The 71,680-nt window shown below is 44.0% G+C and overlaps 1 protein-coding gene across 4 annotated transcripts; it reads right to left on the bottom strand.

Annotated features, from left to right (window-relative positions):
• Nucleotides 1-34,575: 34,575 nt before the first annotated feature.
• On the bottom strand, nt 34,576-58,445 carry SLC14A1 (solute carrier family 14 member 1 (Kidd blood group)). Of its 4 annotated transcripts, none has more exons than XM_055417282.2 (11): nt 58,396-58,445; nt 57,681-57,744; nt 55,652-55,984; nt 52,395-52,548; nt 51,624-51,813; nt 50,313-50,441; nt 48,445-48,637; nt 43,387-43,534; nt 43,048-43,182; nt 38,354-38,403; nt 34,576-36,670 (listed from the first exon to the last, which is right to left on the bottom strand). In XM_055417282.2, exons 3-11 carry the CDS (start codon nt 55,817-55,819, stop codon nt 36,497-36,499), a joined length of 1,341 nt encoding a protein of 446 aa, XP_055273257.2. In that variant the 5' UTR covers nt 55,820-55,984; nt 57,681-57,744; nt 58,396-58,445; the 3' UTR covers nt 34,576-36,496. The 4 variants fall into 4 exon arrangements, with proteins under 4 accessions (XP_055273257.2, XP_055273260.2, XP_055273259.2 ...); XM_055417285.2 differs by having other exon boundaries at nt 55,652-55,803; nt 58,396-58,426; XM_055417284.2 differs by having other exon boundaries at nt 55,652-55,807; nt 58,396-58,425.
• Between the last annotated feature and the right edge of the window lie 13,235 nt (nt 58,446-71,680).

The raw sequence follows: 71,680 nt of genomic DNA, 5'->3' as shown, positions 1-71,680 counted from the left end.
GAGGGTTCCTTTCTCTCCACATCCTCTCCAGCATTTATTGCATGTAGACTTTTGGATAGCAGCCATTCTGACAGGTGTGAAATGGTATCTCATTGTGGTTTTGATTTGCATCTCTCTGATTATGAGGGATGTTGAGCATTTTTTCATGTGTTTGTTAGCCATCTTTATGTCTTCTTTGGAGAAATGTCTGTTTAGTTCTTTGGCCCATTTTTTGATTGGGTCATTTATTTTTCTGGAATTGAGCTGCAGGAGCTGCTTGTATAATTTGGAGATTAATCCTTTATCAGTTGCTTCATTTGCTATTATTTTCTCCCATTCTGAAGGCTGTCTTTTCACCTTACTTATAGTTTCCTTTGCTGTGCAGAAGCTTTTGATTTTAATTAGGTCCCATTTGTTTATTTTTGCTTTTATTTCCAATATTCTGGGAGGTGGGTCATGGAGGATCCTGCTGTGATTTATGTCGGAGAGTGTTTTGCCTACGTTCTCCTCTAGGAGTTTTATAGAATCTGGTTTTACATTTAGCTCTCTAATCCATTTTGAGTTTATTTTGGTGTATGGTGTTAGGAAGTGTTCTAGTTTCATTCTTTTACAAGTGGCTGACCAGTTTTCCCAGCACCACTTGTTAAAGAGACTGTCTTTTCTCCATTTTATATTCTTGCCTCCTTTGTCAAAGATGAGGTGTCCATAGATGCGTGGATTTATCTCTGGGCTTTCTATTTTGTTCCATTGATCTATATTTCTGTCTTTATGCCAGTACCATACTGTCTTGATGACTGTGGCTTTGTAGTAGAGCCTGAAGTCCGGCAGGTTAATTACCCCAGTTCCATTTTTCTTCCTCAAGATTGCTTTGGCTATTCGAGGTTTTTTGTATTTCCATACAAATTGTGAGATTATTTGTTCTAGTTCTGTGAAAAATATCTTTGGTAGCTTGATAGGAATTGCATTGAATGTATAAATTACTTTGGGTAGTATACTCATTTTTACAATATTTATTCTTCCAATCCATGAACATGGTATATTTCTCCATCTATTAGTGTCCTCTTTGATCGCTTTCAGTAGTGTTTTATAGTTTTCTATGTACAAGTCTTTTGTTTCTTTAGGTAGATATATTCCTAAGTATTTAATTCTTTTCATTGCAACAGTGAATGGAATAGTTTCCTTAATTTCTCTTTCTATTTTCTCATTATTAGTGTATAGGAATGCAAGGGATTTCTGTGTGTTGATTTTATATCCTGCAACATTACTGTAATCATTGATTAACTCTAGTAGTTTTCTGGTAGAGTCTCTAGGGTTTTCTGTGTAGAGGATCATGTCATCAGCGAACAGTGAAAGTTTTACTTCTTCTTTTCCAATTTGGATTCCTTTTGTATCTTTTTCTGCTCTGATTGCTGTAGCCAAAACTTCCAGAACTATGTTGAATAGTAGTGGTGAGAGTGGGCACCCTTGTCTTGTTCCTGACTTTAGGGGAAATGCTTTCAGTTTTTCACCTCTCTTGCTTTTTCAATGATCCAATGGATGTTGTCAATTTGATCTGTGGTTCTTCTGCCTTTTCTAAATCCAGCTTGTACATCTGGAAGTTCTCAGTTCACATACTGTTGAAGCCTAGCTTGAAGGATTTTGAACGTTACAGTGCTAGCATGTGAAGTGAGTGAAATTGTGCTGAGTTGTTAGACATTAGATGTTTGAGCAGAGCATTCAGATTGCTGATGCCCACTCTGTCTTCCTTCCACAAGGTTCCTGAGAGAACTGTACCCACAAGAAACACTTGAAAATGACAATAAATATACCTCATCACTAACTGGGCTTATGTCCCAAACCAACTATACTTCCTCCCAGCAGTGTGGTGTTCTGGTAAAGGAATATTTGAAAATGTGTGTGAGGCAACAAATCATCCTATACTTTTGCAGGGAATCAAATGAAACCAGAAGTTTTGTAGTTTTGAGAATTTCTCTGTTTATGGGTCAGACAAAGCTGGAGAAGCCCTCCTAGGCAAGTCCCCCTCCCCCACCTCTTTTTTTTAAAAGAACTTTTAATTTTAGAATAGTTTTAGATTTACAGAAAAATTAGAAAGACAGTACAAATAGTTCCTGTGTATTCCACATCAGTTTTCTCCCACTTTTAAAATCCTACATCAGCAGAAGACATTTGTAGCAACTCATGGACCATTATTGAGGAGTTATTATCACTGAAGTCCATATTTTTTGCTTCTGTTCCATTCAGTCGCTCAGTCGTGGCCGACTCTTTGCCACCCCATGGACTGTAGCCTACCAGCCTTCTCCGTCCATGGGATTCTCCAGGCAAGAATACTGGAGTGGGTTACCGTTTCCTTCTCCAGGGGATCTTCCCGACCCAGGGATCGAAACCGGGTCTCCCGCATTAGAGGCAGACGCTTTAACCTCTGAGCCACCAGGGAAGCCCATTTTTTGCTTACTATATATTTTATTGAAGTAGAGTAGACTTACAATGTTTCAGGTGAACAGCAAGGTGATTCAGTTATACATATACACATATATTACTTTTCAGATTATTTTCCTTTATAGGTTATTATAAGATATTGACTGTAGTTCTCTGTGTTAGACAGTAAACCTTCGTTGGTTTTTGCATATCTATTTTTAATTTAGAAATCTAGCATTCTATTCATACTAAGTCAAACAAGTGGAATCAAAATATAAATTTTTTAGGCAAAATTTCATAAGTTTTTTAAAATATATATTTTACCACATACTATTTATATGTATGTACACAAAAGCTTTTCTACTCTGCTTGATAAAGTTTTGAAAAAGAACATCAAAAAAAAAAAAAAAAGAAGAGACGGAGAAATTGGAAAACATAAGTGAAATGGGAGCACTGAATTAAAATATAGAAAATGTAAAACAAACTAGATAAAAGTAAAAGATCATTATATAATCCAGTTGTTTTTAAACTTGTCTGCTCATTAGACATATATCTGGAACTCTGGAGAAAAAAAGCAATACATGGGCATTTTTATTTCTCAAAAATTCCAAGATAATTCTGCTATGCACCTGGATTTTGAAAAGATATTACAGGGTTTTTTTAAATTAAATGATAGTTTTGGTGATATAGAATTCTATGATTTTTCTGTTAACTGATCATGATACAATGGTATTAAGTGAGTAATAGGTATAGTCACAATAGTAAAAGATGTTTATCAGTTTTCACAATCAATAACCACACCAAAAAGAAAAAAAAGTGAAGTTGCTCAGTTGTGTCCGACTCTTTGTGACCCCATGGACTGTAGCCTACCAGGCTCCTCCGTCCATAGAATTTTCAGGGCAAGAATATTGGAGTGGGTTGACATTTCCTTCTCCAGGAGATCTTCCCGACCCAGGGACTGAACCCAGTTCTCCTGCATTGTAGGCAGCTGCTTTACCATCTGAGCCACCAGGGAAGTCCAAAAAAAAAAAAAAAAAAGTTACAGTTGCAAGCCATAATGGGAACATGATTACCCTAACAATATAAAATGATTGCGTACAGTTTACGGGGTCCGGCAGAGTGGTGTGTAAGTGGAAGCGCATGGAGTCAGATGCTTTCGTCTACCCAGCCAGTGGTAATTATGATTTGTGTGATCCAATTACCATTTTCTTAATTGTTTTGGTTTTATTTTCTGTAGATCTTTTCCTTCTCTTGTGTTTCCCACCTCGAGAAGTTCCTTTAGCACTTGTTGTAAAACTGATATTTGGTGGTGCTGAATTCTCTTAACTTTTGCTTGTCTACAAAGCTTTTGATTTCTCCATCACATTTTACTGAGAGTCTTGCTGGGTAGATTATTCTTGGTGGCAGGTTCTTCCCTTTCATCACTTTAAATATATCATGCCATTCCCTTCTGGCTTGTAGAGTTTCTGATGAGAAATCAGCTGATAACTTGATGGGAGTTCCTGTGTATGCTATTTGTCATTTTACTCTTGGTGCCTTTGATATTTTATCTTTGTCTTTAATTTTTGTCAGTTTGATTATTATGTGTCTTGGTGTGTTCTCCTTGGGTTTATCCTGCTTGGTACTCTCTGTGCCTCCTGGACTTGGTTGACTATTTTCTTTCCCATGCTTTAGGGAAGTTTTCAGCTATTAACTCTTCAAATATTTTCTCAGGTCTTTTGTTTCTCTCTTCTCCTTCTGGGACCCCTATAATGTGAATGTTGGTGCATTTGATGTTGTCCCAGAGGTCTATTAGGCTGTCTTCATTTTTAAAATTCTTTTTTCTATATTCTATTCAGTGGAAGTGATTTTCATCTTTCTGTCCTCCAGGTCATTTATATGTTATTCTGCCTCAGTTATTCTGCTATTGATTCTTTCTAGTGTATTGTTCATCTCTGTTTGTTTGTTCTTTAGTTCTTGCAGGTCTTTGGTAAACATTTCTTGCAATTTCTCCATTGTTTGCCCAAGATCCTGGATCATGTTCACTATCATCATTCTGAATTATTTTTCTGGAAGTTTGCTTATGTCCATGTCATTTAGTTGTTGTTCTGGGGTTTTATCTTGTTCCTTCATCTGGGACATAATTTTCTGCTTTTTCATCCTGATTTACTTTCTGTAATGTGATTTTTGTTCTATTTGTAGGATTGTGGTTCTTCTTGCTTCTTTTGCCTGTTCTCTGGTGGATGAGGCTAAGAGACTTGTATAAGCTTCCTGAGAGGAGGGACTAATGGTGCGAAAACTGGGTCTTGCTCTGGTTGACAGGGCCTTGCTCAGTAAAGCTTTAATCTGATTATCTGGCAATGGGTGGGATTACACTCCATGTTTGTTAGTTGTCTGGCTTGAGGTGACACAGCCCTGGGGTGTAGGGTTAATGATGACCTCCAAGAGGACTTATGCCAAGGGGGACCTTCCCAGACTGCTGCTGCCAATGCCCCATCCCTGTGGTGAGCCCCTGCCGATCCACACCTTCACAGGAGGCCCTCCAACACTAGCAGGTAATTTTGGTTCGGTCTCCTGTGGGGTCACTGCTCCTTTCCGCTGGGTCTTGGTGCATGTGAAATTTTGTTTGTGCCATCCAAGCCTGGAGTCTCTGCTTCTCCCAGTCCTGTGGAAGGCCTTCTATCAAATCTTGCTGCCTTCAAGGTCAGATTCCCTGGGGATCCCAAGTCCCTTTGTCAGGTCCCCAGGATGGGGAGGTTGATTTGGGTTTCAGAACCTTTATAACAGTGGGAGAACTTCTGTGATATTATTGTTCTCCAGTTTGTGGGTCATGGGTATGGGATTTGATTTTATCTTGATTGTGCCCCTCCTTCTGTCTCACTGAGGCTTCTTTGTCTTTGGACCCAAGACATCTGTTTTTGGTGAATCCCAGTGTTCTCCTTTTGATGGTTGTTCCGCAGTTGCAAATTTGGTGCTCTGGCAGGAGAAGATGAGTGCACATACTTCTAATCTGCCATCTTGAACTGGAAGCTGGCAAGTCCTCTTTTAATTCATTTGTTGTAATGAGTGGGAATATCAAGAATCTGAGGCTGCTTGGATAAACTGCCTTTATTCCCTGTTAGTTTTAATGCATGGTATTGCTGTCTTACCCTTCCCTGCTTCCCTGGGAGTTACTAGCAATCAGAATGCACTCTCAGGTATAAAAAGAGCTCACTCCAAAGTGAAGGAGAGGGCAGAGGCTTGTTCAGGGCCTTCTCTGAGGCCAGTTTTGTCCCTTGACTGATTATTCCTGGGGGAAGTGGTAAGAAGGATTTGAATTCTTTTATCACGGCCTCAGGGGGTTGAGGATGGCATCCAAACACAACTTTCTTTTAAACATTGATAAACAAGTTTTGCACTATTTCATTGTAGAAACAAGACTAGTGTGACTTCTAAACAAAAGGGACACTGTACAAAGTAGGTTTGTAAATGCTTCATACTGTCTCCTTCACCGTTCACAACTGTTACAGGTGCAATCGGTTTCTTGGAAGGGGCACGGTGGCCTTGGTGAATCTTAGTGAAGAACAATTGACAATGACAATCATTGATCCAAATTTACTTCCCTGGAGAAGGAGAAGAGCTTTGTAAGGAAGTGTCAGAGGGATGTTATGTTCTATGTTGGGGGTTTTCCAGAGGGTCTTTCGAAAAACAACTTGTTTCCCTTGTTCTATTTTTCAAAATTTATCAAGCATTATTGTTAGTGAATCTGATGACACTTTGGAAATTTATTCTAAAATCAGTTCAGTTCAGTCACTCAGTTGTGTCCAACTCTTTGTGACCCCATGAACTGCTGAACGCCAGGCTTTCCTGTTTATCACCAACTCCCGGAGCTTGCTCAAACTCATGTCCATCATGCCAGTGATGCCATCCTACCATCTTATCCTCTGTCATCCCCTTTTCCTCCTTCCATCAATCTTTCCCAGCATCAGGGTCTTTTACAATGAGTCATTTGTTTGCATCAGGTGGCCAAAGTATTGGAGCTTCAGCTTCATCATCAGTCCTTCCAACAGGTATTCAGGACTGATTTCCTTTAGGATGGACTGGTTGGATCTCCTTGCAGTCCAAGGAACTCTCAAGAGTCTTCTCCAACACCGTAGTTCAAAAGCATCAGTTCTTTGGTGCTCATCTTTCTTTATAGTTCAACTCTCACATCCATACATGACCTCTGGAAAAACTATAGCTTTGACTAGATGGACCTTTGTCTGCAAAATAATGTCTCTGTTTTTAATATGCTGTCTAGTTTGGTCATAACTTTTCTTCTAAAATAATAGGGTGCAAACTATTTGATCCTGGAAAGAAAGTTAGGTAGAGTAGTGGGAGATTTCTGGTTCTCCTCTAGTATGCAGTTCTATTCACCACTTCCACTGGGGGCTGTCTTAAGCACTGCAGAACTTTTAGCAGCATCCCTGGCTTTTACCTACTAGATGCCACCCCTGCCACTGGTTGAGATTCAAATTGTCTCCAGACATTGCCAATATCCTTTGATGGGCAATGGAACCACAGATCCACTTGGGGTTTATTCGTCTTTTGTAACTTTACTCAAGTCCCACTTCCTCCACGAACCTTGCTCTGGCTCCTGCTACTTCTGAGGATTTTGCCTTTCTTTGGTCTCCTCTGCCAGTGAGTGGTGCTGCCATGGAACTAAATATGTCATCTTCTATTCTCTTTTGATCTCCATGGGAAGACAGCCTCAAAAATGGCCCTTGAGATGTAGATTTCTTTCAGGCATCACAACAAACTTATTACATTTCTAAGAACAAGCTGCTTCTCTTCTGCCAGGGAGCCCTCGGTTTCCTCAATTGTCAAATCAAACTCAGTGAAATAACAAAAATCTTCAACCATGAATCATCAAAGACTTGGAGACGCCAACCAGACTGGCTCCTAAGTACCAATTCTTAAAACAAAGCAGATGTGAGTTTCTGTTTTGTGTTTTGCTGTGATTTTACCATGAAGAAAAAGATGTCAAAACCCATCAAGTTATCTAAAAGCCTTTCTAACACTTGATAAATGGGTTTTATTTGTATTAAGTATAGTTCCCAATTAAGTGTGAGGTCCCTTTGAGAAATGAAGTATTTCCTGCCGTATCAGTAAACAAGGATGTCACAGTTATCAGAGAGTCCAACCCACCAGGGCACACAGGAAGGAGAATACCTGCATGATCTGGCAGTCATTAGGCAGCAGACTAAGCAGACACCATTAAGCAGAGACACCACTTTGCTGACAAAAGTCCATATAGTCAAAGCTATGATTTTTCCAGGAGTCATGTAAGGATATGAGAGTTGGACCATAAAGAAGGCTGAGTGCCAAAGAATTGATGCTTTTGAACTGTGGTGCTGGAGAAGACTCTTGAGAGTCCCCTGGACAGCAAGGGGGTTAATCCAGTCAATCCTAAAGGAAATCAGTCCTGAATATTAATTGGAAGGACTGATGCTAAAGCTCTAGTAGTTTGGCCACCTGATGCAAAGAGCCAACTCTTTGGAAAAGACCCTGATGCTGGGAAAGATTGAGAGCAGGAAGGGAAGGGAGTGATGTATCGTTGACACTATAGACATGAATTTGAGCAAACTCCAGGAGATAGTGAAGGACAGGGAAGCCTGGCATGCTGCAGTCAAAAAGTTGAACACGACTTAGCAACTGAACAACAACAAGGCAGCAGCCACTCCTTGTGATGAGCCCTGAGGAATTTAGGATGTATAAAAACACAGGATACTGACCCCAGGATATCTGAGATGCATATGAACAGAATGGTTTCAATGAGTCCAGACTCTTTCATTTTCCCATATATAGAAAACACTAAATTCTTTAACTTGGGACATCTGGTTTTCTTTAATTCACAAAAACACTTTTGATGTTCAGATTGCCTGCTGTTTGTTGCAAACTCCTCCACCCCTTCTCCCTGCCCCCAACTCCTGGGAGCAGTTCTCAGAGGGCTACTTGAAATGCTGCTTCCTGGGCTTAAGTCCTGAAAATTTCCACCAAATAAAACAACTCTCAATTTTTAGGTCATGACAATTTTCTTTAGTCAACACCTTGTTGTTCACTGCTTGCTACCTTGGTGATTTCCACAATGTCAACTACCTTAGCACTAGATTCACAGAGGGTTCTATTCATATTTGCTGTTTGATTGTGTTTTCATTCTAAAGCCAGAGGTGATTTTGCTCTAATGTTGGGTCCCGGCATTTGAAATTTACCTTCATCAGTTAGAAGTGTTTCATTTGCAAATCAAAGAAAACTTAATCACCAAAGTTTGAACAAATAGTGTTTTTTTTTCTCATATAAGAAGAATGCAATGTCAGGCCTTGGGTCTTAGAGATTTTCTGGGCCTTCCCCTTCAGGTTGTCTCTTCACAAGATGGCTACTCAACTCCAGGCAACACATCTGCATTCCATTCTGGATTTGGTGTCAGGATTGGTTCAGCCTCTTTTATCAAGAAAGCCAAAGCTTCCCCAGAACCCTCCTGCCAAACTTCTGATACATCTCATGGCCAGTGGAGGACAGGGAAGCCTGGCATGCTGCAGTCCATGGGGTCACATAGAGTTGGCTATGACTTAGCAACTGAACAACAGGCCAGAACTGTATCATAGGACCACTCGAAGATGAAGGGAGACCAGACATGAGATATTTAGCTATCTTAGCCTCCATAGTGGGCAGAGCAAAGGAAAGGAGGTGGAAGGTGGGTGCCATGCTGTCTCGGCAGCAGGGCTTGCCACCCTCCCCATTTAGCAAAGCCTCCAGCACCCACAGTCCTGAAAAGCAGGTAGCCTGGGGGTCCACCCAGGGCCCTGGACCTTCTGCCTCAGTTCCCCAAGCTCACCCACTGCCCCAGTGTGACTCGAGGTGGCTCTCAGAGCAGGAACACTAGCTCAGCGAGTGCTCCTGGAGTGGGGTTAATCTATCTGTGGTTTAGGTTTCCCTTTCCTCTTGGCAGAGTTTACAGTTGGAATTGAAGGCTCCCCAACAAGGAAGCAATAAGTTAAACAAAGCTGCCTGTTTTTTAAGTCCAATCAGTTTAACTAGGATTAGAAGTACCAATTTGAGCATTAACCTAATACTTTCTTTGATCCTTTATGCTGGCTAGAGACTTGCAGGAGGAAATGCCAACCCCATCCAGTGTTCTTGCCTAGAAGATCTCATGGACAGAGGAGCCTGGTAGGCTACAGTCCATGGGATCATGGAGAGTCAGGGTTGTGGAGAGCTGGGCACAGCTGAGTGACTGAGCACACACATACGCACCCATGCACACTGGCTAGAGCAAAGGAAGGAAACGGATAAAAAGGACTTTTTTTCTTTATTTTTATTTCTCTAATGACTCCCTCAACAACCTCCTCAAATAATCCTATATACCACGTTCTTTTTACTTTTTAAAAACTGAAAGAAATTGGGACATAGTTGCTATACAAGCTATACAACACTTTCTGATGAATTTCTCTGCTTGCATCCCTCCATTCCTCAAAAATTCTCTGTCCAGAGCCTATATATGAGACTTCTGCTTCTAGAAGAAGGAGACTAGGTAACTTGGTAATCTTCCTTCTGAAAACAACTAAAAAAATCTGAAGAAAATACCGACAAAAATATTTCCCTTCAGAACACCAAAAAGGAGGAATTAACAAGCCAAAATCTAGAAGATGTAAATCTAGAGAGGTGAGTTTGGCATTTAGGGCTACTTTTGCCTGGGAGGGAAGCATTTGCTGCTCCAGAGGAAGTTGAGAAATGCGCTATATTTTGATGGAGTGGCTAGGGGTCCAAAAGTTGGACTCTACTGTTTATGCTTTCTTTTCCAGAGTAGGTGCCCAGGCAAGTTACTTGGCACTTAGTGTTGAAGCCCCAGAGGGCTGCATTGTAGCACTAAGGTAAAGCAGAAGGGAACTGCTCTCACACGGAGTTCAGCTTAGCTGAGACACACAGGTGACCCAAAGAGTCTGAAGCCTTGAATTGGAATTAACCTGACCTTGAATTGCTGAAATCTTTAGCTTCCTGGCAGAGCAAGTAAAAAATCTATCTGGAAGAAGATAGCATCCTAGGTCTCAAATGGTTTCTACTGATAATTTTTCAAACATAAAGTCCAATACACAATAAAAACTAACCAAGCAAATGAGCAATGCCATCAAGCCCACTTTCAGCAGCATGTGTGGTGGCCCCATAGCTCCCTTTACAATATTTCTTCAACAACTGTCAGTCACCGTCTTGACGATGCTGCATGTCCTGTCCCTGTTCAATTATTAATCTAGTTCCTTCTCTCCAGAGACTTTCTTCTTCATATGTATTCACATCCTCTTCTGACCAGTCTTCATGCAATTTCTGCCTCTGCCACAAGCCACTCTGCCACCCATGACCCCTGTGTCTACCAAACTTTCTAGAGTCTTAATAGACTGATTCACTAAAGATTGGATTTATTACACATTGTTTGGTATTGTGGTTTAGTTTTCCTAGAATACAGGTTTCTGGAAGACAAGGATCATGTCCTGAATAACTTTTGTATCTCCCATTGTTTATTGCAATTTTCTATGCTGAGGAGACACAAAATAAATAATATTTGCAGAAATAGGTAACCTAAGAAAGACATTTAATATCTGAGTCATTTTCTCAGCTGTAAAATGGTTAAAAGAGTAACTGCGTAGCTTAATTCATGAAATTGTTAAGAGCCTCAAATGCTAACAGATGTGAAAGTACTTGGATTATAAATTTGCTATAAAGCATTGGTTAAGCATTTACTGGGTATTTATATCATAAGCATTAAACACTCGATGATGAGAGATTAATAAGAATCAAAAGCCATTCTCTGAGCCCTCAGGCAGCTGGCATCAGGATTTAAGTCATCCATTCACTCACGCACGCAGTGTTTACTGAGATGTACTATGTGCCCGGCATTGGGTCAGGCACTGAGTGTGCAGAAGTAACCAGTTTCTGCCCACGCCCAGCTTAGTCTCTGGAGGATGAGAAATGAAATATTGCCTGCTGCATCAGTTAACAAAGGATGTCACAATCACTAGCAATTGCGGCCACAGTCTATGGTGAGCTTGTGGGCCCTGAGGGGACTCAGGAAGGAAAAGAATATCTGCCATCTAGCAGCCATCAGACTGCAGCCACTCCCTGTGGTGAGCCCTAAGGAACCTCAGGATATGAAAACAAAACACTGGCCCCAGATAGTGGAGGTGCATATAAAAGGAATGATTTCAGTGAGCCCAGGCTCTTACTTCTTCCCATATATAGAAAAATGCTGAATTCCTTGACCTGAGATGTCTGGTTTTAATTAAAAATAATCTTTTGATGTTCAGACGACCTGCCCTTTGTTGAAAAACTCCTGTACATCCTGGCTTTCCCCTTTAACTCCTTGCAGCAATTCTCAGGGTTACTTGAGATGCTGCCTCCTGGGTTTGAGGTTCTAAAAATTCCCACTGAATATAACATAACTCTCAACTTTCAGGTTGTGAATAATTAGTTGACAGGGACCAGAAAAAGGTGACAAGTGATGTAGCAGAGATATTTCTAAAGTGCTGAAAGAGCAGAGAGGGGAGACACCTGACTTGGAAATGGAGGTATTAGGAGGGTATCCTAGGAGAGGCGATCACTGAAACAGTCCTGAAGGAAAGACAGGAAATAGACAATAGCAGAAGGAAGATCAAGGTATAAAGCACAGTTTCAAAGAATAAGTCTCCTTAAGGAAAGTTTTGGTAGTTTTATGTATCTGAGTAGGTCTGTTGACTTAAGGGACTGGACAGTTTCACGAGCACCAGATTAGTAAGGGCCTGAAGGGGTCTTAAGATTCTAAGACGTATGAGTTGTCTTCTCTCCAAGGGACTCTGCAGGTCATCTAGTCCATCAGTTCGCAGACTTGAGTGTCAGTGAAATCTCTTGGAGGACCTGTTGAAAGACAGTTTGCTTGATTCACCACTGAGTTCTGATTTCTTAGGTCAAGGGGGCCGATCTCTGCCTCTCTCTTTTTTTTCTTCCAGATGAACACGTTAGACCTAGAGGGGGAAATGCACGAACCAAGTCCACACAGCTAAGCAAGGCCAACTAGCCAAGCAACCAAAGCACCTCCGTCCCAACTCCCCGCGCCCCCTGCCCTCCCACCGCGCCCCCCTCGCCGCCCCAAGAATGCTTTCTTCTCAGAGTTCCTTTTTCAGCCATTTAGGAAGGAAAGAAATTGGTGGTCCCAATTTATACTGAAATTCAGTTTTAAAGAAGTTCCCTAAGGAAGGCTACGTTTGAACCTAAGAAAATGCATCTAAACAGGCAGGTTTTCAGTCACCATCGCGGCAGGTGACTCCCGACAAATCTCCGGGAAAACCGGCCTTGCAGACCTTGACCACCGGGCTGGGAGGACCGGGCCCTAGGGCCGGGCTCCCGCCCCGTCGCTCCCGGCGCAGACCTGTGCGCCGGGGGTTGGCACAGCCCAGTGCCGGCCGCAGGGTCCGCGGGGCCTGAGTCCTTCGGCCCTAAAAGCGACTTTGCAGACGGGGCAGGGCGTGGCGGGACCGGCCTCGCAAGCCCGAGGACCCTCCTTCCCGACCGCTGCCCGCCCCGAGGTTACACCCTCCCCGGGTCCCCACCTCCTGGCCTCCGGGCGCCCAGCGAGGGCAGCATCCTTCCCCAGGGCGGTTTCTCAAGCTCACGGAGTTCTCGGACTGTTACAGTTTGGAGGGCGTCTCCCAGGTCTGTCCTGATCGCTGCAGTACACCACAGGCTTAGTAACAGCCACTAATATTACTGGTTATGTTGTGAACAAATGACTGGACGGTACCATCCCCTTTCTCTTGAGTCGGAAGCATTTATCACGAGTCTGCCGTTTACATTGCCCTTTGCTGGGCCCGTGGCAGCACCACTCCTGTCTTCCAGGAACTTAATGTTGGGAAACAGTTGCTGGGCAGAGTTCAGCCTCCATCCTACTTCACGGTGTCTGGAGGTGCCTCCAGGAGCCACGCAAACCAGACACATGTTGCCATCTGCAGTGTAAGTGTTGAAGGGTCACTGAAGTGGGCAACAGAGGGTTCAGAGAGGAGGTGGGGCTTGAAACGGACTTCGGAGGAATAAGTAGCCATTGGCAGGGTGGACAGGAGGGGTGCCTTTCCAGGTGGGGAGTGGGTGAGCTAAGGAATGATGAAGTACCACCAGGGTGGGGGTAGAGGGAGCCTCAGGTCGGTGGGAGGTGTGTGCTGGCCTGTGAAACCTCCTCTTTTCAGATACAGACCTTCCTTTGTATTTCAAGTGACCCTGGTAAGGCCGCTGGATGTGACACCTGACACCTAGGACAAAGAGTGATTAGTGCAGTTTTGTGGGCGTGGGCTTTTCTGCCCCCGTCAGAGCCACTGGGGGAAATGGTACCTGCTCTGGGGTGGATGCAGGAGATCCAAACTGGAAAGCAGGAAGCTGTCTGGGGTTTTACGGGCAGCCTCACAATAGGAGCATGACATTTATCTTCCAGGGTGATCGTTTTTTTTTACTAAGGCCTGTTCAGACAGAGAATGAGATGGCTGGATGGCATCACCGACTCTGTGGACATGAGTTTGAGTGAACTCCGGGAGTTGGTGATGGACAGGGAGGCCTGGCGTGCTGTGATCTACAGGGTCGCGGAGAGTCGGACACGACTGAGCGACTGAACTGAACTGAACTGAACTGAATGGCTTATTCATATGCCAGGTAGGCAGGACGGAAGGTAATCTCAGTTTCAATGGGTTCTTAGTTAATAATCAGAGCAGGGCTGGAAGAGAGAGTTTTCCCAGGGAAAGACTGATGTTTCCTAGAGGCTCTGAAAAATATTAATATTTTATTTATCTTAATGGACTCTCCCTGACTTCAAAGGAAAGGAAGTGTCAAGTCCTTGTTAGATTTCAGCTGGTAAAGAATCCGCCTGCAATGTGGAAGACCTGGGTTCGATCCCTGGGTTGGGAAGATCCCCTGGAGAAAGGAAAGGCTACCCATGCCAGTATTCTGGTCTGGAGAATTCCATGGACTGTATAGTCCTTGGGGTTGCAAAGAGTCAGACATGACTGAGTGACTTTCACTTTCACTTTTTTCAAGTGTTAATGAGAACCTACTGCTAACGGAGGGGGCTGGGAGTAGGCAACTTCTCACTTCTGGTGTAAAATTGATGATTTTCTTCTGGTTGGTGTAGGAGGCTATGGGCAGAAGATGGAGAAGACACACTAGGGAGACTGCTGAATGCTCAAGCTCTCTCCTCCTAAACCTCCCCAAGAGATGCTCTTTGAATTTATCTGTTTTAGTCTCCACCTTGGAGTGTCTTTGGGATTGCCAAAGTCTTCCTTTAAAGTACAAATACCTGGAAGACTCCTTAATGGAGAGAGGGGAAGGATGACAGGAGAGTGGGAAAGGGAGGTAAGAAGGGTGGAGATAAGAAGGATGGAGATAAGAAGGATTCTGAGGTGTGGGGTATCTTGGGGAGGGAGATCTGGGAGGGTGTCTGCAGGGAGATACTGGGGTGTGGCAGTGGAAGAGAACTGAGTGTTGGGCAAAGGCATTGACAAGGTGCTGGAAGGGCACTAGACACAAACTTTGCCTAATGTACAGTCTGATTATAAAACAAAAAAGCGTTATGTGCCAGCTATGAGGAGGGGAGCTCCCCAGTGGTAAAGAATCTGTCTGCCAATGCAGGAGACACAAGAGATGCAGGTTTGATTCTAAGTTGGAAAGATTCTCTGGAATAGGAAATGGCATCCCACTCCAGTATTCTTGCCTGGAAAATTCGATGGACAGAGGAGCCTAGCAGGCTATAGTCCATGAGGTCACAAAGAGCTGGGCATGGCTAAGCAACTGAGCACACATGAGGTGGTAGCTTTCTCAGACCTCATGAGGCTTTCCCAGCTTTCTTTTGCTGTTGAACAAGTTACAACAAAACTCAGTGGCTTAAATCAATAACCATTTCTACCTGATGATTTTGTGGGTCAGAAATGGGGTTGGGGCTCTGCTGGGTGATTCTTCTGTTCCGTATGGAGTCCATGAAGGTCACTTGGTGGTACTTGCTAACTTTTTAAGAGGAAGAAATAAAAAAGGAAAAGTCAGCCAATAAACATTTATTGAGCATCTTCTTAGCACAGAGGCTGAGAGCACAGACTTAAATGCAAATGGTGCCATCTCTTCCCAACCACATCGTCTTGCTAAAGTAACAGGCTCTCTAAGTGTCATTTGTCACATCTGTAGGTGGGGTTGTTATGAAGTTCAAACGAGATCACAGATGAGTACTCAATAAAATCTAAGTCATTTAAATCATTCCAAGCGTCTCCCATCTTTAAAGTAACTGCCCTCTCCTCTCTCATCCGGCGTTAATTGCTGCATTGTGTCTCTCTTTTAAGAAACTGTTTACAGATTTGCAAACATTTTCCAATTCACTGTCTCTACTTGCTACCCCCCCTTCCCCATAAGGGCTCACCAAGTTTTGCTCCCACCATGCAATCTCTTCCTCCCATGGTCACCAGGGACCTCCTTGTTGCAGAATCTCATGGATGATCTCTTCTGGGAGCAGAAGCTACTATTAGTACTCTCTTCTTTAAATCTGTTCTGCTTTGGCTTCTGTGGCGCCCACACTCCTGGGTCTTCTCTCACCTCCCTAGTTAATCCTCAGCCTCTCTAATGCTTTTTTCCTTCTTTTATAGATTAAAGGCTGGTTTTCTCTGGGGTCCCCTGTTCATCTTCTCAATCCCTATGCTCCCTTGAGGTCATTTCATTGACTCGTGGTTTGAATCACTTTCCTAAGGCCCAGAGCACTATGGCCACTGCCTCTGGAAAGCCTCTACATACTTGGATTTTGGTGCCCCAACTCTGGCAACCTGATTCCTTTCTGTGTTTCACTTTTCAGTCAATGTCACCACTGCCTTAGTTGTCCAGGACAGTCATCCTTGACTATCCCTATTGTTTTATTTCCCATGTGAAACTGATCACTAAATCCTAATTCAATATCCCAAATTGCTTTATTTTTTAAAAAAGGGTTTATTTTTAAGTTATAATTTACTCAAATTTATTTACCTTCTGTCTTTGCTGATTCTTCTACCTCCCTGTGTCCCCCAAATAGAAGCAGCCTCAGGGACTCCATGGCTCCCTTTTCCATCTCCTTTCCGCTATCTTTCTGAGTCACTTTCACTTTTTCATCTTTTCTTCCTTTTCCATCATGGTTTTTTATAGGATTATGAATATAGTTCCCTGTGGTATACAGTAGGATCTTGTTGTTTATCCATTCTCTATGTAACAGTTTGCAAGTGCTAATCCCAACTTCCCAGTCCATCCCTCCTCATTCCCCTACTTTGGCAACCAAAAGTCTGTTCTCTTTATCTCTATTTCATAAATAAGTTCATTTGTGTCATATTTTAGATTCCACATATAAGTAGACATCACAAATGATATGTATGGTATTTCTCTTTCTCACTTCACTTAGTGTGATAGTCTCTAGGTCCATTCATGTTGCTAAAAAAGATAACTTTATTTCATTCTTTTTTATGCTGAGTAGTATTCCATTATATATATGCCACATTTTCTTTTATTCATCTGTTGATGGACATTTAGTTTGCTCCTATGTCTTGGTTATTGTAAATAGTCTGCTATGAACACCGGGGTGTATATTATCTTTTTGAATTATAGTTTTGTCTGAATATATGACCAGAGTGGGATTGCTGGATCATACGGCAACTCCAGTTTTAGTTTTTCTGAAGGACCTTCATACTGTTTTCCATAGAGGCTGCACCAATTTACATCACCACCAACAGTGTAGGAGAGTTCCCTTCTACACCCTCCCAGCATTTGTTATTTGTAGCCTTTACAGCCATGAAATTAAAAGACGCTTGCTCCTTGGAAGGAAAGTTATGACCAACCTTGATAGTATATTAAAAAGCAGAGACATTACTTTGCCAACCAAGGTCCGTCTAGTCAAGGCTATGGTTTTTCCCGTGGTCATGTATGGATGTGAGAGCTGGACTGTGAAGAAAGCTGATCGCCGAAGAATCGATGCTTTTGAACTGTGGTGTTGGAGAAGACTCTTGGGAGTCCCTTATACTGCAAGGAGATCCAACCAGTCCATTCTAAAGGAGATCAATCCTGGATGTTCATTGGAGGGACTGATGCTAAAGCTGAAACTGCAATACTTTGGCCACCTCATGCGATGAGTTGACTCACTGGAAAAGACTCTGATGCTGGGAAAGGTTGGGGGCGGGAGGAGAAGGGGACGACGGAGAATGAGATGGCTGGATGGCATCACCGACTCTGTGGACATGAGTTTGAGTGTACTCCGGGAGTTGGTGATGGACAGGGAGGCCTGGCGTGCTGTGATTCATGGGGTCGCGGAGAGTCGGACACGACTGAGTGACTGAACTGAACTGAACTGAAAAAAAATATTTCTGTCCTTTTTATGTATAAAGTATGTCAACAACATGCAAGGCCACCAGTAACTTTGTGTTTCTTCCATTCGGGGTTTTCTGGAAACTGTATCATCTGTGGAGAAAGAAGATTTCTATATGTCACAAAATTTTCCAGCCACAGAAACTTGGAGCTCATAACCCATCCAAAGAAGCAGAAGCACTTGTAGTACTGCCCAATCACAAGTTCCCAGGGTGTAGTGTCAAGAGGATCCTCTTATCTGTTGGAAAGGTAGCATCAGCTTCCAGGAGGGAAGGGGAAGGGAATGTGGATGGTACGACATTGACAAGTAACCCATGATCCGTACGGGATTCAGAATCCAGGTCCAGAATAGATAAATATACCAAGTTTAGAAGACTATGCCAAAATGTAAAGCTCTCTGGCAGGTTATTTGACTTGTTCTTTTTTTTTTTTTTAAGTCTATTTTGTCTGATATGAGTATTTCTACTCCAGCTTTCTTACGAGCTCCATTTATGTGGAATACCTTCTCCCATCCACTGACTTGCAATGTAAGTGACCCTAGGTCTTAGGTGGGTTTCTTGTAGACAACATATATATAGGTCTTGTTTTTGTACCCACCCAACCAGTGTCTGGGCTTCCCAGATGGCTCGGATGGTAAAGAATCTGTCCACAATGTGGGAGACCTGGGTTTGATCCCTGGGTTGGAAAGATCCCCTGGAGAAGGGAATGGCTACCCTCTCCAGTATTCTTGCCTGGAGAATTCCACGGATGGAGGAACCTGGCAGGCTACAGTCCATGGGGTCTCAAAGAGTTACACGTGACTGAGCAACTATCACTTTCACCTTTTCAGCCAGTCTATGACTTTTGGTTGGTGCATTTAATCCATTTACATTTAACATAATTATCAATATGTATGATCCTATCACCATTCTTAATTGTTTTGGATTTATGGTTTATTTTTTGTAGGTCTTTTCCTTCTCTTGTGTTTTCTTTCTGGAGAAATTCCTTTGTTTCATTGTTTCGTCACTCAGTCATGTCCAACTCTTCACGACCCCATGGACTGCACCAGGCCAGGCTTCCCTGTCCTTCACTGTTTCCTGGAGTTTGCTCCAACTCATGTCTACTGAATTGTGATGCCATCTAACAGTCTTATCCTCTATCATCCCCCTCTCCTTTTGCCCTCAATTTTTCCCAGCATCAGGGTCTTTTCTAATGAGTTGGTACTTTACATCAGGAGGCCAAAGTATTGGAGCTTCAGCATCAGTCCTTCCAATGAATATTCAGGGTTGATCTCCCTTAGGATTGACTGGTTTGATCTCCTTGCAGTCCAAGGGACTCTCAAGAGTCTTCTCCAGCACCGCAGTTCAAAAGCATCAATTCTTCAGTGCCTAGTCTTCTTTGTGGTTCAGCTCTCACATCTGTGCATGACTACTGAAAATGACATACTGTACATGACATACTGATTATATGGACCTTTGTCAGCAAAATGATGTCTCTCTTTTTTAATACGTTGCCTAGGTTTATCATAGCTTTTGTTCAAGGGAGCAAACATCTTTTAATTGCATGGCTGCAGTCACCATCTGCAGTGATTTTGGAGCCCAAGAAAATAAAGTCTGTCACTGTTTCCATTTCTTCCTCATCTGTTTGCCGTGAAGTGATGGGACCAGAGGCCATGATCTTAGTTTTTTGAATGTTGAGTTTTAAGCCAGGTTTTTCACTCTCCTCTTTCACCTTCGTCAGGAGTCTCTTTAGTTCCTCTTCACTTTCTGCCATTAGGGTGGTGTCATCACCACATCTGAGGCTGTTGATATTCCTCCCGGCAATCTTGATTCTAGCTCAAGCTTCATCCAGGCCAGCGTTTCGCATGATGTATTCTGCATATCAGTTGAATAAGCAGGGTGATAATGTACATCCTTGGCGTACTACTTTCCCAGTTTGGAACCAGTCTATTGCTTCATGCTGGGTTCTAACTGTTTCCTCTTGACCTGCACACTGCTTTTCAGGAGGCAGGAAAGTGGTCTGGTATTCCCATCTCTTGAAGAATTTTCCAGTTTGTTGCGATCCACACAAAAACTTTAGCATAGTTAATGAAACAGAAGTAGGTGTTTTTCTGAAATTCCCTTGCTTTTTCTATGATCTGATGGATGTTGGCAATTTGATCTCTTTTTCCTCTGCCTTTTCTGAATCCAGCTTGTACATCTGGAAATTCTTGGTTCACATACTGTTGAAGTCTAGCTTGAAGGATTTTGAGCATTACCTTGCTAGCATGTGAAGTAAGTGCAATTGTTTGATAGGTTGAACATTCTTTGGCATTGCCCTTCTTTGGGATTGGAATGAAAACTGACCCTTTCCAATCCTGTACCAGTGCTTAGTTTTCCAAATTTGCTGCCATATTGAGTACAGCATCATATTTTAGCATTTTAAATACCTCAACTGGAATTGCATCCCTTCCACTAGCTTTGTTCTTATAATGCTTCCTAAGGCTCCCTTGACTTCACACTCCGGGATGTCTGGCTCTAGATGAATGATCACACCATCATGGTTATCCGGGTCATTAATACCTTTTTTGAAAAAAACAAACACCTTTTTTGTACAGTTCTTCTATGTATGCTTGCCACCTCTTCTTAATATCTTCTGCTTCTGTTAGGTCCATACCATTTCTGTCCTTTATCGTGCCCATCTTTTCATGAAATGTTCCCTTGGAATCTCTAATTTTCTTGAAGAGATCTCTAGTCTTTCCCATTCTATTGTTTTCCTCTATTTCTTTGTACTGATCACTAAGGAAGGCTTTCTTTTCTCTCCTTGCTATTCTTTGGAACTCTGCATTCAGATGGGTATATCTTTCCTTTTCTCCTTTGCCTTTCACTTCTCTTCTTTTCTTAGCTACTGTAAGGCCTCCTCAGACAACCATTTTGCCCCTTGGCATTTCTTTTTCTTGGGGATGGTTTTGATCACTGTCTCCTGTATAGCATTACAAACCTCCGTCCATAATTCTTCAGGCACTCTGTTTATCAGATATAATCCCTTGAATCCCTTGAGTCATTTCCACTGTATAATCATAAGGGATTTGATTTAGGTCATACCGGAGTGGCCTAGTGGTTTCCCCTACTTTCTTCAATTTAAGTCTGAATTTTGCAATAGGAAGTTCATGATCTGAACACAGTCAGCTGAGACAGTACTGTTAGCATTTGTTGTAAAACTGGTTTAGTGGTGCTGAGTTGTCCTAACTCTTGCTTGTCTGTAAGGCTTTTGATTTCTCCATCAAATCTCTGTCAGATTGAGAGTGTAGACTTTTTAATGATAGCCATTCTGACTGGTGTAAGGTGGTACCTCACTATAGTTTTGATGTGCATTTCTTTAATAATTAGCAGTGTTGAGCATCTTTTCTTGTGCGTATTAACCATCTATATGTCTTCTTTGGAGAAATATCTATGTAGGTCTTCTGCACATTTTTTGATTGGATTGTTTGTTTTTATTTGTTATTGAGTTATTTGAGCTTTTTGTATGTTTTGGAAGTCAAACTCCTGTTGGTCACATTGTTTGCAAATATTTTCTCCCATCCAATAGGTTGTCTTTTCGCTTTGATTATGGTTTCATTTGCTGTGCAAAAGCATATAAATTTGATTTGGTCCCATTTGTTTAGTTTTGCTTTTGTTCCTATTGTCTTAACTGACTTAAAACTTCGGTGAAATTTATGTCAGAGAATGTTTTGCTTATGTTCTCTTCTAGGGGTTTTGTGGTATTAAGTCTCTAAGTCATTTTGAGTTTATATTTGTGTGTGGGTATGTTCTGATTTCATTGATTTGCATATAACTGTTCAGCTTTCTCAGCACCACTTGCCAAAGAGACTGTATTTTCTCTGATGTATATTCTTGTTTCCTTTGCTGCAGGTTAATCAATTGTAGGTGTGTGGGTCCAGTGTTTTATCTATTCCGGTGCCATACCCTGGGATCAGACCTCCATCATCTCTTACTTGCTCACTGCACTGGTTTTCTGACTACTATCCCTAGTTGGAGCATTGCTTTGCTCCAGGCCATTCTCTACAAATATTTGGAGTTACTCCTCACAGCTTCCTCCCTGATTTCAGATGAGCTGAACTGCCAGTTCACACACTGGATACTTTACTTCCAGGCCTTAGCGTGTGTTGGTTCTCCTGACCAGCGTCCTCCAACTCCGCCAACTCTTTTGTGGTTGACACATTTTCTGGAAGGCAAATGTGATTTGAAAAATATCATGACCATCAGCATCATAGGCTGATCGTTGGCCTCCAATTTTTCATTCTCAGCAGCTCATGTATGTTTTCAGCACACGCTGCTGAAAATAAGGGCTGCATTTTCTTGCAGCTCTCTTGCAGCTATGTGTGGCTATGTGTAAGTTCTGGTGAATGGGATCTAAATTGGATTGTGTGGCAGCTTCTAGAAACATCCCCTGAAAGAAAACTGTCATATGCCTTTTTTCCTCTTCTTCTGTCTGTCTCCCTGCTTCTTGGGTCACGGGTGTGATATAGCTAGATTTGGAACACTGTTTCTCAGCCCTGACGCCATTCACATTCTGGGCTTGGGTGGGTCTCTGGGATGTGCTGCTCTGCCTCTCAATGCCAGTGGCACTCTCCCCTCTCCCCCACTCTGCACTGTCACAATCAAAAATGTCTCTCCTTTGTCCTCTGGAGTGGGGCGAATGCCCTTGACTGAGAACTGCTGATCTAGAACAGACAACCTGAGACCGGGAACAGCAAAACCATTGGCTCCCTTGGGAATAATGGAAGGGGTCTGGATTCTCGAGCAGCTGGGGGCGGCAGTCATGGACAGCCTACCTCTAGACTTCTCCACTGAGGAGAGAGAAACATCCCTCCAGTTTAAGTCACTGTTATTTCCAGTTTCCATCACTTGCAACCTTACTTAGTTTTAATTAATGCAATTATCTATTTTTTTTTGAAATACAAACTAATGAAATTAAGGCTCAGTAATATTTATTTGGTTGTCAAAGACATACTTACAGAAAGAATAGCTTTGTAAAAAGCCATGGCTTAAGAAAGTTCAACTCAAATGTTCAGCATTGATTGATTAGTTGGGAGTCTTAGGTGAAAGAGACAGTTATTCTTTCTACACGAGCTTAATCAGAGAAGATGAGGAAGCTCAAAGAATCAAAAGGTGAGGAAGATGCGTAGGAATCAGGGGAGTTATAGGGGCCTTGGGGGGCTGGAATCAGAGAGTTGAGCCTTCTAGAACACACTTTCTGTCTCTCTCTACCTGTTCCTCCTTCTCTCCTATTCCTGGGGGGACTTTCTGACACAGGGAAACATGGCGGCCGACAGCAGTTGCATTAGCAAGGAATAAAGGAGCTCTTTTCCCACCAGCTCCAGCAGCTGCTGTCCTGTGACCTTCTGAGTCTATGACTGTGATTAAGTGCAGCGATTGTTCTAACCTGGCTCCCGAGCCTCCCTCTGTGGTCAGGGGCTCAAAGCTGTGACCAGAGGGTCAGGAGTGGGAGATGGACACACACTGGACAAAGACCACAGTCACTTTGCTGCTCAGCTTACACACTCTCTTCTTCCCATATACACAACTTCAGAAGTGTCCCTGCTTGAGAGAAAACCATGCTGCTCAGACCTCTTTCCCACAGGAGAAATCAGAAGTCTATTGAATACCCTTCTCTTGAGGTCTGGGTATATGTATTCCTCATGATCTCGAGAAAGGATAAATGTGCCTCCCGCAGCATAGCCAATATGTAGCCACAATGGGGGAGGATCAGGAGAACAATGAAAGCTTCCACTTAAAACAGGGGAAAGGGAAGAGGAGATGACAGCCCCTGGCTGATCAGGAGTGGCGAGTTAAGCACGCAGACGTGATTGTTGACTCACTGCCCCAGCCGCGGGTGCCTCCTTGGTCAGCCAGCGTGCCCTTCCTGTGCTCTGCAGACTGACTCTCCTCCCAGGGCTCGCCCCAGCCACACCGGGCAGGTTTTGCTGTTGGGACCAGCCTGCCTTGAGGCCTACTCCCTCCTGGCATTGGCTCTGGGGCCCGAGTTTGCCTTAAGGTTGAAAATCATAAGCTCCTGTGTGTCCAGCCTGCAGTGTCTGGCAGTAAAGCTTAATAAAACTCTCATTGGTTACGTCTGAGGGAACTTCATTGACTGGTGAGTCATGGTGTTTGAGTCTGAACCCAAGCCTTGCATTTCTGTCTCCTAGTTCGTTCCCACCATCCTCAGTTTAATTTTAATGGCTTTGCCTGCCTTTGCCTTGGATCCAGGGACCATCGGCTTCCTGACAGGTGCTCCCCTAAAATTTTGGGGCTGCAGCAAGAGCTCCAAAAGAGGACCATGGTCTTCCACTTTTTCTTTCCACTCAACTCTGCTAAACAGGGCCTCATGCCTGCATGTAGTCAACTCAGTGGGTACATCCAAGCTCTGTTTGCCCTGCCCTCCATCAGCCATCTCTCAGCTGCAACAGGTCAAGGGATATGTAACCTGGAAGCACATGGTCCATTCAGAAGAATGCCGTAGGGCAGTGGCCTTCACAGGCCCAGGAAGCAGCCGCAGGACACTTGGGAAGGACATTCTGTGACCTGAGGTGCTGGAAGCATGTCTTGAAGAAGGTACCAGGCTCCAGGTGGACGTGTCCCCTGGGCCTGGGCTATTATTCCCATGGGGAAGGGCATGGCCAGAGGAAGGTCAGAGTAGGACACTTTAAAGCATGAGGGTGATCAGGACAAGGCCTTTTTTGCTCGGGTCTAAAGCCAGCACTCTCTGTCCTCAGGCTGCTCCCTAGCAGTTGACACAATCATGGCTTGAAACTGGGGTGAATTTATAATAGAAGGTATTTAGTCTGGGGATTAGACTTCCCTGTTTCTCTTCATCCTCCCAGATTATTGTTTCCTAGTCAGGACATTAATTTCAGCACAGAGACAGAACTCAGCTGAGGAAGGGACCTCTCAGGGAGCCTGCTAAGTCAGATTTTGGGGAGTGACCAAAAAAACTGTAGACTACTGCTGAAAATGGCAAATCCTCTCCCTTCTTCTCACCTCCTAGCCTTCCTCTGACCCACCTCATCAGCAGAAATCAACAGGCAAAGGAGAAATAGGGGTTGCAGAGTCCCAGCCTGGCATCACAGAGCAGAGTGCAGAAGGATGCATCTGGAACTGGGAGACAATAGCTTGAAAACGTGTACAGGAGAGTACACAGCTATTCAACCCCAGGGCTTTATTGCATTTGCTGAAGGCAGAAAGAGAATCTCAGCAAGCCCATGCACCCTTCTTAAACGTAAGCACACAAAAGTAACCAGAGGACTCCAGTGTGCCAACGTTTTCTGCCAAGCGTTTTCTAAACCTTTAACTGTAAACAAATGTTTTGGGTCATGATATACATCATACATGGCTACTAGTTTAACCATGTAGCAGGGATTATAATATTCCCCCTGGAACGGGAATCTATGAGGGTGAGGGTCCTCCCTCAGCGCCCCACCCCATCTTGATTTGGTTTATTTCATCTTCTAGATATGTCATTTGCAATATTCTGTATCAGTTTTGGTTGTTGGTTGCAACAACAGAAACAGATTCTGACTCATCTAAGTACCAAGTCCATCCTAAAGGAGATCAGTCCTGGGTGTTCATTGGAGGGACTGATGCTAAAGCTGAAACTCCAATACTTTGGCCACCTCATGAGAAGAGCTGACTCACTGGAAAAGACTCTGATGCTGGGAAGGATTGGGGGCAGGAGGAGATGGGGACGACAGAGAATGAGATGGCTGGATGGCATCACCGACTCAATGGACATGAGTTTGAGTGAACTCCGGGAGTTGGTGATGGACAGGGAGGCCTGGCGTGCTGTGATTTATGGGGTCTCAAAGAGTCGGACACGACTGAGCGACTGAACTGAACTGAACTGAACTGAAGTACCAAGTAAGTTTAATGGAAAGGGGTGAGATAGTTCACATGGACATCGCCAGATGGTCAACACCAAAATCAGATTGATTATATTATTTGTAGCCAAAGATGGAGAAGCTCTATACAGTCAGCAAAAACAAGAGCGGGAGCTGACTGTGGCTCAGATCATGAACTCCTTATTGCCAAATTCAGACTTAAATTGAAGAAAGTAGGGAAAACCACTAGACCATTCAGCTATGACCTAAAACAAATCCCTAATGATTATACAGTGAAAGTGAGAAATAGATTTAAGGGACTAGATCTGATAGACAGAGTGCCTGATGAACTCTGGACAGAGGTTTGTGACATTGTACAGAAGACAGGGATCAAGACCATCCCCAAGAAAAAGAAATGCAAAAAAGCAAAATGGCTGTCTGAGGAGGCCTTCCAAATAGCTGTGAAAAGAAGAGAAGCAAAAAGCAAAGGAGAAAAGGAAAGATATACCTATTTGAATTCAGAGTTCCAAAGAATAGCAAGGAGAGACAAGAAAGGCTTCCTCAGTGATCAGTGCAAAGAAATAGAGGAAAACAATAGAATGGGAAAGACTAGAGATCTCTTCAAGAAAATTAGAGATACCAAGGGAACATCTCATGCAAAGATGGGCTCAATAAAGGACAGAAATGGTATGGACCTAACAGAAGCAGAAGATATTAAGAAGAGGTGGCAAGAGTACACAGAAGAACTGTACAAAAATGATCTTCACAACCCATATAATCACGACGGTGTGATCACTCACCTAGAGCCAGATATCCTGGAATGCAAAGTCAAGTGGACCTTAGGAATTCCACTTGTTCACTATGAGGTGATGGAATTCCAGTTGAGCTATTTCAAATCCTGAAAGATGATGCTGTGCAAGTGCTGCACTCAATATGCCAGCAAATTTGGAAAGCTCAGCAGTGGCCACAGGACTGGAAAAGGTCAGTTTTCATTCCAATCCTTAAGAAAGGTAATGCCAAGGAATGCTCAACTGCTGCTACTGCTAAGTTGCTTCAGTCGCGACCCCATAGACTGCAGCCCACCAGGCTTCTCTGTCCCTGGTATTCTTCAGGCAAGAACACTGGAGGGGGTTGCTATTTCCTTCTCCAACACATGAAAGTGAAAGTGAAGTCGCTTGGTCATATCCTAGTCTTAGCGACCCCATGGACTGCAGCCTACCAGGCTCTTCCATCCATGGGATTTTCCAGGCAAGAGTACTGGAGTGGGGTGCCATTGAATGCTCAAACTACTGCACAATTGCGCTTATCTCACACGCTAGCAAAGTAATGCTCAAAATTCTCCAAGCCAGGCTTCAATAGTACATGAACCATGAACCAGATGTTCAAGCTGGTTTTAGAAAAGGCAGAGGAACCAGAGATCAAATTTCCAACATCCGCTGGATCATGAAAAAATCGAGTTCCAGAAAAACATCTATTTCTGCTTTATTGACTATGCCAAAGCCTTTGACTGTGTAGATCACAACAAACTGTGCAAAATTCTTAAAGAGCTGGGAATATCAGACCACCTGACTTGCCTCTTGAGAAACCTGTATGCAGGTCAGGAAGTAACAGTTAGAACTGGACATGGAACAACAGACTGGTTCCAAATAGGAAAAGGAGTACGTCAAGGCTGTACATGGTCACCCTGCTTATTTAACTTATACGTCGAGCACATCATGAGAAATGCTGGGCAGGATGAAGCACAAGTTGAAATCAAGACTGCCGGGAGAAATATCAATAACCTCAGATATGCAGATGATACCATCCTTACGGCAGAAAGTGAAGAAGAGCTAAAGAGCCTCTTGAGGAGAGTGAAAAAGTTGGTTTAAAGCTCAACATTCAAAAACAAAGATCATGGCATCTGGTCCCATCACTTCATGGGAAATAGATGGGGAAACAGTGGAAACAGTGTCAGACTTTATTTTTTGGGGCTCCAAAATCACTGCAGATGGTGATTGCAGCCATGAAATTAAAAGACGCTTACTCCTTGGAAGGAAAGTTTTGACCAACCTAAACAGCATATTAAAAAGCAGAGACATTACTTTGCCAACAAAGGTCCATCTAGTTAAGGCTATGGTTTTTCCAGTAGTCATGTATGGTCCAACTGTGAGAGTTGGACTATAAAGGAAGCTGAGTACTGAAGAATTGATGCTTTTGAACTGTGGTGTTGGAGGAGACTCTTGAGAGTCCCTTGGAGTGCAAGGAGCTCCAACCAGTCCATCCTAAAGGAGATCAGTCCTGGGTGTTCATTGGAAGGATTGATGTTGAAGCTGAAGCTCCAATACTTTGGCCACATGATGTGAAGAGCTGACTCATTGAAAAGACCCTGATGCTGGGAAAGATTGAAGGCAGGAGAAGGGGACGAGAGAGGATGAGATGGTTGGATGGCATCACTAACTCAATGGACATGAGTTTGAGTAAACTCTGGGAGTTGGCGATGGTCAGAGAAGCCTGGCGTGCTGCAATCTATGGGGTCACAAAGAGTCGGACATGACTGAGCAACTGAACTGAACTGATGATATAGTTCACTACGTGAAAGTAATAGTAATCTGGCCTCAGGGGATGGACTGAGGGAAGAAGCCATGCTGGCTTGAGTATTTCAGAGGCTTCCTCGAGATCACTGTTGTCAGACCTTGCTCCAATTTCTTTCTATCCTGGATGTCTGCTGGGATTGCCAGTTCCTGCAGGGCAGAATCTGAATCAAGAATTCCTGCTTGGGTCAGGTGACTCTCCCCTGGGCCATTCCCTGCGGCCAGGGGATTAGAATATTTGATAAACCGGGTCTGAGTCCTTTGACTCCTCTGTGCCAAAGAGTAGGGTGTTGAGGCTGTAGAGAGGATCCCATGGATGGGAAAGAAACATTTCCTGAGGAAAGGGAGGTGCTGTTACTAGAAGAAGGTGGGAAGTTATGTCTGGGAGATAAAAACAACAAATGGCCTTTTTGTCGGGCAAGCTGGGATTTCAAGATTACGAGAAGTAATCATGTTCTAAATGGCATGGGGGGAAAACTGCTTCTCAACCCGCGTGGACTCCGTACCCTGCCCTGCTGGTGTAGGCGCACGCCTGACTGCACTCCCTGGCCCTTGCCTCCTGCCTTTTCTCTTCATGGTGCTGTGCTCAGTGGGGAATGTGTTTTAATCACACATCGTTCTTGCTTTCTTTTTATTTGTTCCCCCTCCTCTTTCCTTTGTATGATCACTTTCTCAGTTCTAGACAACCATCTTCCTCGGATTTGCCCATCAAAACTAATCCTTCTAGAGTCTCTTGCTTATAGGATTTGCTCTTACCAGCTATTAGGTGAGAAGAGACCAGATAAACTAATTCCACTAGGGCTTTAATATCTGAGATCCTAATAAATGGCTGTTGTCACAGTGTAATGTTCTTTCACTGAGACTTCCGTGGAGAAATTTCAGGCTCTAAGGGTAGGTGAGAGCCTGCTGGTAGAAGCATCTTGGGGTCTTGGCTCCTTTTACTTAGGTCATGGTAGAGTTGGCCTGATCAGATCCAGGTGTGACCGCATGTCTCTCTAGCACCTAATGCTGAATCCTGGGTCCTTAGACCCCACCTCACAGCCTGGAAAGAAATAATGCTTTGCATTAAATTATAACCAGCATTAGACACACAAAGTCTGTCTGCATTGGCTCACTTGACCAAATGTATTCCAGGTCAATATTCGAAAACATTATCAACTGGTCTGGTCAGGGTACCAACCAATCATATCCAGGATGCTGAGAAAGGGGATCCTCACGCTGTAATAAGCCTGTGTCTTGAAGCCTTTGAAGGTCCTGTGATGATCAGTGACGCCCAGGGCCGCAAGTGATTGGTTGGGGAATGAAAGATGGGACAGATGTGGATATTGAGGGAGGTCCCAAGTAGAAGGAAAGAGAAGCTCAGGTCTTCCTTACACGGTGAATAGAGGGCTAAGTGCTGGGGAAGGGGCAGGGCCTGGGGAACCACAGCACCAGTCTTCTTCTCTTTGACTTTCTTGCATCTATGTAAAATCTGCTTGGCTTTCTAGGTCATTCTTACAGATGAAAAGGAGTAGCCCATGAAGGTGGGCAAGATGAACTCTGTGCCATTGCCTTGGTTAAGGGTAAGAGTGTGATAGGAATGATGGTCAATGCCAGTTGACACAATGTATGTAAGCTTCACGCACTTAAAGGAGATAGATTCTCCTCCACAGGGATTTCCTTTCTTCCCTGAACACGTTCTGTATATGTGTCTACACTGTTGATATCAGGGCCCATCAAAACATGGCACCTTGGTAAGAGCATCATGTCTTTGGACCCTAGCAGTTTTTCTGGAAAGGGTGGTAGTCAGGGAATCCAGGAGGAATCCAAATGAGTTTCCAAGGTCAAGTCCAGGTGAGCCAGGGAGGGAACGCATCAGAACAAGGGCAGAGTCACATCTCCAGGAAGCCATTCTTAGTTACTCCAGTTTCCAAGGATCTCTGAGTTTTCTGAACTTGCAGTCACTTTTATGTAAGAGGGCACATTCGAATTATCTGTGGAGTCACCAAAGATTCAGGGGGTCCAGGATAGGATGGGAGCAATTGCATTTTTTCAAAGGCTCTAATGCATAATTCTGATAAATGCCCTTGGTCGAGAAGTTTTGTGGAGCGTTTATAAGAGGGGCCGGGGAATAGAATTTGCAAAAGGGAGCCCATGGAGGAAATTTAGCATTTAGCGGTATGCAGTCTTCAGTTTGCCACAGTCCGCCACCATCCCCTGATGCCTTACACCCTGGCGGTCCAGTCTTCCTTGTCTGTGACTGATGGGCCTGGGCACGTCTGGGTGATGTCATCCCTCACATGGACCCACTGGGAGGCGCCCTTAATTCCCGTGGTGCTGCCCTAGCTCTGAGTGCTTCTGAGGATGCTTTTCAGGTTCTAACTTCAGAACAGCTTCATACCACACACAAGAAAATCAGTCTCCTCATTCTGCAACTGTATAATTAATTTTTTAAAAATGACACCTTTGATGTGCACAGAGTAGTCTGGAAGGTATAAAATTTTGCCTGAAATGAATAGTTACAGTCTTTGAACTCATAGGTTTGAGATAAAGACTCAAGAATTAGCTAGCAGCATAATAGAGAAAAGGCTTTTACCCATTCATTCTTTCGAAGGGAAGGATGGATTCTCTGAAAGTGAGTTCCAACCAACAACTCAGTGCTGTCTGAGTTGCCATGGAGGCTTTGGGTATTGTCTAGCCCAGAACTGCCCAACAGAAATACAATGTGAGTCACAAATGCAAGTCTTACATATAATTTTAATTTTTCTAGTGGCCACACTAAACATTTTTTAAAAATAAAATTTACTTAATGATATACTAATATTTCATTTAACTCAGTGTATTCAAAGTGTTGTCATCTCAACTTTCAATCCAAAAGTTATCAAGAAATTTTACATGTTCTTTTTTTTTTTGTCCTTCATGATTGAATCCAGTGTGTATCCTTTTTTTTTTTTTTTAGATTTTGACATTTTAATTTCTTTTGAATACAAGTCACTTTTTGCCAGCTAGGAGGCAGATCAAGCTAAGGCAGTCCAGTCCTCTAGAGATCCAGGCCAATTCTTAAAATCTTCAGCAGAATGACATTAATACAAGGTGCTAACAATAGGGTTATAAACTCTATAAATAATAACCATTCGTCTACATTTTTTCCTTAGGAAACAGCCAAAAGTCTAGTCCATAAAGGTATGATATAGAAACATCTTGATCTACACAGGACAGAATGATCCAAATTATATGCTGGCCAACCTATCAGTGAGCCAGATCACAGCTGGCCAAGGATTGGTGTACAGAGAAAAGTGTTTACATTTTGAAAACTTGCTTTGAGGTTTAAAAAATTCCTGCTGCTGCTGCTAAGTCGCTTCAGTCATGTCTGACCCTGTGCGACCCCATAGACAGCAGCCCACCAGGCTCCCCTGTCCCTGGGATTCTCCAGGCAAGAACACTGGAGTGGGTTGCCATTTCCTTCTCCCCAGTGTGTATCCTTAAAGCCCACATCTATTTAGGCTGGATTTCCTGAGAGCTCAGGCAAAGAATCTGCCTGCAATGTGGGAGACCTGGGTTCAATCCCTGGGTTGGGAAGATCCCCTGAAGAAGGGAATGGCAACCCATTCCAGTATTCTTGCCTGGAGAATTCCATGGGCGGAGGCTATATAGTCCATGGGGTTGCAAAGAGCAGGACATGGCTGAGCGATTAACACTTTCACTATTTCAAGTGCTGTGTGTGGCTAGTTGCTTTCACAGATCTAGCCTCTTGATGAGAAGCCAACCTGGGGTCTCATAGTGTAGAAAGGCCTCCTTGTTAGGTTAGCTTTTCCTGGGGCTGGCCCATGTGTGCTCTCGTTGCTGTAAGATGCATTTACTCTTGGGCCAGTAACTCGTGTCTTGGCTTTTATTGTTTCCTTGGTCTGATGGACTTAACTTCAGCCAGATTTCCTGGTATTGTGCCAGTGCTTTCCTCTGAGCTTCATTTCTTCCCCTTCAAGTCCTTGCATGCCACTGTGCTATAATTCAAAGCTACTATGGGCTAGGATCCCATGGACCCAACCCAAACAGGAAACTGACTTTTTCATTGTTTGTTTGGAACCATGAAGTAGAAAATGTCAAGACACTTGTTTTCAATGCTTCAGAACTGAATTTAAACTCTACAATTTCCAAAGGGGACTTCCAACATGGAATGATTTAGGGGATTCAACTGTTAGATTAAGAGGGCTGATTAGAACATGAATGGACCCTAAACTTTCCTTGCTTTGATTGTTATCACTGGCTGTCTCACCCTCTGTTTAGAATCCTATTAGTCAGAGGCTATAAAACCTTGTATGAGGCTGGGGTATCTAATGTACTCTGGAATATTTCAGTAAGTATTCAACAAAGGATCACTGTGTTCAAAGGTTTTAGTTGAGGTCTTTGTCCCAAATCTTTGTGAATCCCACAGTAGACAGTCTGGTCTGTCATCATGGATTCTCTCCAGTGTGCGCTGGGCACATAGGCACTGTGTGCTGTATGGTGGTGCCATATACCAACCAAGGCAGGAATGTTGGCACCTGTCCAATAGTCATTCTTCTTGCTTTTGCTGCAGTATGGCGAAGCACACCACCGCTGCAGTAATAGAGGTTGACAAGTGTCCTGCATACAAAAGAGGCATGCCAGATGGTTACTTTCCCAGACTCCTTTGTAACCAGGACCGGCTATATGATCCACTTCTGCCAGAAGGACTCAAGTGAAAGTATTTTTGGAGAGCTCCTGTGAAAGATTTTTCTCCCTGATAAGAGAGAAACACAAAAGAATGACTCTCTTGCAGCTCTGGTTGCCTTCTTCTTCCTGATAAGGTTGTGATGTTTGCAAATAAGGCAGCTATTTTGGAACCATGAGGTAAAAAACCTGGGGATGCAAGTGAAGCTGTCTGAGGATGCTGAGACTGATGATGGAAAGAGATCACATCTTTGATGACATCATTGAGCAACTGCATGGAACTTGGAACAGAACTTCTACTTTTAGAATTGTTTTATCATATGGAACTCTGTGAAGTTACAAGCCTTCTAATGGTCTGGGGGGTTGCCAGTGCAAGTTTAAGAAGGATATTTAACTCTAAAGATTAAAGCCTTTTGGAAGAAAGGTGTTAGATAAAGGGGAGGCTGACAACATTCACATGTATAAAATCTTATTCTGTGTTAATACTTGTGCTTAGTTGCTCAGTCGTGTCTTACTCTTTGTGACCCCAGGGACTGTAACCCACCAGGCTCCTCGTCCATGGGGATTCTACAGGCAAGAATATAGGAATGGGCTGCCATTTCCTTCTCCAGGGGATATTAATACTTAGCAACCTCAAAAATGTTCTTGCAAGCTTCTTTGTAGGAGGCCTTCCTTGGAAATTCCTGATCTGCTGGAACTTAACCTTCCATCTCAATGTATTCCACGGTTATCAGGGGTCTGGGTAACAAGATTGGGACCTGTAACTCCTAAAGGAATATAGTGTCTGGAGTCTTTAGCAAAAGAGCCTCTAAACCTTCTGTCTGTTTTCTGTGCTATGTGCTCAGTTGCTCAGTGGTGTCTGACTCTGCAACCCCGTGGTCTGTAGCCCACCAGGCTCCTCTACCCATGGGATTTTCCAGGTAGTAGTACTGGAGTGGGTTGCCATTTCCTCCTCCAGGGGATCTTCCCAACCCAGGGACTAAACCCTTGTCTCCTGCATCTCCTGCCTTGGCAGGCAGATTCTTCACCATTGAGCCACCTGGGAAATGATCTCTCTGTTTTCTACCTCATACCAAAGAGGGCAGCTCCCTCTTGTAGATTTACTATCTTGAAACCAAATGTGGGAGTGGTTTTTTTTTGACAGAGGGCACTTCAAGGGACCAGTCCACTGTAGCCTCCTTTGGTTTCTTGTTTGGGCAACGTTTGAAACTGGTTGGACTGTTTCCGTTTTTACCATGTTTTCTTTCATACGTGCTAAGCTGGGGTGAAAGGAGGCAGAGACAAGCACTGGCATTCATCCTCAGAGGGTAATACATTCTAAACAGTAGAGTATCCTGAACACTGGCCCCTGAGGCAGGTCACGGCCCATGGTCAGTCCTGATGGGTGCCCAGGGCCTGTCTGGCTCCCAGGATCTTCTTCTCAAAGTGTTAAGAGTGTGCCGTGACTGTTCTCAGGAATGCATTCTAATTCTTGAGTGAGGAGACCAATAGGTAGGTGAGGGGATATTGAGGGAGAAGAGCTCATAGATCAGAAACTGATCATGGTTTTCTCAACTATGCCTCTCGTGCTATTATGAAGTATAAAGAAGGGATGAAGGATTCTAGTATTAATACATACATACCTATGCACGTGATTGTTAATATGTACAATAGCTATAAAAGACATACGACTTAAACAAAATTTACACAAAACTGAGCTGTGAGTATAATTTATTCATATTCTTACATAGAAATTTATTATACAGGCAATAGAAAAGAATAAAAATGCCCCCTAAGAAAATAAGTAAAATATTTGCTAAAATTATTAGGATAATACTTAGTAACAAAAATAGCTTGAGAAAATGAATACTCTTTAGATAACTTACAAGGTTTGAAACTGCTCCTGTTTACAAGTCTGTGTGAGGGCATGGGAAGAAAGTCAGCCCGCGAGGGCTTCTGTGTCAAGATGGACTTGGTTCACTTAGCCATGACCAGGGTCTCCAGGGCTGGTGATCTTTGGTCTGCTTGCTTTTTTGTCCTTCCCCTCCGAACTCTTATTTCTCAAATTCCCTAACAAAAGAGATTTTTCAAACACTGAAAATTTAGTTTTTTCACAGAAATATACATGACTCTATGACAGTTGCAAAGTCATGGTTTCAAAAGGTCACAGGGTTTTAAAGTTGAAACAGTGTTTTCCTGAGAAAATGAAGACGTGAACTTTTCCCTAAAATAGTTGTGGGTTTACTTCCCTTCTGTTCCTATAGTTTGCACTGACTACTTCAAACTCAAAGAAGAAAAAGTCTTTAGGATTCCAATTTCACTTTCCAATCCTCTAAAATGCTGAAGCTTCCCACTGCTGTATTCAGCATGTTCGGTTATAGAATCTTTACAGGACTGATAGCTTACACAAACAAAGCAAAACTGGAGACTTCTTTATCCGTATTTCTTTTTGATGGTTCAAATACCATTGGTTTTTGAGTGAGAATATTGTAAGTTTTCAGAAATAGTGAATTTTTTTTAAAGTAAGAATTAATCAACTTCTAAGCACTCGATGACATGAGTTTGAGTGAACTCCGGGAGTTGGTGATGGACAGGGAGGCCTGGCGTGCTGTGATTCATGGGGTCGCAAAGAGTCGGACACGACTGAGCGACTGAACTGAACTGAACTGAACTGAAGCACTCAGAAGCCATCTGACACTAACTTTCAGTCTTTGTAATACATGACATCCTTAGATGAATTGAAAATGTGGCTTTAAAGGGCCCTTGGATGTTGATTTGAAATTTGATCCCCTGTTTTTGTGGCCTTTACAGAATCAATTTAGGGAATAAAGTAAAAATATCTATGCTGAATATTTTAGAAAAATTTAACTTTTCTTTAATATCTAGGAACTGATAAAGCCAGGAACTTCTCTTATTTTACCTCACTGAAAACAAATCCATTCTCACAATAAAAAGATAATAAGCTACCTAAAAAAATCCTTGGCAATAACCAAGAAAAGTGACAATACAGAATAATCTTGATGGACGGGATCCCATTCTCCCTCCTGCAGCTCTGCCAGCCTGAAACAAACCCACCATCTCCTGTAAGTGAATGTCACATGCAGGGGATAGTGTGGAGGCCGTTCTGCTGAGGAGCTGGGCAAGGAGCTCAGTGATGGGTCCTGTGCTGTTGACCACAGCTGTAATGAGTAACTTGCATTGATTTTAAATATGCCCAATGGCTTATCTGAGAATTCTAGGCTGACTTTGATTTTGTGACTGTGAATTCCATTCACTTAAGGCTTATAGAGATTGTAAGAGACTGGTTTTATAGAGATTAATTTTTAATGAATACTGTTAACGTCATGTACAATCAAACACCAAGAATATCAATAAATATCAATAATTAGCTTTGGTTTTCCTCCTCTTTCTGTTGGAACACTCTGACTATAAATATAGCACAGTCTTAGCGCCAATGCCCCACTAGGGTTTAAAATTCCACAGCCAGAGGACATCACCTTGGTGTGTCTTGTCACTAGTTTAGGGATGTTCCGGAGTCTGAAAGAGATACAAAGTGAGCATAAGAACAGATCACTGATGGTTTAGTATGAAATTTGTTACGAGTGAAAACAACAGTTTTGAAGCTCTGGAAGTCAACTGGGGCAGCTTGTCAGAAATGAATTGTGACCGTGGCTGTGGATGGGGATTGCGTTCACAAAGAGCCTTGAACTGTCCTTTTCCTGGATTGTAGGTAGAAGATGCGGTTTTCCTCAGGATAAGTGACTTTACTGATGGGCATCTTGTAGATGTTGGGGTTTTTTGTGGTCATCAGGAGGAACAGTAGTGTGGCCAAGCAGAAGGGCCAGGTACAAGATGGCAGTCCGACCTGGAGGAAGAGACAAGCCACACGTTTCTTTAAGATCGTGTTGGAAAGCTAACTTGCACAAAGCACAGGCTTTACACCACTGTCATTCAGCTCAGGAGATAACTCTCTGGAGGCACGACTCTGGACTCTGCTTGTCCCTGTGGAGGCTGAGTTTAAGATCTCAGGACATTCGGCCCCTGAAACGTCAGCATGCACTCCTTAGGGATGATGCATACCCTGCCCTCCCTCTTACACAGTCAGATTTCCTACAGCGGATGTGTAGAGATGACACTTAGCCCCTAGAGATGATGCTCAGCAACCACCAATAGAGAGGACACTTAGCCCCTAGAGATGATGCTCAGCAACCACCAATAGCTCCCGACCACTCATCACGTCCCTGAGGCCGTCTTTGATGAGTTCAGCCCTCTCTCCCCTTGGCCTCCACCCAGACTGGGTCTTGGACTCTATTTGCTTTACTTCTTTTTGTTTCATCTCTCAAACAGACTCTAAACTCCTTGAGGGTAGCTCCTCCTTCTGTGCGTCCATGACACTCAAGCAATTCTGAGCATACACCATGTACTTATTAGATTTGGCCCTGTAGACTTCCCCACCACCAACCCGGGTGTGATGGTACCCAAACTTGACTGCACGTCAGAATCATCTGGAAGAGTTTTTTTTTAAAAAAACACAGATAACCAAGCATCATATAAGATCTACTCTACCAGAAATGCCAAGGTGCAGGGCCCGAGGATCGGGATTTTTCACAATCTCCCTAGCTGACTCCATTGGGTAGCCTGCCCAATTCTGACTCACAGTCCAAGGTCTGTGAACTTTTGTTGGGGTGTGAAGGAGCCCCCAAACTCTAAGGCATCCCATCATGCCTGTAACAGGGCTTTGATGCTCCACCATAAAGATAGCTGTGTCTCCAGAAGGACCCTCCCAGGTCAGCTTTCTGTGTTGCTGTGAAGAGGCCTAGATGTGGTCCTGCCCTGCTGGCGGCCATGACCACATCTGTATGGGCGGAGTTATCAGGAGCTGGCCTGGCATCACCTGCAGTGGTGGGTGAGGAAGAGAACTGAGAGGTGGGGGCGCCCAGAGCAGCCGGGGGTACTGGGCTCCTCAGGGGAGGGAAGGAGCAGGTCAAAGGGCTGGACAGTACTGAAAAGGAAGGAGAATGACCAGAGACACTTAATAGGCGATGATTTTGCCTTTTAAATAATTTAGGACAGGGGTCTGAAAAAGTCTTACTGATGACTGGCTGGGATTTAAAAAAAAAAAAAGACTAAGGGTATGAAAAACTCTTGGCTTAATTAAAAATAAATCTGGATCTTTAGCCAATTATCCTTTTCCTTCCTTTTCTGATTTCTCAACCTCTACATAGTCCCAGTTTTCTGTTTAAGTAAAAGATATTCTAAAGTCAACTTCTTGACACTCAGAGTTAAAGTATGGACTTGATAATATACATCCTTAGCTTCACTTCTTTAAGACAAACAATCTGATATTTTTAGCAAGATTATAGTTTGGGCTAAGGTTTATGATGCTGGAGGGCAAATGAGGACAGGTGGGTCCAGAGGATGGACTACAGCGACTATCTGTCACGCATCCTGCCCTGGGACGCCATTGAGGTGGACTTCAGGAGGGTTTCTGTATCACTGAAAACTGACCAATCATGCTGATGAGAAAGTGAGATTAGAGCAAACTTACCACAGCCATCAGGTGTGACATGCTGGCTCCCAGGTAGGCAGTGAACAGGGCTATGAGGGATAAAAGGGAAAGAAAGAGTGCTCGGACTCCTTTCAATATAAATCCCTGGAGTGTAAACTTGTGCATTTCACCAGTGAGCCCAGCACCCTGATTACAAGTCTGAGCTTAGAGTCAGCACCTCTGGGTTTGCATCCAGGCTCCACCCCTTAGGAGCTTGGAGCCTCCACTCAAAGCCCCCATTTCCTCACCTGTACAAGGGGGTAATGGAAATCTTGCTCTCAAGAGTTGATGAGTGTGAAAGAGGGTAATGCTTGGGCTTAACACACAGTAAGTACTCAATAAAGGTAGCTTTTCTGTGGTACTATTTATTTTTTTGCTGTTATTGCTAATATAATACTTAAGGAAAAGGCCTTCCACAGTAAATACATTTCCCCATTATTTTACCCAAGCATAATTAAAATGAAACTTATGAATGTTCCTTGAGATAACATACAATCTCACAGCATCTGAGATTCTCAGATCAATGGTTAGAAATCGCAGTTTAAAAAAAAAAAACATGGTATAGAAGGAGATAGTAACTCAGAAATCAGCAGAAACTGAACACAGACCTAGGATTCCTCTTTGTATGAACATTTTCCCTAAAACCATTAAGGTCGGCATACATGTCAATGAGTTAACATCTTGTGTTTTTATTTACTTTGAGCATGAATTTTTGAGAGTAGGTAATTTGAGTATATGTGTGACCTTCAATGTAAAATAACGGAAACAAAGAGCTCAGCTAGCTAACTCTCAATTCTTGGGCCCAAGGAGACTCAGGGAAGCCCTTAGGGTTCACAGAGACCACCTGAAGACTGACCTTCTGATAATGGCCACGTGGCCAACTGGGCCACCAACACTCACTGTTGAATACACTCACCATCTGGGCCTCATGTCCATCAAGAAACACATCTGCTACTTTGGGGAGTTGGCTGGGGTCGTGGGAGAGACTCTATGATCTTCTTTTACTTTACTATAGATTTCCATCCTTTTATTGATATTTTATCTTTTTATCCTGATTGTCTCATGCTAACAGGAAAGGCTCATCTTTGGAAATGGTCTGGGCTTCAAATCCCAGCTCTGCCATTTTGTTTGTTGTACAACAAATCACTGAACTAGGAATGTAGTTTCATTGTCTGTAAAAAGGCAGCTGGAAGAGGGAGTAATGAATCTCAAATGAAATTTTGTATTTTCACAAACAGCAGCTATCAACTCATCTCTGTCATCATAGGAAGGAGGTACTGCTCTGAGCAGAAGGGTTGGGAGGTTTTCTCTGCTTGGCTTGGATAATTTCATCCCCACCCTCCCCATTTAGTTCATTCATTTATTCGTTCATTTAAGAAATATTCACTAGCCATTGGCTAAGTATGGAGACACCCTGTCCCTGCTCTCCTGAGCACAGCTCTTTTATGACACTTCCTTGAGTGCATGGGTCCTTATTGCACTTCTCTCCTAGGAGTACAGTAGCTTAATACCTATTAACACACTTCTGGTGCTCGAGTCTCATACTGTTAAGCTCTTTCAAATCCATGTTGCTTTTCTTTCTATAGTAAGAGTATCAGACTAGCTAATAGTTGTTGCCCATCATTAAGACAGGCTGAGTTGGGCTGGGAAGCCTTACAGTAGAGGTGAAGTTCTGGACCTCATGGTTTAGAGGTGATGCCCCTAAAAGTGTGCTGAGTAGCTAAGGGAGATAAAAGGCTCTCCACTTCCCTAGTGGAAGGGAAGACTGAATCCCAGTTTTTCATTGGCAACATCTCTCCCCACAGACCTTCATATGAAAGTCCTACTATGATAACCCAACCTGTAAGAAGAGATTTAAAATGTGTTTACAGTTTGCAGTGATAAAATAACAAAATTGAGGAGTTCTTTGGCTGTGCAATTTCTGGCTTAGGGGCACAGGGAAGGCAACAATACCATGCTTCTATCAGAGACTCTCGTGTCTGTTTCCTGATAAAGCCACAGGAGTTAATAAAAGAGGAGCTCTATAATAAATATCTTTATTTATTTACCTTGGCTGACAAGCTTGATCTTTTGTTTGGTGATATGGGCAGGCAGAAACTTGCTGTGCATTTTACTGTGAGATCTGCTTTACAAGAGGCACTGGAGGTCTGTCTCAAAAGTTTATGTCCAAAGATAAAAAGACGGATGACTGTGCCCAGCGTGGATGAAACAGCTCCCACACACTGTCAGTGGCACGGCAAATTCATATGGCCTCTGTGGGGTGCATTTGACATCTACTAAAAATAAGGGGAGCTAGGATTTTGGCACCAGTGTCTGGCTGTTAACTAATTCTATACTGACTTAACCACTGTACTAATAAAGAAAATTCTATCCAAAGGAAGGTAGGTATAATAGATAAAATAAAGGCCCTCAGAGATGTCTATGTCCTGATCCCCAGAACTTGTGATATGTTACCTTACATGGCAAAAGGGACTTCGTGGCTATGATTAAGTTAAAGATTTTGAGACAGGGGATTATCCTTAGCCAAGTAGATCCGATGTAATCATGAGGTCCTTATAAGAAGGAGGCAGGACATTTCTATCTAGGGAGGAGGTTGAAGTGTTTTCACGTTCTGCTTTATACTCTTCTGTATTTATTGAATTTTTGTTTGTTTTGTACAACAGTCCTGTACTACTATAAAATTACAGAGAGAAAATAATGACAATATCTCAGCTTTGGGGAACCACATTTGTAAACATCTTTGCCTTCTCCTTTTCCATGATCTGTGAAAAGACTTTCATAGACCTTATCAGCAACTTCTGTGACCAAGACAGTTTTTGCTTGATCTTTAAGGATGTGCTCAGGCTGTCCACACATTGGCCCAGACCATGCTTTGTAACAACTGGAATTCCTCCTCTTACTTTTTAGGACTTACTGAAAAGCCACCCTTTCTAGGAGGTGCTTTTGGATGATTCTGAATTGTATTGTTTCCCCAAGGGACTCCTGGCCTGTGAATCCCTTGGTTCTGCATCATGTGGTCCCCGCGGGCTTCTCTCTCTTACTTGCCTGGCTTCTGCTCTCTGTACACAGGAACCACCTAGGATCTAAAGCTTCTGAACCCCTAGCTCTTCCTAGTACTGTCTGGATTGTACTATGAATGTTTAGTACATATTTTCTACTACTACCAATAGAAAAAAATAACAGTTTGCACCTGAGATAAAGGTTTGAAACCTCAGACCCATCTCAGAATAAAGAGTTTATCCCAGGTGAGCTCAGGAGGCCACATAATCTGTCTCTACTTTTCTCCTTTGCCCTAAGCTTGTAAACAAGTAAGTGAGCAAAAGGTTTTGACAGGGCTAGTAGGTGAAACAGTTATGTAACTATAAAGAAATTGACAAAATAAAATACAAATGGCAACTCCAGAGTGATCTGAGTTCTGTTAATCTTGCTACAGCATCAGATAATCAAAACTGAATAAAGCCTTAGAAACCCTTGGTCCTATCCCACATCCTGTCCAATGCAAGGACTCACTCCAAATCCTGCCTGACATGTGGCCCACCACGTTAATAATGGCTGGATTGATTAATGGTGATAAAGCATCATTCATGGTGATAAATCGTCCAACTAATGATTGATTAGTTTGGTGATAAACTAAATCTTGTCAAGTATTTCCATGAGATTACAGAAATTCTTGCCTGTTCCAATATCCTTCCACCCCTTTGTCCCCCAGGAAGGATCATTCCTTTCATTGTAGCATATTATCTTACATACTTTTAACTTGTGTTGAATTAGGGATGCTGGAAGCTATGGGTGAATAAGCCATCCCTTGCAATGGCCTGGGAAATGCATTAGCTTTTCAGATCTAAAGCACTCGAGGTCTGTTTTTACCTAAGGGCTTGAATGGTACTGAAGGGAGGGAGAGTAGTGTAGTGGGAGTAACTCTGGAAGTTGTTAGCAAGTATGGACTCGGGGTTTACATCTACCCCTAATGGATGCCTTTCAGTGCATCACTTTCTCTGCCCTTAGAACTCATATGGTAAAACGAGAAGGATGCCATGGAGCTCTTCAGAATCCCTTCTAGCTCTGACAGGCTGAGTCTGGCCTGGAGCTCAGAAAGGATTAATATTACAGGTCTCAAAATGTGGTCCCCAGAGGAATAGCATCAGCACCACCTGGCACCTTGTTAAAAATCCAAGCTTCTCCCCTGCCTTCCTGGCCGGCTCTAACAAACAATAAGTCGGGGACTGGGGCTGGGCCCCAGAAATCTGGGTTTTAACAAGGCTTCCTAGAGATTCTGATGTTTGCTCCAGTTTGAGAACAGCCATATTAATGTGATTCTCTAAGGGCCCATTAATACCACCCAACTGACTAGGAGAACTGACTATATTTAGCTTGTTTCCCAGTTTCTTGGGTCAAGCAATTAGTATGAAGAACACAGGACAACTTGTTTCTATCCCCCAAAAATACATATTGTAAAATGGTTAATATGACCCAGCAGGCTCTCCAGTTTTCAACATGAGCAGTGAGGTAGGCAGAGCAGACCCGGGTCCTCTCTGAGAGGGGAGGCCTGTTGCCCTGGTCACACACTTAGCAGGTATCAGGGGCTCAAACTAGAACTCCAGCTCTAGTTTCTCACACAGTCCTTTCTTATTATTTGTCCTGGATTTCGATATCACAGTAACGAGCAACTTTCCCCAAGTTCAGGGAAGACTCACCACAGGCAAGAGCCAGGAGGTGGGTTTGCCAGGTGAGTGCCATGAATGTTCCTCCAATTGCAATGCAAGCTAGAGAGCTGTTGAAACCCCAGAGTCCAGCGTAGATGTTCTCAAATGGAGCTGAAAGACTGAGTCCTATTAGGGAAGAGAGGAGGGGTCAAAGCTTTGGACTAAAGGCAGGATGTTCTGGAAGGAGCCTGGGGGTGGAAAAGGCATCTGAGGACTCCCATTGGTCCCTTGGAAGCAGACCTGCAAGAAAGGTCTGGAACATGGAAGATGCCTGAGACAGTAAGGGGGCAGAGGCAGTGCTCAGTATCTGGGAGCAAGACTTACACTCACCTGCTATGATCCCCAGCAAGGACCCGATCGCAGCGTGCAGGCACATGAGTGGGGAGGAGAGGAGGATGGCGCCTAGGAAGATGCCCCCTGTCCATGGATTATCGCAGCCATATATCTGACCCACACCCACGGGCAGGGACTTCAGCAACTGCGGAAACGATTTAGAAAACACGGCCATTAAAACGACTGGACAGAAACCCATAGGACACCCACAAAAACAATGCAATGTCATTTTTGATTTAGCATATCTTATCTTTCAAGATCAGAGTTACTAACATTTATAATTCTCTCCTGCTCTACAGAAAAATCTCGGTCACTTTCCCCCCAGAGATACGGCAGCCCCCGCGGCTACACGCCAGGCCCACCCTCTCCAGATCCCTCCGCTTGCTGTCTCTGTGGCCTGCACTGACACCAGCCAGTCCATTCTAAGGGAGATCAATCCTGGATGTTCATTGGAGGGACTGATGCTAAAGCTGAAACTGCAATACTTTGGCCACCTCATGCGACGAGTTGACTCACTGGAAAAGACTCTGATGCTGGGAAAGGTTGGGGGCGGGAGGAGAAGGGGACGACGGAGAATGAGATGGCTGGATGGCATCACCGACTCTGTGGACATGAGTTTGAGTGAACTCCGGGAGTTGGTGATGGACAGGGAGGCCTGGCGTGCTGTGATTCATGGGGTCGCGGAGAGTCGGACACGACTGAGCGACTGAACTGAACTGAACTGAAGCTCCCAGTGTGGCGTCACTGCTCCCCACTGCGAGGATCAGCCATTCCTCCCAGCGAGGATGGTAGGGACCACCCCTTACCCTTCTATTCTCAACTCTCCATCAGTTCTGAGGCCAATACATCAATGCGTCTCTATGGTCAGTAGAAGTATGATTCAGTTCAGTTCAGTTCAGTCGCTAGTCCTGTCCGACTCTTTGCGACCCCATGAATCACAGCACGCCAGGCCTCCCTGTCCATCACCAACTCCCGGAGTTCACTCAAACTCATTCCACAGAGTCGGTGATGCCATTCAGCCATCTCATTCTCTGTTGTCCCCTTCTCCTCCCGCCCCCAACCTTTCCCAGCATCAGAGTCTTTTCCAGTGAGTCAACTCGTTGCATGAGGTGGCCAAAGTATTGGAGTTTCAGCTTTAGCATAAGTCCTTCCAATGAACACCCAGGATTGATCTCCTTTAGAATGGACTGGTTGGATCTCCTTGCAGTCCAAGGGACTCTCAAGAGTCTTCTCCAACACCACAGTTCAAAAGCATCAATTCTTCGGCGATCAGCTTTCTTCACAGTCCAACTCTCATATCCATACATGGCCACGGGAAAAACCATAGCCTTGACTAGACGGACCTTGGTTGGCAAAGTAATGTCTCTGCTTTTTAATATGCTATCTAGGTTGGTCATAACTTTCCTTCCAAGGAGTAAGAGTCTTTTAATTTCCTGGCTGCAATCAGCATCTGCAGTGGTTTTGGAGCCCCCCAAAATAAAGTCTGACACTGTTTCCACTGTTTCCCCATCTATTTCCCATGAAGTGATGGGACCAGATGCCATGATCTTCGTTTTCTGAATGTTGAGCTTCAAGCCAACCTTTTCACTCTCCTCTTTCACTTTCATCAAGAGGCTTTTTAGTTCCTCTTCACTTTCTGCCATAAGGGTGGTGTCATCTGCATATCTGAGGTTATTGATATTTCTCCCAGTGATCTTGATTCCAGGTGGTGCTTCTTCCAGCCCAGCGTTCCTCATGATGTACTCTGCATATAAGTTAAATAAGCAAGGTGACAATATACAGCCTTGACACACTCCTTTTCCATTTGGAACCAGTCTGTTGTTCCATGACCAGTTCTAACTGTTGCTTCCTGACCTGCATACAGGTTTCTCAAGAGGCAGGTCAGGTGGTCTGGTATTCCCATGTCTTTCAGAATGTTCCACAGTTTATTGTGATCAACACAGTCAAAGGTTTAGGCATAGTCAATGAAGCAGAAATAGATGCACTTCTGGAACTCTCTTGCTTTCTCCATGATCCAGCGGATGTTGGCTCTTTGATCTCTCGTTCCTCTGCCTTTTCTAAAACCTGCTTGAACATCTGGAAGTTCACGGTTCACATATTGCTGAAGCCTGGCTTGGAGAATTTTGAGCATGACTTTATTAGCGTGTGAGATGAGTGCAATTGTGCAGTAGTTTGAGCATTCTTTGGCATTGCCTTTCTTTGGGACTGGAATGAAGACTGACCTTTTCCAGTCCTGTGGCCACTGCTGAGTGTTTCAAATTTGCTGGCATATTGAGTGCAGCACTTTCACAGCATCATCTTTCAGGATTTGAAATAGCTCAATTGGAATTCCATCACCTCCACTAGCTTTGTTCGTAGTGATGCTCTCTAAGGCCCACTTGACTTCACATTCCAAGATGTCTGGCTCCAGGTGAGTGATCACGCCATCGTGATTATCTTCATCGTGAAGATCTTTTTTGTACAGTTCTTCTGTGTATTCTTGCCACCTCTTCTTAATATCTTCTGCTTCTGTTAGGTCCATACCATTTCTGTCCTTTATCGAGCTCATCTTTGCATGAAATGTTCCCTTGATATCTTTAATTTTCTTGAAAAGATCTCGTTTTTCCTATTCTGTTGTTTTCCTCTATTTCTTTGCATTGATCACTGAGGAAGGCTTTCTTATCTCTCCTTGCTATTTCCTTTTCTCCTTTGCTTTTTGCTTCTCTTCTTTTCACAGCTATTTGTAAGGCCTCCCCAGACAGCCATTTTGCTTTTTTGCATTTCTTTTCCATGGGGATGGTCTTGGTCCCTGTCTCCTGTACAATGTCATGAACCTCCGTCCAGAGTTCATCAGGCACTCTATCAGATCTAGTCCCTTAAATCTATTTCTTACTTCCACTGTATAATCATAAGGGATTTGATTTAGGTCATATCTGAAAGGTCTAGTGGTTTTCCCTACTTTCTTCAATTTAAGTCTGAATTTGGCAATAAGGAGTTCATGATCTGAGCCACAGTCAGCTCCTGGTCTTGTTTTTGCTGACTGTATAGAGCTTCTCCATCTTTGGCTGCAAAGAATATAATCAATCTGATTTTGGTGTTGACCATCTGGTGATGTCCATGTGTAGAGTCTTCTCTTGTGTTGTTGGAAGAGGGTGTTTGCTATGACCAGTGCGTTCTCTGGCAAAACTCTATTAGCCTTTGCCCTGTTTCATTCCGTGCTCCAAGGCCAAACACCAGCTCCAGGTGTTTCTCGACTTCCTACTTTTGCATTCCAGTCCCCTATGATGAAAAGGACATCTTTTTTGGGTGTTAGTTCTAAAAGGTCTTGTAGGTCTTCATAGAACCGTTCAACTTCGGCTTCTTCAGCATTACTGGTTGGGGCATAGACTTGGATTACTGTAATATTGAATGGTTTGCCTTGGAAACGAACAGAGATCATTCTGTCGTTTTTGAGATTGCATCCAAGTACTGTATTTCGGACTCTTTTGTTGACCATGATGGCTACTCCATTTCTTCTAAGGGATTCCTGCCCACAGTAGTAGATATAATGGTCGTCTGAGTTAAATTCACCCATTCCAGAAGTATGATTACTCCCTTGCAATTCAGCTGTTAGTGCCACGGTCAGAGACCCAAAGTCAGATTAGCTTATCAATAGCTCAGAAGCAATTACTGGCAGGTTCCTGAATCAGGACCATATTTACATTTCTGTTGCTAGTGAGAACATTCATTAATTAAATTTTTTATTTTTTAAAATTTATTTATTTATAATTTACAAATTAATTAAAATTCTTTTACTTTTTTTTTTTAGAGAGCATGTATTAATTTAAACCAAGATAGCTTGTTCCAGTTATCAATAACTGTTAGTCTTTAGAACACAAAAATATATTTAAATGTCCTAATTATAGCTTTCTGGCTGAGTTCTGAACTCATAAACTGTGTTCACAGAATGGGAATTCTTAGGAAGAAGGCACAAGGTTTGATTCAAGCTAACAAATGGTTTAAATTAAAGTAGCTATGTAGGGTTAATAGCTTCTGTACTGGGCAGTTTTAGATAGTTCAACAAATGCTATTTTTTCACAGGTAATCCTGATAAATTTTTTATTTTCCTTCTGAGTTATTTCCAAATACTGCCATTCATTTTCTGTACAAAAAGCTAAAGAAAAGGCTATTTGAACTCCAGCAAGAGGGGTTTAATAACCTGATAGCAGGAAAGACAGTCTCTTGACACTAAAAATGTAAGGTTGGTCTTCTTCTGATTTCAAGTGTCTTCTTTCTTTTTTAATACTTGAGAAAATGTAGACAAATTTATTAAATAAATATCAATACAAAGAGCTGGAATTTGATTTGGGTCAACCAGGATTTAAAGATAGTGCTGTCCCGACACATATTCACAGTGAGACACTCAGCATGCAGCCCAGGAGAGCAGTTCTCAAACTCTGGCCCACAACACTGTCTGGGTAACTTGTTGAAACAGATTCCTAGACTCCATCCCAATGATTATGATTTAGGAAGTCTGAGATGGAACTTGTATTAATATTTAAAAAAAACAATGATTCTGATGCCCCTAAAGCTCAAGAAATCTGAATTACCATACATATTCTAGGAGATCCACCATAAGAAAAAGCAAAATAGAGAGGTTCTCCAATGGGACCTACAGTGATCAACCAGTTCTTTTGATTGGGGAAGGTAGGTCAGGGAGGACAGAAGCCCAGGCTGCAGGCCCCTGCCTCAAGGGCTGGCCCCCATCAGACACCCCCCAGCTCTCGAAATAAGGGCAAAGTTTGGAACAAAGTGCCTGGATTCCAGTGGAGCTATACTCTGGAGTTAGCACTGCAGATGTTAGGAAAAGAGGAGGAAAAGTTAGTTTTGACCATGTAGTCCTTTAAAAAAAAAAATCCCTTAGAACCCAAAGATTTGGAGTAGAACAAATAAGTTCTTAGATGGCAAGAGAAAGTGGCAAGGCTACTCTAGAGCTGAGTCTCTGTAAGGTTTGATGTCCACCAACAATTAACCAGGAGGTGTCTTCCAGAGCCCAGGGGAGGTGGGAATGGGATATAAGAAGACAGTGTATCTTACCTGCAGGGCACTGAGGTCAGGCCAGGTGATATTGGGAACTGAGGTGACAGGTGTGATCAAGGCGCTTGGGAAAAATGGATTGTAATGTCCTGTGGCAGCAAGGTACATTGACAATGCCATATTGAAGGGCAGAGTGAAGACAGGGAGGTCCCATTTGCTCAACACGGAGTTCAGTGCACTTGAGAAAATTGGACTAAAAACAACAGAATAGAATGGAAGAATATGCATGTGACAAGCCACACTGATAAATTGAATATCTATACTATAGAGGGGCTTTTTTTTCATTAGTAATTATGTCCCTAAAGTATTGTGTTGGCAAACTTTTTTTTTGTTGTTTTTTTGTTGGCCAAACTTTTGACAGGAAAAAAAATAATAAAACCCAAACACACCTGGAATAAATCCTGTCATAGAATAATTCTTACGTAGAGTAAAAAGTCAACTCTCAGCTTATTTGGCTTATAGAAAATTATGCTCTGGGGTTGCTCACAGTGAGTTATAAATCTAGGTTTAAAAATATCTTTGAAGTATTTAAGACATATGAAAAGAATATTGTCTAAATAGTTAAAGCCCCTGTGTAAACTACTTGACCACGTGACTTTCCCTCCCCACCAGAGGCAACCTCGATCTTAAACTTAGTACTGGAGGAAAAAGACTGTAAACTCAGGAGGGCAGAGTTTTAAGTCCTTGAGCAGTTGAACTGTGTGACCTTGGGCAAGGAGGTACCCTCAGTTTCCTTGCCTGTAAACTGGGTAATTGGATTAGATGGTCTCTGGGCCCTTTTTTTCCCTCACTTGTGGACCCAATCAAGGAGGCATCACTTTGAAGTTAGAAGCCCAGGTTTCCTGAACTCGGGGGACAGGGTGTGGGTGAGTATGTGTGGTGATGCCTCCAGTCCTTGAGCCTGGTCTTCAGAATAGGTGGGAAGTTTCTTCTGAGGAGGTTGGCTGTGCCAGCAGGTTCTCCCCCACACACCTGTGGCTGCAGCCAGGGTGGGCACACTGTTCATGATTGGCTGTGTCTATGTAGCCACACGTCTCACGTGTGTGGATGCTAGCATTTTATATTTTGAATATATCATAGTAAGAAGGATGTGTTTGCTTAAAAAAATGATTTAAGACAGTGACAATATAGAAACTAGTTTGAAGGATTTAGGGTTAAAAAAGGAATCGAATTTAGTAAAGAATTGTTTTGAGGGGGACAGGGGCAGGTGGGTAAGGGGGGTACATAGGGACAGTGGTTCTCAGAGTGCGGTCCCTGGATCAGCCACATCAGCACCACTTGGGGGCTTGTTGAGATGCAGATTCTCAGGCCCCATCCCAGATGGACTGAATTGGGAAGCCTCAGGGAGGGAGCAGTAGTCTATGTTTTAACTGGCCCTGTAGGTGGTCTTGATATTGTGCCTGTTTGAGGACTCCTGATAGTGGGGAGTGGTTCAACTTCGGTTGTACTTTAGAATCACCCAAGAGCCTTCAAAACTCCCAGTGACCTGAAACTCCCCCAACCAATTACATCAGAATGCTGCTGTGGGAGGGGGGTGATGAGGTGTGAGGGGAAGGCACATGCATCGGTATGTTTGAATGCTTCCTGTTTCCAATAGATATATCCTGAATCTAAATAAAAAGATAGTTTTCTAGAAATTGCCTTATATATAACATAAAATTTACCACTTAAACCATTTTAAGTCATTCAGTTTAGTGGTATGAAGTATGTTCACACTGTTATACAACCATCGCCACCATCCATTCACGGAATATTTCTCATCTTACAAAACAGAGACCCTGTGCTCACTAAGTAGTAACTCCCCATCCCCTCCTGCCCCTTATACATTTTTTTTCAAAAAGGCATTTTGAAAACCAGGTACAACTTACCAAGTCATGGACATAGCAGATACAGGGAATAACAGCCACCAGAAATAGTTTCCCTTGTCTGAATAGATCGCCATGAGGATCCCCACTAGGGTAGCGTTGTAGCCCTGGAGCCCTGCTGTAATGGCGGACCTGTGGGCAAGAGGCACAGCTTGGACACCTCCCAGGTGGATGTTGGCTAAACGTGCCCATGAATATCACTTATAACTTCCAGGTAATACTTACATTTGAAAAACAGATTATATTTAGGGTTTTATTGCAAAGTCTCTAGAAACCAAATACTAATAAAAGCCTGACGCCGTAAAATACAGGTGGATAAAATACAAATGTGCATATCGAACAACCCCTATAGAGGCATCATGGCTAAGAGTAGAGAAAAGGAAATCAGCAAGCCAACACAGTCTGTTTCCTTTTAGCCTTTCCTTCCAAAAGTTATTATTTCTTTTGAATCATTAGGGTCTCTGACTTGAATAGCGCTTTTATTTGAAACTCTTCCCTAAGTCTGATTTTCTTGCTGAGAGGTGTAAGATTCTTGAAATGTAAATTCAGTTCCACAGTGTCTTTGATTTTATCAACACAAGTCATCCAACTTAGAATATATTTTCATCTTGTTCTTCCACTTTGTTGTTTCCAGATATACATTTCCAATTTATTACAAAGAAAAACAATCCCTTTTACTTGGCAAATTATTCCATTCAATTATATGCATCTTTAGCACCTACTATTTTTCTTGGGTTCCTTTCTTCCCAGCATTTAACCTCACTTCCAAATGTTGTCCTATGGATTAAGTTTCTACTCCTGGCCAAAATGGTACCTTTTCATAACTGGGGACTAAAATTTATCTCTCTGGAAGCTGAACTAACCTTTTCACTGTCCAGGAAAAATGCATTTGCTAAACTAAGATATAATGATAAGATATAATGGATATAATGGAACTAAGATATAATGGGATTAGTGGAAATATTAAGCCACCAAAACTTTTCCTGAATTCATATGCATTTTTTGCCCAAATAAAATGCTGATGATAAATAATTGCTTATTAAAGTAGACTCCATTTGGACTGTAGGGTCTTATAGCTTAATTATTATTTGAAAGAATTACTTATAGCTTAGTTCTGGTTGCTTATTTGGGTACTATGAATAAGAGGCTATAAATGGTTTCCTGACTGCTGACTAAAGGCAAATATAAAGCATTCTGTGGAATAAAGGTTGATTCTCCAGGGGAGGGTGGGGCTTTATCACTATTGCCCAGAGTCACTGGTTGGCTCCTGTGTTCTCTGAAGCAAGAAGCAGAGGCTTGGAGGGACATGCCTACCTGTCCTGACTGAGTAACAGGGCCGTCAGGGTGGAGACCACTGTTCCCACACAGCCATTGAGAGCACACCAGGGATTCTGGACCAGGAGTCCCACCAGAATCAGGATTCCACTGATGGGGTTGCTGACAAACACCACTTGGGATATCCCCCGAAGAACCCAGTCGACGAACTGGAGAGCCTGGGGTTTGTCTGGAAGAGATTAGATGGGCAGAGCTAAGAAAATGGTGAGGCAAATGGGGCTCCTTCCCAAGCCTACCCTGAGCAAAATCCCCTCTGAACAAGGTGAGGCTAACTTTGGATATTCCTTGAAACTTTTTCTCTGAACTTTTTCCCCTTTAGTGACCCCCAGATCCCTGAAAGCTTCCAGATCTGCTTTAGTGACCCCCAGATCCTCTTTCTGCTCAGTCCACAATGTCCATACTAGAACCCCAGTTCCAGAAAGCATTGAATGGACTTATTTAGCATGCTTTAGAGGTTTAGACCCTTAAGCCAAAGGAATGAATTACCAAGAGTAAAATTTCAGTTTCAGTACCCAAATTACAAGGTGGAACTAGGTGCCTTCCTCTGACATGAACAGGACCCTGGCCCTGACCACTGTCTCCATTAAAAAGAAAAAAATGGAAGAAGTTCTCAGGTTAGAAGATAAAAAGTTAAAAAAAAAAAAATGGAGAGAAAAGTGATAGAAGATAGGGGAGTATAACTAAAGATCTGAGTAGAAGAACCAGCAAACCATTTTCCCCAATGCCACTTCTCCAAGGTGGTGTAAATACCTTTAAGCCAGTTGGCAAATTCTTTCATGTCACCGGTGATATAGCCAAGTGCCCTGGGGAGGCATCTTCTGCCTCGACCTTGTGGAGCCTGATTTCCACCCTGGTCCAGTTTAACTGCAGTGGGGTTGTCATCCATGGATGTCTCTTCTGGCTCCTTGAGGAAAGAACGGAGCTCATGAACATCGTAATGTAAAACCCTTTGAACTGGCCAGTGTGGGGCCTGACCACAGTAGCCACACAGGATGAGTTTGAAGGCACTTCATCTGGACCATGACAATCCCACGGAACTAAGAAAGCACCATTTTCCTCTTGAAATATTGTCAGAAAGATTATTATCAAAACCCAAGCCCCATACTACTTTTGTCATCACTGTTTTTAATGTCACCATGAGAAGGTTCTGGTCTTTAATTTCATAAGGTTCAGTTTCTAGCTCAATGAATATTTATTGAGTACCTATATCCTATACTCAAAGAGCTTGGTCTAGTGGGAAAAAATGAAAAATAGTTAATTTCAACATAATGAGTCAGAAAATGATACAGAAATAGCTACAATCAAGTACCTAAGCTTTTTGCTCCAATGAAAGGAGCCAGATGTCAGGTTACAAAATGATGCCCTCTAATGCAGACCAACCAGCTACTTTCTAAGACAAGCAGCCATTTTAGATTCAACTTTTATTTTACAAAAACAGGCTTTGTCTTAAAAGTTTGAAAGAGAAGAAATGTTTACAAGGCAGTTTGTGTGTGTTGACATAGCCTAAGAACTGCGCCCTGTCCCGCCACCGCAATATTCACTCTCCAAATCAGAGATAATGTCCTGACTACATCCTCACATCAGGCAGCTGCCTCATATATTCTTTATTTTTGAAATTTGTTATTAAGCAAAATCGTTAAATAAATGAAATGTGCAAATCAACATGAATATGGGACTATACATTTATATACGTAGTATATACATTATATATTTAGTATGTTCGCTAAAGTATTGAGAACTTGGGCTATGTCATTTAAAAATATAATTTACTAAATCTAAACTAGAAAAAAAAAGACTGGCAAAATAATCTTCCACAAAGATGTAGAAAATGGAAAAAGTAGAAGTGGGCTAGCTGTTGAAAACCAAAGAATTACAACTTAAGAATTGTACACTGTAGGAGTGTACAGAGTATACTTATAGTAAGCATGCCTCAGGGAAATACTAAGAGTCTGACCGTGACTTGAGCTCACTACAAGACTCTTCACTTCTCATGTTGAGTGTGCAATAACAAAGCATCAGCATCATCAGAATACTGTACCCTGTAGACAAAACTGAAGGTTTCATGGTGCTGACGGTAGATATAAAAGTGTACCAATGATGTCATCCCAGAGGTAGGCAAAGGGAGAAAGACCATGGCAAAACCACTTGAGTCTGCAAGAAAAGCAAAGAGCACAGCCAGGCCAGTGTGCAGGAGGGGAACACCAAAACCATCAGACCCCAGGAGGCACAAGTGTGGAGTGTCGAAGCCACAGGCACGTAAGACACGACCAAGGAAATACCCGAAACCCGTGCGGTTAAACCAACTCGTCTTCTCCCTGCACCCGGGATATGAATAAGGGTTTCTCATGCCTATTTTTGGTCCCACTGTTCTTCCATTTACCATACCCAACACAAAGCTATTAAAGCCCAATTAACAGGTAATAAAAGTTATGACTTTTAAAGTTTTTATTTTTTGCAATTCTGATTTCAGTTTTGGTTTCTATTAATCCCAGTACAAAAATCAATGTAACTCATTTTTTATTGAGTCACAATTGAACTTCAGTTGTATTATTTCACTGCCAAATAACCATTCTGCTTTTAAACAATGGCCAGCAATTCCGCAAAGTAGAAGCTGTTTATGCAATGCATTCTAGACCAAGGTCATTTTGGTTTGGCAAAATCGTGATAGAAACCAGCATTTGTGAGACTTCCAGTGAACCTTTGCACTGAGAGATTCTTAAACTGAATACTGCTGGAGGATGGGAACAAAAACTAAGTCTATGAGGAGCTTAGCTGGCCTGAAATTAGACAATGAAAACCTTTTGAATTATTAAGAGATTATGAAAAATTTGGGTTTTCTTTCATAATCTAACTGATAGCTATCATTTATTTTCATTTGTCTCTCTTTAAACATCGTAACTGAAGATATTGCTTGGTAAGCCCTTTCCTTAGCTATCGTGACCCCATTCTCAAAGTTACACATCCTGTGAGAGGCATCAGGCTCCAGTCCAGGCAATGTCAAGAAACTGCCTTGAGTTTCTGTAACTGGGTAGATCCAGCTCTACAGAGGCAGCACGGAATGAAAGCATTAAAGTGGGCATTTTCCATTAAGTACGGAAGCAATTAGGTACATGGGTTATCCCAGGGTAGACAAATTCATGTTCTCAAAATTCCCAGCATTTATTTATTTATTTTAGAGGGTTTTCAATGCATCATCACCTCAGAGATTTTGGAGATACAGATATGAAACCTGATATTCTAACTGGCCAGACACGATTGAGAACCTGACTGGCCAGAGTTCCCTGCCCAGCTACCCAAAGTTGGATAAAGATTGAACTATTGATCTGAATCTTCAGCCCAGGATACGGAAGACTTGCTGGACTTTGTCTTTCTAGTATCCATATACTGGGGTGGGTGGTAGGGCTACCATGGAATAGAGGGACAGATCTTCTCATGAGTTGATTCCCCGGGAATCATTTATTCTGAACTGGACACTATAGCGCTCTGGGAACCCTGATTACTCATTCCAGAACTCAGGCATGAGAACCGGTCGTGAGAAACCAGTAACTTAAGAGTTGTGGTTCACCCTAGAATTTAATCATACTACACTCTTTGTATTTCTTTAGGGAACTTTAAAAGTCTACATATCCTAATTGGGTAGGCAATACAAGGTGATAAAGCAGGAACTAAATTCAAACTTCTTGAATCTAAGTACGTCATTAAATTTCAACTCAAAAGACAGGACAAGAAAATATAAGGAATGAACTCTGTAAAATAGAAGCAAGATAAATAAAAATCCCCAGAATACTTTTTCCTAGTTTTTCCATGGTTGTCAAAACTCTGCAGCACAAAGGTCCAACATCTAAACCAAGACGAGTGTTGTGTGAGTTTCTGGACCAAGACCCCTAGGCATCAGGCTCAGCCCAAGCTGCACCACTCAGCAGAGCATGAGGACCCCACTTCCCAGGCTCGGTTCAGAAAAGACACAGCAGAGTCACAGAGACAGAAGCTGTACAAAGGTAGCATACCTGTTCGGCCGGCCCCTGGACCAGGGCCAAGGTTAGCCAGGGAAATTCTCTGTGCGCTGGCTCACCAGTTTTTTTTCCAAAAGGGCCCCTCCAAAGAGGACCAGGATTGGTGTCACCAGCAGCGCCAAACAAAGACCGTCCATTCATCCTTCCTTTCTTTCCATACATGACAAAGGGCAAAAATACGTGAATCAGCAGAAATCGTGCCCTGCCTGTGATGTGAAATGCTCTAGGGTAGAGCTCTCCTAGGGGCTTCCTGGGGAGAGGAGACCTCAACAAAGAAGGCAGACTTCTCCATCAGCTAGAGCTCCATCAGCAGAGACGATGAGCTGACTGCAGACACAGAATGTTCATTTTACTTCGCTTAAAACAGAAAACTGGCAAGCCATCCCACACAGCAACACATGTACGGATCTTGTGCTGCTGTGTTTCTCCACTGGCGGGAAGCTGACAGGTCTGAAGCCTGTTCCAGAGGGAGTGGTGGGCTTCAGGCTCTGAAACACTTCAGGTGAACTGTTAGGGCTCCATCTCGGGGTATGGAGCCACAATTTCCTTCAGCCTTGATCTTAACAAATGTGAGAAGGAGAAGACCTGGTATGGGTTCTATTTTCTGTAATAAGATGCTAGCCACACTTGCACAGCAAAAGCCTAGTCTAAGAGACTGCTAAATGGCATTATTTTCCTTCTATCTGAATAAGAATTGTTAAAAATCAGGCATTACCTTGTTAATAATAAACAATTCATAGTTATATTCAACAAGTGTGGCAACTTTTTGTTTCCCTTAAAAAAAAAATAGAAAAAAATTTCCATTATATCCAAGAATGACATTCTTCCTTTAGAAGTTCCAGAAAAGTCGTATGTTTGGTATTTATTTTTTTCTTCCTTTTTAATTACTTTCCTCCACTGGCTTGGTTTGAAATCTGAAAACTTAACACTCTGCTAGAGTGTTTCAGAAAAATCCATAATTGTGGAAAACTTTACTGACATGTCTTTGGAAAAAGTTGTGTGTGTGTGTACGTTTATCCATGGTAAAACAATCTGGCTAACACCAAACAGGTGGGTTGCATTATGCATATTTTTGTTTGACAAAGAGCAACATTAAGAAACCCAATAATAGGGCTTTCATATTTAGTTTAAAAAACAACAAGAAAGAATGAAAGAAAAAGAAAAGAGACAGGCAGGACTGTCACATTCCCCTGTCGTGTTTCCCCACCACCAAAATCACTCATGTCTCGGAGAATGACATCCTTGAGCTCAACATGGATGTTTTCTAAGAGCCAAGAGAGAGAAGCTGGGAGAGCGTATAGTTCAAGCCTTCACTTTGTAGAGGAAAAGACTGGAGTCCAAAACCTGGACCATCCATGTTCCCTCAGCAGATCAGCCTTATGGAACAGGTAAGCCCTGGTGGCTCCTTGTCTTCCAGGCTGGAACCATACACACTGATCTCCCCAGGGGGGTGTTAGGGCTCAGTAACATAGTGGATACAGCCTGTCTTCATGGCCTCCCTGACGTAACCCTGGGGAGGGGGGTGTTGAACAACAGCAAAGGTTGTTTCACCCTGTGTCCTTGCCAGAAGCAGTGACTCTTCTGACAAACAAACATCTCACCATGCCCCAAAGTAAGCCTCACTCCCTTGTATCACGGACATATCCACAACAAGGCCTGTGTGTGTTGAAGTTAACATCCTGAGAATATTCTCAAAGCTACACCCAGTGAGCTTACAATAGAAATCAGAAAGCACTTTTCATAGCCCAGATCACTTAGTGCCACAAAACAGGGCTCATCATTCTGAAATATCAAGATTTCAGTTTAACAACATTTCTTATAGGAAATACAACTCATTCTATTGTCAGCATATATTAGAAATTTGTATAATTAGAGAGCTCGGAGAGTTTTTAACTTCTATGCCTCAAGTATCACTTTTAAAAATAATACAAAGTTTTGGACATAGATATGGAAGAAAGCATATAAACATTCATGCTCTATCATAATTATAAGACTTCAGCACTGACATTTATGTGATACTTACAGAACTCGTTATATTAGGCAGTTTTTGAATCTAAGCTGTGGGAAGTGCTCAGCCTTCTCTAAAACTGTAATGAGAAACAAAGAAAATGTTGTCAGGTATCCTGTCTCCTGATTAAAACACTCTCTCCTTGGAATACACTCCCTTTGAAGCCTTGAGGTCTGAATTCCACAACAGAAAGTGTAGCTGAAAAGAAGTTGCCAAATTTGTCCTTGCAGTGTGACTTGTTCTCCCAAAGGGTGTTCCAGGGTCCTCCCTCCAGCATGACGGTACATACAGGATGATCTGGAAAACCGTACTTGGAAAGGGCCATTCCCAATACCCATTTTTTTTTGTTTTTTGAGTTGTATTGATAAATCTCCAATTTTACTTATTTCGAGAACATAGCCTCAGACTCCTATGCAGCGTCGGTGAGCTCAGAGTCCTTTAGCACCTCAAGTGGACTCCTCACTGAAACCCTCTTGCAGGTGGAGCTCTGGTGCCGATCCACCCTGCTGCAGAAACTATGAACCAAGACAGCTTTCAAACATCCAGGAAGAAGCCTGTGATTTGGGTAAACGGCTTGCTAGTCTACCAGAACTCTAATTTTGTGCTTTTACTCAGTTCCAATCATCTGAAACATATATCTCCATTAAAAAGAGAAAAATTAGAGAGGTCTAAGGAGACAGCCCTTCCATCATGAACAGTTGCAGATGAACATACACAGGGGAGTACTCACACAGCAGCTGGCTTCCCGGGCAGAAGGCACTGGCTGATAAAGCCCTGCCGGGCTCTATTAAAAGGGAGGTGCTTAGGAGGAGGGTGCTGGGGGAGGTACCCAATGCTTTTATACTCAGGACCCACTCTGCAGTATCTGTGCATCTGGCTGTCTCCTCCCACTCCAGGCACAGGGCCAAAGCACTGCCGAGGAGCGGGCCCTAAGTGCTGTACCTTCTGTCTGTCTGTCTCTGTTCTTGACTTGGTGCCAGCAACTTTGCCACCATTTCTGGGGCTTCCAAGGTCTTTGTCCAGCAACAATCCTGTTCGAGCTCATGGTTCTCTTTCCCTGGCAGTTTCCTCTGGAGCCTACCCTCACCCTGGGATGTTCTGGGGAAGACGTGTAACTGAAAAGGATCAATGGAGTGTCACTTCAACTGAAAACATAGAGACAGGTTGCTGCGCTGCAGACTTTGGAGTTAAGTGGTAGCTCCTGGGTGGAATGTTCTCTTACACTTGACGTGGTTTCTGCACAGGTGTAGGAATCCGGGAAAGTTCCGTGGGGTGTGGGGTGAGTGTGGGGAGAACCCGGGTCCTCATATTGTTTTCTGGAAACCAACCTGCCCTTTTCCCCAGTGAGGAGGGAAACAAAAACATTAATGCTGGCCTGGAATGCCCCTCTTCCCAGGTGAGAATCCCAGGACAAACTCTGCTGCCTTTAAAAGTCAGGAGGCAAACATTCTATAGCAGTGATATCTAAAATTCAAGCTAAAAATCCCTTTCTTCTTCATTTATTCCCTTAAATTTCAATTTTGTGGCCTGGTTTGAGATCACGAACAGAAGTGACGTGAACTGTGGTGTGCTTCTAGGAGCACACAATTTTGAAAATGAAAACCCCACAGAAAGCTGTGCAGGTATCAGTGGGGCCTCCTGCCTGGACGAGATGATAGCCCTTGTCAGGGAGGCCGCCAGTAACTCTCTGGCTCCACCCGCTGGACACCAGCCAAACCACAGCACTCCTTGCTTTCCCGGGGATTCCCTCCCTCCCAGTGTCCCCGGCGACTCAATGTTTGTATCTGGGGCCTGGGTTCATGGCCAGAGTTTTGAGGCTCAGGCAAATCTCCAGCCAACATTTTCTTCCTGGTAAAAATTCCTCGGGTTACGCTGAAGGGGAAAAATGAATCATAAGAGGATAGACTGAGAGCCTGGTACAGGAGTGAAAGGAATCACACTAGTTGTCTGTGAGCTCTTTATGCAAATGGGCTACAATCTCTGATGGTGATAATAACAGTAATAGTAATAGTTACAATAATTATTGGAATTGGACAAATGGTTGGGCATTCACTCTGTGTGCTGGGCACTGGATCCGTGTTAGTCTTTTAACCATCACAAAAGTCCTATGAGGTTAATGCCATTATTCCCATTTTGCAGAGAAGCAAACAGAATCTGCCTGCAATGCAGGAGACCTGGGTTCCAACCCTGGGTTGGGAAGGTCCCCTGGAGAAGGGAATGGCTTACCCACTCCAGTATTCTTGCCTGGAGAATTCCACGGACAGAGGAGCCTGGTGGGCCACAGTCTATGGCATCACAAAGTGTCGGACATGACTGAGTAGCTAACACAAACAGGCTCAGAGAATTTAAATCCCTTGTCCGAAGTTTAACATCAAGGTTCATACTTTGTACCTTAGCATCATCCAGCATTTCCAGCTTCTGCCCGTTGGTTGCTTTTCTTCAATTCAGTAATTAACTCAATGAACTCAATGAAATCAACATGTGTCTCTAGACCTCGGCCTGAAGCCGCCTCCACTTGGCACCTGGGACGCCTGCTGCCTCAGTGGCCTGAGTAGGCTGGTCAGGGGTGGAGGGTGTTTACCGAGTCTGAAGTCTTCTTGTGGAACCAACTCCTCCCCACCCTTCCTCTCTGCCCTCTCCCCTGGTCCTTGCAAAGGCACACCTTAAATGCTGGTTACAAAACACTGCCATGTTGTATGGTCTGACTAGGTCGAACAAAGCACGTGGGATTCCCAGCCAGGCAGACCTGAGTTTGAATCCTGGCTTCGTCCCCGTGTGCCCTGAGGTACGTCACCATCTCTGGCCCTCAGATTTCTCACTGTAAAATTGAGTAAGTTGACTCCTTTGTAACATGGTGATGAAGTTTTGCAACCGTGTATGTAAATCTCTGTACCTGACACATGGAAGTGGCACCATTCATCTGTCCTTCTCAGTCTGGGTTGGTTTATCCTTGAGAATTCCTGAAAGGGTCCCTGTTCCCGACCTGGACCAGGAGAAAAGGCTTCTTGGCTCTGACATCCAAAGGGGTGTAGTTATGAGTGCGGAGACAACTGTTCAGCAAGAACCATGAGGTGGGCAGGCGGCAGCCACGTTCTCTCACTGCAAGACCCCGAAGATGCCAGGGTCTTGCTGGGTGGCTGTGGCTTTGGAGAGCATCCTGAGCTGGATGTTAGAGGGATAACCGGGCGCCCAATAACAAGTGCATACAAAGGTTCCTCGGTGCTTCTGCACGTGTGCTCAGTTGCTCAGCTGTGTCTGACTCTTTACGACCCCATGGACTGTTACCCATCAGGCTCCTCTATCTAGACAAGAATACTGGAGTGGGTTGCCATTTCCTTCTCCAGAAGCTCTTCATGACCCAGGGGTCAAACCCGCATCTCCTGTGTTGGCAGGTGGATTCTTTACCACTGAGCCACCTGGGAGGCCCCAGGTACTTTCAAACAGCCCTAACGTCACACTTTCATGACTTCTTCTCAGCCCCTCCTGGTATCATTTATTGAGTGTTTGGGCACCGAGGTTGTTTCCCTTCAAGTCCCACCTAGGCCTCTGCTCACTGAGCCCTTCCTCCCCTGGTTCTGTAACCCTCTGCCTCAATCACAGTTGAACACAAGAAGTGGTTTCCCTCCTCTGTGACTTTCTCCATCGAGTTTCTGCCCCTGGAAGGTTCTCTCTCTCCCCGCCCACTTTGTGCAAGTGTCCACGCCCAGTTTTCTTCCCTCTGCCCATCCACACTGCGCTCCTGGGAGCTGAAAACAAGTGTGTCCATCTTTCTCTCACAGTGGTCGCCCCCCACCCCCACCCCCTGGCCAGCCCTGTGACAGCTCTGCTATCGTCTTTTATTTTAAAAATATATTCTATGGTGTGCAGTCCCACCTGGGCTGGAGAATACTAGTAAATCTTTTTTTTTTAAATTGATATCAGATCTCTTTCTTCCCAGAAAGGTTTTGAGGAAGTTTATAAAAATAGATGTGAGAAGAAATAAGAGCTAGATTAGGACATGGGGAAGAAGGAAGAACAAAAACTATGGGTAATGACACAATTTAAATATTTTCCTAGCATGTCTTGCATTTTTAGGCATTTTAAAATATGTGTTTTTTTGACTCAGAAATTATCCCAGCACTATGTCATTTTGGTTGCTGCTAGATGTTGATTTATCTCCAAGCAATTTGACATTACAAATAATTTGCACCACAGGTATCACGGGGCAGGGTCTACACAGGAATTCTGCAGGAGAGGAACCCGCAGAGGGCTCTTCTGAATCCTGAACAGGGCCTTTCTAGATGGGAGAGAAAGTGCTAAAGAAAAAGCTGACAGACTTCTCTTCCTATCCTGCCAACCAACACCGTCCCCTCCACCACCCAATGCCCCCTGCACAGAAAAGCAAAGACCACAAACTGAGTACAGAAAGTCCCTCTGCACTATGTTCTGAGACCACAGTGTTTGCTTTGGTAAACGGTCAGACAAACAGGCTCCAGACAAGAGCCAGACCCCCCACTGACCCAGAACGCCATTCAGGGGGACCCTTTGTGGTAAGAATTCCTGAGACGTGGAGCCAAGTGGGTGTAAAGTGCACAATTTCTACCCACTGCACGGCCTGTCCTGGCCAGGGGAGCTCGGGGATGGGTGATGGCAGGAGGCACCGAGGAGCCTACATTTTTGCTCTTAAATAATGCTGCTACACAATTATTCAGCTCTACTGAGTATCTGGTTGTTTGTTCTGCACGCAGCAGAAGCATGACAAAACCTCATGGGGATCTACCTGTGACTTTTATCAGATCCCTTCTGTCCATGCGCCACTTTCTTTCCAGCTCGTAAACTCAGGCTAGTGTCAGGACCATCATGTAGATCCTCTGGTATCCTCAGCCAGCACCTAAGGTTGTCTGCTGCACAAATGTGCTGTGTCAAAAGGGGCACCATTAACATTCAAGACCTTTATGTATTTTCTGCAACAAAACTTCTGTAGATGGCAGTAAAACGTTCTGATGAAAGGAATACTGGGGTGCCTTTGCATGTAGTGGTCTTACTGGTGAGCAGTGACCCTGCTGGTGCTTTTTTTTTCTTCAGAATTAAAAAAATAATACTTTCTCAAAGAGGGACAATAGGGAAAAGGGTAGGAGGACAGTATTTTCAGTCTCTTTAGACCAGGTAGAAAGAAGGGACTGGAGTGTTGAGGAAAATGAGGGTTGGGAACTGGCATGGTCCTGTCTCCCTGACCGTCTTTTGAGAGTGACTTTATAATCATCAGATTGCCTCCTGACTATTAAAGATATTGGCTAGGAAGAGAAGGGGGATGGCCTGGCCCCCAGCATTGCCAATGAGGCTCTCTGAGCCAGTGGGCTCTTGGCAAAGACATCAGCCACTGGGGGTGGGTAGGATGGACTGAGGTCCACTCCCAGCCAGGCACCGGGATGGGTGCTACTCCCTAGGGAGCCTCGTGGAGAAAGCTGGCATTCATGCAGTCAAGAAGTTGCAACGATTGGGTAGATATGCTAAAGTAAGGCTGCTTTCTGGAGCCCAGGAGGTGGCAGCTGGCTCAGGCTCCTCACAGTTTCCCCAACCGGAGGCTTAGTGTCTGCTAGCTACACGGTGTTGCAGCTCAGTCTGATTTAAAGATCAGAAATGCTGCCTATTATTATCCACTGCCTCTCACCCACTGGCTGCCAAGATTTAGAGAGGGATTTGGGCTTCCCTGGTGGCTCAGAGATTAAAGCGTCTGCCTCCAATGCGGGAGACCCGGGTTCGATCCCTGGGTCAGGAAGATCCCCTGGAGAAGGAAACGGTAACCCACTCCAGTATTCTTGCCTGGAGAATCCCATGGAGGGAGAAGCCTGGTAGGCTACAGTCCATGGGGTCGCAAAGAGTCGGACACGACTGAGCGACAGAACGGAACGGAACCGGGTCTCCTAGCCCTCATCCCTCCTCCCATTCCTCTTGTCTCTTCTATCCCTTCTGTTGGCACCTGCCAAGGCTGGGGTGGGGGCCAAAGGCAGAGGGACCTTGAGGGCACACTATTCAACTACTTGTCCGATCAGTTGGCTTAAACTTGGACCACACTGCATCCTCAATCTCTTGAATTGGCAAACTGAGCTGTCATAGCATAAGTCATATTCCACTGGCCACAGATTTGTATCAGAGCCTTAGTAATCCTATAATAACATTGGCATAGGAAATGCAGTTGTGCTGGGATAGTACGACAGACATGGGGAGAATTTTCATGCACCTCTGAGATTGTCCTGTTGTTGCTGCTGCTAAATCACTTCAGTCGTGTCCGACTCTGTGTGACCCCATAGACGGAAGCCCACCAGGGTCCCCCGTCCCTGGGATTCTCCAGGCAAGAACACTGGAGTGGGTTGCCATTTCCTTCTCCAATGTGTGAAAGTGAAGTCGCTCAGTCGTGTCCGACCCTTAGCGACCCCATGGACTGCAGCCTACCAGGCTCCTCCATCCATGGGATTTTCTAGGCAAGAGTACTGGAGTGGCTTGCCATTGCCTTCTCCGGTCCTGTTGTTAAATAAGAAAAAAACTTGAGTTCACGTTTTATTCGAAACCAAAATTAAACCTGGTGGAGAAATACTTATGTATTTTTTGACCCGCATCTCTTATTAGAACTTAAAAAAATCAACTAAGCCTTCAGTCAGTTCAGTTCAGTCACTCAGTCATGGCCGACTCTTTGCAACCCCATGGACGCCAGGCTTCCCTGTCCATCACCAACTCCTGGAGATTGCTCAAACGCATGTCCATCGAGTTGGTGATGCCATCCAACCATTTCACCCTCTGTAGTCTCCTTCTCCTGCCTTCAATCTTTCCCAGCATCAGGGTCTTTTCAAATGAGTCAATTCTTTGCATCAGGTGGCCAAAGTATTGGAGTTTCAGCTTCAGCATCAGTCCTTCCAATGAACATTCAGGACTGATTTCCTTTAGGATGGACTGGTTGGATCTCCTTGCAGTCCAAGGGACTCTCAAGAGTCTTCTCCAACACCATAGTTCAAAAGCATCAATTCTTCGGTGCTCATGGCAACCCACTCCAGTGTTCTTGCCTGGAGAATCCCAGGGACGGGGGAGCCTGGTGGGCTGCCGTCTATGGGGTCACAGAGTCGGACACGACTGAAGTGACTTAGCAGCAGCAGCAGCAGCTTTCTTTACAGTCCAACTCTCACATCCATACACGACAACTGGAAAAACCATAGCTCTGACTATATGAATCTTTGTCGTCAAAGTAATGCCTCTGCTTTTTAATATGCTGTCTAGATTTATAGCACCATTATCTTCTGCAGAAAGCTATTTGAATTAAAAAATTATTTGAGTATTTAACATTAAGATGCAAAAGTAGTGATAGAACTAGAAGGATTCACAATTAATCACAAACCCTTGTTTTTAAAATAAAACATGGCAATTCTCAACACTGTTGTTTTCCTTTTCTTGGTTCCCTGACCAGGATTGAATCTGTGCCCTCAGCAGTGAAAGCATGGAGTCCTAATCACTGGCATACGTGAGTGCTAAGTCACTTCAGTCGTGTCTGACTCTTTGTGACCCTATGGACCATAGTCCGCCAGACTCCTCTGTCCATGGGATTCTCCAGGCAAGGACAGTGGAGTGGGTTGCCGTGCCCTCCTCCCGGTTATCTTCCCAACCCAAGGATCAAACCCACATCTGTTCTACCTGCATTGGCGAGCGGGTTCTTTACCACTAGCACTACCTGGGAAGCCCCCCAACAGCTGGATGGCCAGGGAGTTCCTCGTTGTTATACTTAGAGAAATTACGTTGTTTGTTTCACTTTGATTCTAAATGGAAGAAAGCAGGGTAGAGCTCAGCTTCTAGGAGCTGGTGGTGCCGTCTCCCGAGTGAGGGGCAACTCTGAGTTTGGGAGAAATATTGGTGAGCGAAGAAGTACGGTACAGACAGGGGAGGGCAGATTTTCCACTATTCTATCCACTGCCCTTGTCAGTCCTTTTCCCTCTCAGCCCAAGTTGTTATTGTATCCCAACATCTGGATCACAGGACATATGTGAATAGAGCGCAATTAACATTTAATTATGTCATATGGCCTAGGTGGTTGTGATGTGCTGATGTGAGTGAAGTCACAGAATTTATAACCAGGTTTCAGAGAGGCCTGAGTAGGTGGATTAAGCTCCCTGGTCCCCAAATGCACCGGCCAGCTATACCCAGCTGTCAGCTGAGGTCACAGGCTGGGCCAGTGGAGAGTGCGTGGATTAGAAACAGTCCTTCCTTACAGAAGAGTGCCTGGGACACAGCTCAAGGGATGCCATTTTTGAAGACTAGGGTCTGTGGGCTCATGGTTGAATCCACTTATGATGATGATGAGGGGGAAAAAATCCAGTAAGAAATTTAATCAAACATACTGCTAAGTGATGAGCAAAACAATATCCCCCCAACTCTTAATACCCAACATCATTCTGAGTTTTGGCTTCTCATGGCTCATGGTTTTTCAGAATCTGGAGTTTACAGAATCTCAGAGTCTACTGCCATGTAAACCCGACAACCAATTTCTCAATAGTTTCTCATGCCCCATAACTTATAAGGAGAAACTAGTTTTAAATTCATATCCGTTACATGGGACTTCCCTGGTGATCCAATAGCTAAGATTCCACTCGGGGCCCCGGGTTCAATCCCTGGTTAGGGAACTAGATCCCCCATACCACAACTGAGATCTGGCACAGCCAAATAAATAAATTAAAAATCAATATCCATTACCATCCTGAAGGAAGAAAAAGTTACCCAAAGGCAGCCCTGGGGTCTGGTGGAGGACCCAGAGCTTTGCTCAGTGTAGAATCTGAGATTTCTTATTTGTGGAGCTCGTGGGCAGCCTCAGCCTTTTGTCTTGATAACGGCAAGAGATGAAGCCCTGAAGTTCCTAAAAAATCCTCAAACCCCTTTTGCTTCAAACACATTACTTCATTTATCTTTCCACTTGATGTATTTCATCCTATCATTGAAAAATAATCCCACTTATAAAAATAAAATCCCCAAACAAGGTTTCCTGATGGGGACCATCCACCCTGATGTTGGTAGTTCATCCCAGCTGAAGTCCTTTCTGCCATCGTTATGTGCTTAGTCACTCAGTCGTGTCCGACTCTTCGAGACCCCATGGACTGTAGCCCGCCAGGCTCCTCTGTCCATGCGATTCTCCAGGCAAGAATACTGGAGTGGGTTGCCATGCCCTCCTCCAGCGGATCTTCCCAACCTGGGATCGAACCCAGGTCTCCCGTGTTGCAGGCAGATTCTTTCCCGACGGAGCCACCAGGGAAGCCCTCCCTTTCCTCAGTTCCAGTGAGACTCCCATTTCTCTGCTCCACTGGACTTCCAGACTTTCTTGTCCATTGGATCCACCTTGTTCTTCCTGTTGCATCCATTCACTCATCCATCCCATTGCCCAATGTATGCTAAGTACGGGAGGACTCATAGACCAATTAGATGTTCTAACTTCAAGGGTTTTGTGTGTGTGTGTGTGAATCTAGCTTTCTGAATCTTTTCCTCCGCTCTTAAATGTGAAATGTCTCCTGTTCACTGAAACTCTCCGCTCTTCTCTATGTATTTTCCCTTGGCAAGAACCTCCATCCTACTTCCACTCCTGTCCTACTCCATCCCACTACAGAATTTTTGTTTAGCTGGCTTATTGGAAAGAGTCCTAGAGTAGGAACTGAGAGGTTCTGACAAGATTGGTACTTCATCCATCCCTTTCCAGCTGCCTCACTTACTCAAAGAGGAACTGGACTAGCTCAGTGATTCTTAGTCTTGTCTGCACATTGGAATCAGCTGAGGGGCTTTTAAAAAGTGCTGATAGTGGCTAGAGAGTCTGATCTCATTGGTGTGGGGTGGGGGAGTTTTAAAAGTCCTCTTGATGGTTCTAATATGAAGGCAAGTTTGGGAACCACCGAACTGAATCCAATCCTAATTCCTTACCCACCAAAACAAGGAAGCATGTCATTGTAGGATTAGACAGGTTTTGGAGTTTGACAGACCAGGTCCAAATTCCAGTCAACTGTAACACCCGGGGGGAAAATTACTTCACCTTTCGAAGCCTTAATTCCATTATGAAATTAATGGAGATTACTAATACCTACCTTGCCAAACAAACAGATTAAATAAGATCATGGTACACAATAGGCATTCAACCAAAGGTAACCTTTATTATTTCCCTCTAAAAGAGGTCCTACCTCTGACTTTCTTATTTCTGCCAATGGTGCCGTCAGTATTCCAGTTCTCAGAGTGAGTGATAAATGGTTGATCTGACTATACTCTCTCATGAAGGAGAGGGGAAGGCTCACTTTTGTTCAGTCTGGTTAAGGTTCTCAAGTCTTCAAAGTGTGATTCCTTGGGAACTTGTTTAGAATCAAGGAATCTCAACATCACTCAGAACTTCAGAATCGGAGTCTGCATTTTAACCAGATCCCCAAGGATTTGCATGCACTGTAAAGTTTGGAAAGCTTCACTCTCAAGCCTCCCTGTCCTTGGAACTGAGTGAAAAGGGATGGACTCAAGCTTCTGGAGTGGAGACAGTTGTTGGAGATGTCATGGTGAGCCCAAATGAGTCATGGTTGCATTCCAGCTGGTGGTGGGGAGCACGCTGTCACACGCTGGGCCACGCCGGTAGAAGGCAGGGCTCTAGGCAAAGCCTATTCATCCATTAGACTCCATCAAGCCACCCCATCAGGTCCCACCCTCTGTCTGGGGCTGGTTGCTTCACATGGGCTCGGTGAGTGCCTCACCCCCAAAGTCACCATGACAGATTATCACAGGTCATGCAAGGGTGACGCCTACATGCATAGGGACCAGCCTCCACTGGCTCCTGTGTCCAGCCAGGGACCTCTGCCCCCTGCCCACTCACAGGGCTGATATGCCTGTGGGTATCAGCTATGACACTCTGGGGAAAGGACTATAATGCCCCCAGGTCTTGGGGATCTTCCCTAGCAATTTCCTTGGTGGCCACCATTCCTCCACCCTCCATCTTGGATTTCTTGGCCTTTTACACTAGGGCCCCTGCAGTGAATTCCCCTCATCCCACTTGGGTTTACAACTCCTTTGGCCCAAAGGCAAAAGCCCTGTGTGGAATCATATTTTTTTACGTTCCAACAGTAGGCATGTTAAATACCCTTTTCACACCACACTTGTCGCCCTGTGAAGACTCACGGTCTGAGGGAAGGTGCCTTTCAGGCCAAGGCTAGAACCACTGGATGCACCTCCCAGAGGGTTTCTTTTTTCTATTACAGTGTTGACTGTTTGAAATGACATGGTTTTGTAAGTGTTTGCTTCATCGAGTTTGCCCACTGGACTGCAATCTTCCTGGGCAGAGTCGAGCTGGTCTTGTTCACGCTGTGGTTCCAGTTCCGGGCTCGGAGTCTGGCTCACAGAGATCCTTACAAGCTATTTGTTGAGTGTGTAGATGAACGAGTGGGTTAACGATCTGGGACTCTGGGGCCTTCAAGGGCCAAGGCGAGCTCTTGCACAGCGCTGTGCTGAGATGGGTGTGTGTGTCTTTGGTGTGGCAAAGGAGTCGGGGTAGACCTGCCCCAGTTCCGTCCTCAGCTGGGTGCAGCACTGAGGCTTGGACACGTAGCTCACGAGGCAGAGCCCCTGACATCTGGACACACTCAGGCGGCCCTCACTCATGGGCTCCCGCCACAAACCCTTCAATCTAGGGCACCTGCACCCAGCACTCCAGCTTGCAGGTCAACCTCTGTGACTAGAGGCTTTGCTTTTCCTCTAAGACTTTCCTAAACTGGGAGAGGACGAGCTCCCACTCCAGGTGTGTAGACTGGTCAGTTCTTGGAGCACCTGAGTCATCCTGTCTGTGGGTGAACAGGCAGGAAGCTGTGTCTTCAGGGCCTTCTTGGTGGAGATCAGTATGGATGGGACAGGACAGTCCCAACCCCAGCTGCTAAAACCTGGTTCAACCCACACCCAGGAAGCCTGGGCTCTCCAAAGGCAGGATGTGGGGTACGGCTGGCTCCTCCTCCCTCTGCACCCCAGGTCATAGGCTGTAAATTCACTATGTCTTGACCAATTCACTTCTTTCCAGCTGTCCTGGACTCAGCATCTTCTCTCAGGCTATAGGCCATGCTCTGAGCCTCCCCCCTCCAACCGAGCTGGAGTGCTGGGTACGGGGTTTTAGGTTAATGGGTTTGTGGCAGGAGCCCATGAGCAAGGGCCGCCTGCGTCTGCCCAGATGTCAGGGGCTCTGCCATGTGAGCTATGCTCCTGGTTTCCCATCATACTACGGATCAAAGTCAGTCCCTGGGGCTCTCAGGTGTGAAATGTGGTTCTCTCATCCTGGTGCAGCAATAAGACACAGGGGAACATTAGTGTCAGGGTCAAGGCTGTGTCTGATCACTGGTCATGCTATGGGTAGAGTAGCATTTTCCTTAGCAGGAAGGGATTTGTAATATCACTGGCCTACAGGGGAGCCTATCATCCGATCTTCCAGGGAGGGCAGAATACCTGTCAGGTTTAACCAAGAACTGGCAGGTTTTAAGGCCCTCTAACACGATGTGTGTTTTCTGGGTAACTCAAATGGTAAAGAATTTGCCTGCAATGCAGGAGACCTGGGTTTGATCCCTGGGTTGGGAAGAGCCCCTGGAGAAGGGCATGGCAACCCACTCCAGTATTCTTGCCTGGAGAATTCTATGGACAGAGGAGCCTGGAGGGCCTAACAGTCTATGGAGGTGCAAAGAGTCGGACACGACAGGATGTGAGATGCTGTGCAATTAAGTACCAAACTGGGTGGACACAATTTAGGCCTAAACAAATCTGGGTAAGATCAGTGGTGTCTGGAGCAGGCAGAGGGAGTTTACTGAAGATATGGGCCTCATGAGGCCCTTCACAAGTTTGAGTGGCATTAGCGAAGGCTGGAAAAGAGGGAACGGCCTATAGGAAGAAACCTGAGTGTCAGTCAAGAGAGGCTCAGTCTGCTTGTGGGCTGTGAACAGCCTCACGATCGCACTGGAGGGTGTGTGCGAATCACAGGCCGTGAGTCCACCCCACTCGGGGCCTGAAGTAGTGCTCCTTCACGTTTGCATTAGGCATCCATATTGACAGGCACTCCGATATTTGCTTCTTTGTGATACAATACACTAGCTCGGCAATGGGTCCCTACCGAAGGACCCAGCCTCAAGGAAAGTATAGGTAAGAAAATACTACATTATGAAAGAAAAGATAGAATTATGACCCTATTAACCATATAAAACAGCAAAATGATGCTCAAAGCTTTAAATATGGGCAGGATTAGAGTGTATTGGGGTCCCTTGTGTAAAGTATACACTCAAGTAATAAATGTAGCAACTGTAAGCAAACATTAAACACTCAGTTTTATTTGCTTTCTTAAAATCTGGGAGGAGTATGAAGCTGAAGCTCCAATACTTTGGCCAACTGACGCGAAGAGTTGACTCACTGGAAAAGACTCTGATGCTGGGAGGGATTGGGGGCAGGAGGAGAAGGGGATGACAGAGGATGAGATGGCTGGATGGCATCACCAACTCGATGGATGTGAGTTTGAGTGAACTCCGGGAGTTGGGGATGGACAGGGAGGCCTGGCGTGCTGTGATTCATGGGGTCGCGGAGAGTCGGACACGACTGAGCGACTGGACTGGACTGAACTGAACTGAACTGAACTGAAGCCAAACTTGCCTGCTTTCTATTTCCCATGCATGCATTTCTCTGCTTCTCTGTAATGAAACTTTCTACCGGTCAAAACCTCTTAAACACGGCAGATGTTTGAGAACAGTAGCTGATGAGAACACTTCTCTCACTGAGAAGCAGTTTTAAAATCAGAGCCAACTTGCAATTTCTATTTGTTATTCCCTCTCCTCCCCACCCAATTAATTTCCAAAGCTCTGCCGGCTTTCAGATCAAATAAAAGTTACCAGCAAATAAGAAGTGATACTCATCACTTTAAGAAAGTTGTGACAAGTCACTAGACTTTTGCCTTAAGTTCTTTTTCTTAAGTTTCTTGGGGATTCTTTGGAAATAAGGGTGTTGGGACAATCTCTCTAAGTCTCTGC

The sequence above is a fragment of the Moschus berezovskii genome, chromosome 28 (genome assembly GCF_049115385.1).
Source record: "Moschus berezovskii isolate FMDL1 chromosome 28, NW_MosBer_1.0, whole genome shotgun sequence".
NCBI classification, from domain to species: domain Eukaryota; kingdom Metazoa; phylum Chordata; class Mammalia; order Artiodactyla; family Moschidae; genus Moschus; species Moschus berezovskii.
Note: the sequence above shows the minus strand (reverse complement) of the source record. Positions and strands in the feature narration are given on the sequence as shown.

Bases quoted from the DNA above. Each gene is read 5' to 3' on its own strand.
- SLC14A1 (XM_055417282.2), bottom strand. From the start codon at position 55,819: ATGTATGGAAAGAAAGGAAGGATGAATGGACGGTCTTTGTTTGGCGCT. The intron at 52,549-55,651 runs GTATGCTACCTT...TCTTTCCTCAAG, and splicing joins TCCAGGGGCCGGCCGAACAG to GAGCCAGAAGAGACATCCAT. The intron at 51,814-52,394 runs GTATTTACACCA...AATCTCTTCCAG, and splicing joins ATTTGCCAACTGGCTTAAAG to ACAAACCCCAGGCTCTCCAG.